We start from the raw sequence: 72089 nt of genomic DNA, 5'->3' as shown, positions 1-72089 counted from the left end.
TCTCTGCAGCTCGACTGGAGGAGGAAGAAGAGGAAGAAGAAGAAGAAGAAGAAGAAGAAAAAGAAGGAGGAGGAGGAGGAGGGGCGCGTACCTGGTCGGGCCGTCAGAGGCGCCTCGGGCGACCGCCTCGCGCCTTGCTGGAGGCGAGCGCCTTGCGCGCTTAAGCGGCGCCTTCGTGAAGGGGCGTCGCCTCCCTTTAGGCGAGGCGCCGGAGGGTGGCGTCGCGCCGCCCCGAGCCTAGGCGCGCCTTAGGCGCGCCTTTCAGAACTATGGTCTAGGAGTGAGAATATGAACAAAGCAAGTACAATCAAAAACACGAGGAGGAAAGAAATAAAGTGGTTGGTCAGGGAAAAGAAGTGAATGAGGAATTTTGATCGTGTAATACAGATGAGGGCATATGATTAATCAAATAACATGTTGTAAGAACAACGTCCCCCAAAAACGAAAGGAACATTACTATGGAGAAGAAGAGTACGAGCTATCTCAACAAGATGTCGATTATTACGTTCAGCTACCCCATTTTGTTGAGGAGTATGAGCACAAGAAGACTAATGAAGGATCCCATGTTAGGACATAAATGAAGTAAATGGTGCAGAAAAATATTCCCTGGCATTGTCACTGCGTAACACACGAATAGAAATATTGAACTAGATTTGGATTCAGCATAAAATTTCTGGAAAACAGAGAATAAATCAGCTCGATTTTTCATTAAACATAACCAAGTACATCGAGAATAGTCATCAATGAAAGTGACAAAATACTGAAATCCTAAAGTAGACACGGTCCGACAAGGACCCCAAACATCAATGTGGATAAGTTCAAAAGGAGACTTTGCCCGATTATTCAAACGCTTTGGGAACGAGACACGAGTATGTTTCCCAAGCTGACAGGACTCACACACAAGCGACGACAAAGATGAAAAACGAGGGACCATTTTTTGGAACTTGGATAGACTAGGGTGGCCCAAGCGACTGTGGATGAGGAGGGGAATATCAGTGGAAATGCAAACTACAGGAGTTGAAGGCGAGGTGAGGTGATAGAGGCCTTGAGACTCACGTCCTATGCCAATCGTCTTCCCCGTACTTTGGTCCTGCAAGGTCACAAATTTATCAGAAAAAGTAATAGAGCAATTAAGAGTACGAGTGATTTCGCTGATGAATATAAGATTAAAGGAACACTCAGGAGTATAAAGGACAGAAGTGAGAGGTAGAGAAGGGAGAGGATGTGTCAAACCAATGCCTTTAGCCACAGTTTGAGAACCATTAGCTAAGGTAACAGTAGGTAAGGCAGAGGTAGTAGTAATAGAAGAGAAAAGATCCTTATTACCAGATATGTGATCAGAATCTAGAATCCAAAGTCCAAGAGAAGATGTGTGGTTAAGACAAGCAGAAGCATTACCAGCCTGGGTAACAGAAGTAACAAAAGCTGACTTGGTGGTCTGATAGCGGAGATAGTCATCATACTCACTGTCAGTGAGGGAAATACCCTGAGATGTGGAGGAGCTCGGAGGCTGAGGATCAGATGACTGGGCCACGTGGGTGACGCGTGACTGAGATTCTCCTTCCGGTGCTTTGTTAAAAATTGAAGATCTCCTCCTTGCGCACTTGATGGTATGGTCAGTGTCGGAAAAAGACCTCGCCTAACACCGTCTAGCCACTCTCCATCTGTGTTTGTGCCATCCGAGCCCTACAAGTGCATTTTTTGGGGTTTTTGTATCCGTCGGCCCTCTAAACAGCCTTTCCGGCGACCTCCGATGACTTCCTCTCCACCCTGAGCCCTGCACGTGTCTTAGGAAGTGTTCTTCTACCCTTCCAGTAGTGCCACATTTGTTTTTCTTTACTATTTGGTCTCTCATAGCCGCAGATCCTTGGTTTTTCTTCTTTCAGCCACGATCTGAAGTCGTATTAGGGCTCTCTTCGATCCAAACATATTTCGTTCTCCAGATAAGTAAATATGGCTATTAAAAGTTCCATTTTTTCCTTTGCTATATCTGGATCTCCTATGATTACTTCGGAGAAATTGGTTGGCAGTGAAAATTATTTGTCCTGGTCTGCCTCTGTGGAGCTTTGGTTTATGGGTCAAGGTTATGAGGATCACCTTGTTACGCAGGAGGCGGATATCCCTGAGGTTGATAAAGTACAATGGAGGAAGGTAGATGCACAGTTATGTAGTGTCTTATGGCAATCAGTTGATCCTAAAATTCTGCTTCATCTTCGAGCCTACAAAACATGCTTTAAATTTTGGAATCATGCGAAAGGGCTATACACGAATGATATCCAACGTCTTTATAAGGTGGCTTCTTCTATTGTCAATGTCAGACAACAAGACATGGATTTATCTACTTATATTGGCCAGATTGCCTCTCTTAAGGAGGAATTCTTGACCGTGATGCCTCTTACTACTGATGTTGGGGATCAACGAACACAGATTGACAAGTTCTTCATAGTTCTTACGCTTATTGGCCTCCGTCCAAATCTTGAGACCGTTCGCGATCAAATTCTTGGTAGTTCCTCTGTTCCATCCTTGGATGATGTGTTTGCTCGCCTCTTTCATATCTCTTCCACTCAGACTTTGCCATCTGATAACACTTCAGATTCTTCTGTGTTAGTTTCTCAAACTAACTCTCGAGGAGGATGCAGTGGTAACCGAGGTAGAGGCCAACGTCCTCATTGCACCTATTGTAATAAGCTTGGCCACACTCGTGATCGGTGTTATCAGTTACATGGGCGGCCTCCCCGACTGCCCATGTGGCCCAGTCATCTGATCCTCAGCCGCCTCAGCCTCCGAGCTCCTCCACATCTCAGGGTATTTCCCTCACTGACAGTGAGTATGATGACTATCTCCGCTATCAGGCCACCAAGTCAGCTTTTGTTACTTTTGTTGCCTAGACTGGTAATGCTTCAGATTGTCTTACCCACACATCTTCTCTTGGACCTTGGATTCTAGATTCTGGCATTTCTGATCACATATCTAGTATCAGAGCCTAGGGAGAAAAAAAAAAAAAAAAAAAACCTAATTATTTCTGATTTATCCGTGAATCAATTTTGGGAAACCTTTCAGTGACCATGTTTCATTCCGGTCACCTTCCCCATCTCCTAAAGCTTTCCGGTCAACCGTATCGCTGTCAGAAAACCCTCACCGCCGGCGAATTTTTCCGACGAAGTCCTTTTCCGACACCGACCATACCATCAGGTACGCAAGGAGGAGATCTTCAAGTTTTGTCAAAGCACCGAAAGGAGAATCTCAGTCACTCGCCGGCCACACGCGTTTCTTCTCTGACGGCCTAAACCTCACGCGCTTATTGCAATAGGTGCAATGAGGACGTTAGCCTCTACCTCGGTTACCACTGCGTCCTCCTTAAGAGTTAGTTTGAGAAACTAACACAGAAGAATCTGAAGTGTTATCAGATGGCAAAGTCTGAATGGAGGAGATACGAATGAGGCGAGCAAACACATCATCCAAGGATGGAATGGAAGAACTGCCAAGAATCTGATCGCGGACGGTCTCAAGATCTGGACGGAGACCAATAAGCGTAAGAACCATGAAGAACTTGTCAATTTGTGTTCGTTGATCCCCAACATCAGTAGTAAGAGGCATCACGATCAAGAATTCCTCCTTAAGAGAGGCAATCTGGCCAATATAAGTAGATAAATTCATGTATTATTGTCTGACATTGACAATAGAAGAAGCCACCTTATAAAGACGTTGGATATCATTCGTGTATAGCCCTTTCACCTGATTCCAAAATTTAAAGCATGTTTTGTAGGCCCGAAGATGAAGCAAAATCTTAGGATCAACTGATTGCCATAAGACACTACATAACTGTGCATCTATCTTCCTCCATTGTACTCTGTGAACCTCAAGGATATCCGCCTCCTGCGTAACAAGGTGATCCTTATAACCTTGACCCATAAACCAAAGCTCCACAGAGGCAGACCAAGACAAATAATTTTCACTACCAACCAATTTCTCCGAAGTAATCATAGGAGATCCAGATATAACAAAGGAAAAAATGGAACTTTTAGAAGCCATATTTACTTATCTGGAGAACGAAATATGTTTGGATCGAAGAGAGCCCTAATACGGCTTCAGATTGCGGCTGAAAGAAGAAAAATCGAGGATCCACGGCTGTGAGAGACCAAATAGTAAAGAAAAACAAATGTGGCACTACTGGAAGGGTAGAAGAACACTTCCTAAGACATGTGCAGGGCTCGGGGTGGAGAGGAAGTCACCGGAGGTCGCCAGAAAGGCTGTTTAGAGGGCCGGCGAAGACAAAAACCCAAAAAAATGCACTTGCAGGGCTTAGATGGCACAAGCACAGATGGAGAGTGGCTAGACGGCGTCAGGCGAGGCTGGAGGTGGAAGCGCGTTGCCGGAAAGTGATCCACGCGCCCTCATGCACCAGCGTGTGAGTTTCAGGCCGCCGGAGAAGAAACGCGCGTGGCCAGCGCGTGACTGAGATTCTCCCTCCGGTGCCTTGACAAAACTTGAAGATCTCCTCGCGCACTTGATGGTATGGTCGGTGTCGGAAAAGGACTTCGCCGAAAAAGTCGCTGACGGTGAGGGTTTTCTAACGGCGATACAGTTGATCGGAAAGCTTTAGGAGATGGGGAAGGTAACCGGAATAAAACACGGTCACTAAAAGGTTTCCCAGAATTGATTCACGGATTTTTTTTTTTTTTCTCCCTAAGCTCTGATACCATGTGAAAAGAGAGAAAATGGAGAATCACTAATTTTTGTTATTAAAAACTATTAATAATACACATTGGACTTGGGTATATATATACATGCTAGTGGGACCCACAATACAATAAAAAAAAAAGAAAAGTAAATAACTGAAATAACCATACACTATCTAACATAAATAAATAAAAGACCTAGTATGACTCCTTTTCAAAAGAAAGGCATATCTATGAAAAATCGAGTCTAAGTGATGAGGATGAATATTCAAGATATATATCAAAAAAGGGAATTAGTATTAGTTGTAATTAAAGTAGGATTAATATTACTTGGAATTAAATTATGATTAATATTTGTTGGAGTCTAATTAGGATTAGCTAGTTGAGTTATAATATAATTAGAATTTGAGTCATAATAGGTTATTAAAGTCCTAGTAAACTTTGGATGTTATAATTAGAATTAGAATCATAATAGGTTATTAGAGTCCTAGTAGACTTTGGATTTCTTAGAGAAACCTATAAATAGGCTAATCAATGTAAATCAAATGAATGAATTCGATGAATAATATTATACTTTCTTTTATTGCAAGGTTGCAACCCTCAATAGTGAGACTCCATTGATTTTTCTTCTAGATGAGACTCCTAGAAGGCCTTAGTGAGACTCTAAGGTTTTCCATCTTTTCTTCATTGTTTCTTCTTTCTCTCTATTTCTTATCTTATAATTTTCTCTACCATAAAGTTTATTCGTTGTTCCTCTCCTTACACCCTAAAAATAAAACCCTAGCCCACCTACCCTTGAGTGTAGGCAACCATCCTAGGGTTGTCCTACATCACTAAGAGTCAAGTTACTTATTGGGAGTTACCATAAGATAACACCCTTCTAAGCCCTAAAAAGGTCTCTACTAAACAAGTGGAGAAAACAAAAACAATTAACTAGTTGATCATGGACACTAGGAAAAAAAGGTGCAAGTAAACATAAACAAGGCATAGTGACAAAAGAAACGTAAGTGATAGTGAATACATAAGTTATGCACAATAGAAGATCAAGGTGTAACAAAGTAAGGAAAACAAAAGAGATAACAGTGATAAACAGGCTCAACAAAGCGGTTAACCCACAAAATATACAAGACTTGCCTCAAGAGCGCTAAAACGAGACAACAACTATGTGCAAGAAAACAATGAATTAATTGAGAAGGTTAGGAAAATATTTATCAACAAAACAAAGATCTTCTAATATGTATAAGATAACTACATGTATTAAGACCCAAACATAGACTAAAACACACCAAATAATATACATAAGAAGAAACATTTCATGACTCACAACCTAGTCAGCATACAAGCATATAAGAAATAAATTTATTCAATAAGGTTAGCAAGGGATCAATCACCAAGGGAATACTTATTCAACTTTTACAAGATGCATACAACATAGAACAAGAGTTGAGAGCAATCAAAAGCATACCAAATGAGACTGATTCAACTAGGCTCATAAGAGATACAAAGTGGGACAACATGAGCGTGTGAAAGATTGATTTATTTAACAAGGATGGAAGTGGAGTATACATCAAGAAAAAAATTTTGTAGCATATTTAATGTGTAGAAAACATTTCAAGAGTCAAAAATGCTCAAATATACACCAAATAGTCTAGATTTGAAAAAACATTTTATGGCACCAAAAACAGAACAACATGCAAAAGTTTAATTTATTCCAAAAGCTTAGAGATGAAGTTTTACAAAAGGCAAAAGTTCCCTAGGATATTTAAGACATATAGAACATAATCTTAACCTAAAAAATAATTAAAATCAAATCATATGGGACCAATTCACCAAAACTTCTCATGATGCAAAAACAAGGCAGCAAACATGCACTTGGAAAAATAGAATTATTCAACAAGTTTAGAAGTGGATTTTTCAACAAGGAAAAAATTATCTACCATATTTAATATGTTTAGAACACATTACAAGCCTAAAAAATAATTAAAAACAAACCAAACAGTATAGATTTACAAAAACTTTACATGATACGAACAGGACAGCTAATGAACAAATGGAAGAATGAACCAATTTACAAAATTACAAGGAGTTATACTATCAAAGTGTGAATTCTCTACATTATTTAACATATATACAACCTAAAACAACATTTAAAAGTCTACCAAGAACCCCCCAGCAAATTAGATTTAATGGAACATTAGGAACATGCAAAACAAAGCATTATTTCAAGCATTCAAAGAGAAATTTTAAACATGCATAAGAAATTATTTAATCAATGACTAGAAACCCATATCATACATCAAATAATCTTCAGAGCAAGATATAGGATGTGATATAATTTACACAAATGAAGTTAATCAAACTAAGCATAAGGAGATAACATCAATCATAATAGGAGAAAACTTAGATAAGCATACATGTGAGCTAGTGTTAGTGAGTAAATTAGCAAACCAATATGCCAAGATCTTGGCCTAATTTTATTAGCAAGAAATTCCCAAGCCTCAAATGAGTATGGAAAAGAGCTCAAAAGGCTAAGCATGTGTCCCATGAAATACAGTTTTGAATAGAATTTCAAAGATTGTAAAATGAAGAGAAAAGAGTTAAATCAAAGGTTATGAGAAAAAGATGTAGGCTTAAACATTAGCCTAATTTAATTTGCATGGACATTCCAACATTTGAACCCTCAAGTGAGTATATTAAGAGGTTCATGAGGACCAAGAATGATCCCATTAGATTCAGATTTTTAGGACAATCCATGACTCCAAAAACAAGAAGAATTGAAAAGCAAGGATTTGGAAAAATGAGTGATGTTGGCTAAGGGCACGGGTCATAGTTTAACTACAAGGCTCCCACACCCTCTTAACCCTCAAATGAGCATGAAATTAAACACACAAAGGTTCAAACAATTTAATTTCCTTAACTCATAATTGTCATTACAATCTCCTTGAACCAACCCACAAGTAGTTGAGGTAAACTATTAAAAACTATGCACTACAATTGTCATTACAAATGAAATATCAAGATAAAAATGGAAATAATAGCAGGCTTCAATACCTGTATAAAAATGATGTGTTGTGACTATGAAAGCAAGCACTTGCTCTAAGCAAGTAGAAGTCAAACTCTAAAACATTAAAGATAATAAGATTAAGTTATCTTTTTTAAATGAGCATACTTCAAGCACTCATACTTCAAGCAAGAGAATAGCAAGTCATCTGCCATGAAAAATGCATCAACATAACTTCTTGATGTTTCCATGAACTCAAGCAGCGCAGGCAATACATGCTACATCATATAGCTTGGCCTTTTACATAGCCTACCCTAGCTTTGGGACTTGCGTGTTGTCTACCATAGATTAGGCTAAATGCATTCATTGCTACCAACAACACTTCATAGTGAGTACCAACTTTTGGGATCTTATATTCACATAATTAAACAACAATAGATGATTGCAGGAAAGTACATGCCAAAATTATCTCACCAGTATTGCTAACATTTCAAGGTAATGATAATCAGTTGGAATGTTTCAAAATGTTTATGATGATTTTTTTTCTCTGAAATCCTTTACATGTACAAGGCGTCCAAATATGAAAGAGCTTATTTTCGCTAATTATTGTCAAAAAATAATTGATATTTCTTGAGAAGTCAAAAGAAATACTTATTTTGAACTTTATGACTTGCACAAATTTAAAACCTGTAGAAATACTATCTCAACAATGATTTCCTGCCAATCAACCCGCCCAAACTTCATCCTAATAGGCTAGCATCAAAGCTTTAATTGTATTCATGTAAGCTACTATACAATATTGTTAGTAATGTTGGAAGTTCTCTACTTTGTCATTTGCAAAATATTTATGAAAAATGTAGGGCTTGGAAGTATCTAAGATCAAATATTCAACAAAATGGGCACTAGGACTGATTATGGACTGCTTGTTAATTTATATCATTGAAGGCCTATGCAACTGAGATATAGATCTAAACCTTGAAACTTTGTTGAAGGTATGTGATAATACAGTGAAGATACATCAATCATATTTAGGCTTCCACAAATGCCGCAACAGTTTAAACACTAAAAACATAAATCCTAGGTAAAGTTTGAGCGGTTGGATTGACAAAGAGCCATTTATGGGATATCGTATTGAGTCTATTCATGAATTTCCAAATTTATGCAAATTAAAGAAAGTTTAGATATATAATATATATTTCCAATAGCTACCACACAAATATGCTTGTCAATTTCACACAATTTCCAAAAAGAGTCTGTTCATATTTGGACCACTTGCAGTCATCATCTCACAAATCTAAAACATCAAAACAAACATTTTCAATGGCAGTAATCCAATTATAGCATCATGTTCTTGGAAATCATCTATAGACAAAATTCCTGACATAACTCCCAAAGAAATGGCTGTGGTTTGATGCTAATAGATGTGAGAAAGGAGCATTGTCCTGAAGTATGTAGTAAACATATTCGACAAACAACATGAAACGCCCAAACATAGGTAACTGTAGGGTTTATAACTATTTGAAAACCAAGCTAAGGTGAACATGCTCATACTGCTACAAGGCAGGAAGAAGCTGCTCAATGGGCATATGTGATTGGACAAATGAAGCTAAACCATGGCAACCAAGGGTGCAAAACAGAACATTTAACAACTGATTTCACTTGGAAATTTTACAGAAACCAAATATTTATGGGAGCAGGCAAAACTTTACTACGTGACAAGCAATATGATTAATATAAGCAACAGCTACAACTTCAACTTAGCACTTAACAAACTCATTCAAAAGCCTGCAAAGATTAACTAAATTCCATGAAATTTAGAGACATATAGTTGATCATAAATTTATGATTAAAAATGCATATGGGACTAGCGCAAGAAAACTGACCATACATGATCTTGCAAATAGGTGATCAAACCAACTATCAGTTTACCTTAACTTTCACCTCAGCTTGCCCCTTCCACATGCCATTTGCTGGCATATATCAACAATTTGGATCCCAATGTAAGGGACAAGGAGATGAAACCAATCCGAGTGATGAAGATAAGGCTTTTCAGAACTACACATGACAAACTGTTGTGACAAACAAAATATTGAGATAAAAATGGAGATTTGAACTAAACAAGTCCAAGTTGCACTTTACAGCATTATACATAAAAAATATTGAGTTCACCTTACCTAGGTGATCACAACTTGAAGCACAAAACATCAGTAGCAAATCAACAAACATGTATAATGCATCAATATACTATCTTCTAATCCATAGAATCCACTTCCCTGAAAACAGCACAGTATATGCCAATATAGGATTTAATTCTTAACTGAAATATAATCCAATAACTTAGTACAATAGAAGCATCATTTAAGCTTTATAGCCTTATGAAACCTGAAGAAAAAAGAACCTAAAATGATAAATCATAGCTAAAAAGAGAGCAATTCCACCAAACAAAAAGAAAAAAAGGAATCTAACATGCATTGAAAAGCATAAGTTAAGCAAACATATGCAGCCAAAAAAACCTGAAAACAAGTAATAAATTTTTCATACTGGCCTCCTAGAACAGTTGGGTCCTTGTTTGGTTATTGAGAAAAAAGAAAATCAAATTTTTCAATGGTAAGTAGATACACTAATGCAAGATTTTATAAAGCATTAGAACTAATAAATCAATATAACATAATAAATATGATAAGAAATACAAGAGGAGAAAGGATAGCATCCATCAAAATACATTTGGCATGACAACACATCCTTGCCCTTTTAAGACAAACTACTAGATCAAAACTAAAGTGGAGTCAAATGCTGCAATAATTTTATTAAATAATCTGAAAATTGGAACCAACTAAAAATGCAGAAGATTAATAGCAAGTATTTATATGCTAGTAAATAAATATGATAAATTCTATAAAAAGCAAAAGGGAACAAAGAACAAAATTTATCAATTGGAATTAGCATATGTTGAAATACATCTTAATGATGGATAATGTCTTTTAAGATAAAATAGAGGACAAAAATTGGAGACGAATTGAATGATTCACTATCTTCAAAGATATTAGAACTAAAACAATAATTTAATGTTATATAGTTTAAAAAAGTATATGATATGAGAGAACAAGGAATAAAATTTATTTATTACGTGTAAAATGAAACATATTCACCTTAATAACTGATGGCTCCCTTTCAAGATAAAACTAAAGAATGAAAATTGACAATGAATCAATAGGAATGCAAAATTCTAGAAAATATTAAAACCAATACAACAATCCAATATGAAATTATATAAAGAAGATAAAAAAATGAATATAATTTTTTTTTTTTATAGATAAAAAGATGTATATAAAACAAAAAGAGGAAGCACTAAAAGCAGTGCCCTTAGAGTATACAGGGAGTATACAAAAGAAGCCCAAAGGCTCAAACCGAAGGGAAAGGGATAGAAACAAAAAACATCACCTGCCCTTACTTAGAGCCTAACCAATCAAAGAAACTTACAAGAGAAGATGGGCTCAAAACTATAGACACCCTAACCCAGGACCAAAGATTACATACAAAAGAATTTTTCAATCTTTGGAGTGAAAACTCCTCATTACCAAATGCTAACAAATTTTTTTCCTTCCAGACTGACCAAAATATACATAAGGGGACCATACATTCACCTCAATCACGCATCATACTCCATATTCAACCAGTTGATGAAAATCAGGGAGAAATTGAATGCTAATATAAGATTTTAGAAAATACATTTTATCACAAAGAATAAAATTATTAGTTGAAATGTATATAAAAATGCTTTCACCTTGGTAATACCGTAATAGATCGTGCTAAAAGCTCCCATGCCAAGCATATATCCATCAAAAACTAAATGTCTCAACTCCTCTCAATTATTTCACAATCTAGAAAACAAAGAAATTTTTTTTAAATGAAATAAAAGAATTCTTCTAAGAATAAAAAAGAAAAACATTTATATATCACATTTTTCTTGTATGTTTCAACTAGTTAAGAGGGTATTTATAGGAGAAATGGGGTTGGCGGCATTTTTTAATATACTGGCAAAAAATATAGGAAAAATATGTATTGAAGGATGGTTCTAATCTAAACATGATTGATATCTGCTAAAATAAATAGTCCAGATTTGAGAATTCAATGCTTCAAAATTATTCTTAAATTTTTTTAGTTTTGATAAATAGATAATAAGATAAGTAATTCAAAACATGTTTTAGATTTTTTTTTCTTAATAAAGTATAATATAATGCATGTAAATATCATTAATATGGATGACTTTTTATTCAATCATTTAAGAAGTTAAATAATTCAAAATAATCCTTCAAAAATTTGTTCAATAATAGAATACAATGTAATATAGGTATATAGAACATTGATTTGATCATTAAAACACCTCGATTTGATCATTAATAGATTGGATATTTCAAAATATTTCTTTAGAATTTTAGTGTCATTAGTAAAACTCAAACAATGCTTCCTTTTATCATCAACAACTCAAATTATACATCAAAAATCAATCGCTAATATTAAAACTCTGGCACAGTACCGATTCAGTACCATAGCTTTTTCTTGTGCATAAACACCAGCAAACACAAACATGTGAACACCTGAATTTGTAAGGTACTAAATCATGACACATACTCGTTCAAATGTAGACGTTAATCCAAACTTCATTCTACACTTGTCAACAAAGCGATCTTTCTAATCAGAACAGAGATTCATTAAGTTTGCAATAAGGAAAGAGTGACCCAACAAATTAACAACTGAACTCTATTTGGAAAAATGTATAATGTGGAAAACATGAACTTACAGATGATAAATTTAATTCACATTTCATATTCTAAGCAGATGATAAAACATGAACTTACAGTCATTGAATGTAGTCAAGAATTGTAAGAGTCCTTCAAATGTATTGCAACACGTTTCATTAATGTCTCGTTGGAACCGGAAATTACAATGAGTTCCAAAATATTTCAGTACCATCGGTAGCAACTAAAAGCTATAAATCAAGAAAACGACATACAGGAATTTAAAATTTTTAACCATGTTGATAATGTCTCAACCCATCACAGCCCATTAATCAACATCAACTTCCAGCTTCCAACTTCCTTTTATATTTCTCGGCAACCAAACAAAATTGAAAACAAATGAAAAATAATAAAAATAAAAAATTCAATGATAATAAATTTTTTTAAAAAAAAAACACACACACACACCCACACACAAAATAAAGGAAAAAAATCCACTAAAACCCCAACAGAATCATAACAATAGAAGCAGCAGCCAACTGATCAGAGGATTGAAAAATAATAAAGATTATATTCAAAAAATAAATAATAAAAATAAAAATAAAAATCAAGAAATGAAAGCATAGATATGTACCCTTCAAATGCATTGCTCCACCGCCTGATAGACGAGAATCATCTTTCTTCAATATTTCCCATCTGAATTTTGAAATCTAGGGTTTGTGAAATCAACTAATTTAGAGAAGGAAGAAAATGCCTATAAATTATTAGAAAATTTGTTCAAAATCAGAACAAAATAATTCCCGGGTAAAAATAAATCCCACCTCGTCAAAACCTCGAATATCATTTTCCTAATACTCACTTTTTTCCTTATTTTCTTCCATTTTCTCTTTTTTCTTTCAGTGTTTTTTTTTTTTTAATAATATTAGATCACTTCTCACAAATAAAATAATAAATTAAATATAATAGTATATAATATTATTTTATATAATATTATATTTTAATTGCTTTTATTTGTTTTCTAAAATAGTAAAAACATTTTAAAAATAATTATACAAATATAAAAAATAATAGATAAAAATAATTTTAAGAAGTATTTAAAAACATGTTTAGGTTGAAAATATTTCAAATTTTCAAATATATTTTCTAAAAACATCAAAAAAAAAAAAAAATTATTCTCAAAAATTATGTTTTTGAAAAGTGTTTTCAAAAATTAACTAAAGAATAAAATTTGTGAAGTTTGCAGAGTATTTATAATATTTAATCCAATACAATTCTAATAACGAAAATAATACAATCTTTAATATTTTCCCAATATCAATCGTCATGGAGATAAATGAAAGTCAACATGTAATCAGTTAATCAATATAAGGTAAATATATAAGTAAATAAAGAGTCGAAGGGGATTGGAAACGTCAACCCATGACAATCACCATTGAAAAAGTAGGAACGAAGAGACACCCTGTTTGAGTGAGAAGGAAATTAATTTATTTTAGGGTCTTTTTAATTTTGTGAATACGAAAAGGTTAATAGATTGATTGAACAAATGGAATGAATATGAATTGAACACTGTGTTTGTTTGTTTGATTTATAGGGAAAATATATCTTGATTCATAGCCTTCAAAGAAGCATACCACCCATCCTTTTCCTTTCTCAAATCTCTACCCACATCAGAGACATTTAACCCAGCCACCAACCCCATGAAGGGGTCGTTTCATTCAATCCACTCCTACAAAGAGACATGTAGTCCCACTGCCAGTCTCATATCAGTGTCTAAGGCCAACTGTCCACGAAGCAAGCCAGGCCATACCTCATTTTCTGAGGCCTCACCACTTCTGAGCCAAATAACCTGTCGCATACTCAGTTCAATCATTTTCCACTCTCCATGACCTCAACATCAGGCTATATTATTCACCAGTGCTTTCAAAACTACAATTTCAATCACCAATTCCAAATCAAACTTGACAATATTATGAAAGTTTTCGACTATAAAACTCTAACCCCATCAATAGAAGTGTCCCAGAAGCTCATCTGCAGAATCACTGCATTCTTTCAGTTAAACATAAATTCTGGGCACATATCAGAAGGAATGGTGGTGGTGGTGGTGGTGGTGGTGGTGGTAGTAGTAGTAGTAGTAGTAGTCAAACAATATCAATAGACCCTTGTAGAAAAGAGTACTTTCATATGTCTTTAAACATTTGCCGAAACTGCAGCAATATACAATTTTTCTTCCTTAAAAACTTTATACTTATATAGCAAAATGATTGAAGGATGGTAAAAGAAAAAAAGAAAAGAAAAACGATGTACAATGAATATAAATAACGGTAAAGGTAAGGGGCTGAGCTTTGAAGCAATGGATTAGTGCAAAAAACGAATTAAGGGTAATCGCTAAAACTCATAGAAGGAGGGTGCCACGGTTTCTCTCTATATATGCCTTAGTGCAGCCTCGCATCTAGTGCCACCATCACCTAGGTGGGAGTTCGGTTGGTTGACCACTGAGAGCTGGGTTTGATGAGTTAGAGGGGAGGGACCCATTATCTTGAGGGGGTTGGCCACCCCATTTTGGTTCTGCATCAGTTGGCTCAACCACATGCACAGCTCCATCGCTCATGCCCAGGGCAATTTGGTTGGGCTCTGATGGATGAGCCGCTATAACAAGAGGATAGACCCCACTGCTGCAGAAGATCAGAACCATTAGTAGAGGTACCAAAACCAACCGATAAATGGGAGTTGGGAGTTATGAAGTAGTTCTGGAAATAGTGAAGTTGGAGTACCTGAGTGCAGGAGAAGGTATGTAAGCAGAAGGTGCTATTCTGCAGCGAAGCCTTAAGCTGTCTGCATCAAAAACTCCAACAGCCCCATCACCAAAACCAGCATAAACCAGCATACTGTCACAGGAGTATATTGCACTTGAAATGGGAGCTGGAAGTGAGTCTTTCGGAGACCACTGCAACATTGATTAGGAAATCAGTAAGATTGAAGTTCAAAAAAGGACTCCAATGAAAAGAGAAGAAACATTATCTATGTGTCATGTGTAGACCATATCTACCCATTGGCCAGTATCCAAAATTTGTTCAGAACTGCCACTTCACTTTGCACAACCTTTATCAGTAACCTGAACTTCTAATGTTGGCATACATTCTTTATTTCCCAAGTAAATATCACACTCACAAGAGATGCGAGAAACTGAGTTTTGAAATTTGGATTTGATAATGTTATTTGTTGGAGACACATTGAACATAATATTCATCTAAAATTTCATGTTCCTAGTAGTATTTTTAGCTGGTTTACATCGTATCTTCATGTTAATATACCTTCAATTACCAAATTAAACCTGTAATGCACTTTTTTTAATAGATCTTTCCCTCTTTTTGAAAATTGGACCCTCAGAATTATAATAATCATCTGATAACAATAAATCTAATAATGATTATCAATTAGCTATTTTGTAGACTTCTTAAAGTATATTATCAAGTAGAGTTTTTTAACTAGCTAGGGTTCCATTTTTACAAGGCTCTGTGGTCTATCCCTTTCATTCCACACGCTTTGTGGTTTCATTTATGTGGTGTACAATTTATCTCACACACAAAAGTTGGTCATTAAACACACAAAAGTTAATGACATACTATGATTCTTGAGTTTAAAAGCTTACCGATCGCACGCATTCAAGCTTGCTATCATACACAGCAATCTGGCTTTCATGAACAACCAACAGATGAGCTTGATCATTATGAAACTGGACTTTAGTGTCTCCAACCAACGGGGACGAGCGACCTGCTGGAGCTTGTATAAACCTCGATTTCCTTTTTTCCCATCCATCAATGCTCCACACACACAACTGCAACCCAATTCATCAAATCAAAATAAGTATTATACAGCTAAAAATTAATTCCTGGAAATTGACTAATTGCTTAGGCAAATAATAAAAATGCCAGTGTCTCATCTCCACTATTTTTTTATCAATGATCCAGATCCACTAACCACCACCATGTTTCAATTCAAGTGTGCAACACACTTCACCGATATCATACTAGGCCTTCAGCACCTTAACACACACCTCTTGCTGCCAGTGTCATCACTTGTTTAGTTTTGTGAATGTCTACTCTCAATTACATTGTAAGCAAAAAACACAGGCACATTAGTATGAACCACTTTTTATGCCATAAAAGCATGTGTGACATGCAACCATGTTCAACAAGAGAAAACACAACTAAGGTAATCTTGGAATCATAAGAACAAATTTCAGCCCAAGAATGATATCAGTGATCCATTTGATAGTTTAATTGAGCCTCCATGGCTCATCAATGATAGAATTTGATGGCTTTAAGGTTCAAATCAGGGCAAGGCTCAAGGAGGGGCACCTCAAGATACTGCAAGGGTTAGAACAAAATTCTTTAAATTTCCCAACCCTTGTTGATGCAGCACTTAAGGGTTCAGCCATAGGCTTGTGGGAAAAATAATCAGTCTTTCTCATAATTGTCCAGATACTACCTATGCATCTAGATTTCCATCTATAGACAAGCCAGGAGAGGTATAAATATGAAAGCAGTACATAAAATTTTTCAGATGCTTGATGCCCACACCAGGGGAAGGTATTCTCTCTAAGTAAACAGAGTCAGAGCATTAAGTTGTATATAATATTTACAGCACTTCCTTATGGCTGATGGCAAGGGCGAGGACTTACAAAAATATAATCATACTCAAATATATATTAGCTACTGACCTGGGCATCAGCCCCAGAAGATACCAGGCAATTAAGAATTTGGGAAAACGCAAGTCCGGTTACTCGTTTCTGGTGACCCTTGAGTTTTGTTTTGACCTGCCAACATGATCCAAAGAAAGTTCAGTGCGTTTTCAGAACTGAGCAAATTATACAAAAACTTTAAAATCACTAACTAATAGGTAGTGTAAAGTGCTTAAAGAACTTTAAGAGTTCTCATAGAGTGCCTGAAATGAGTGACAACCACCGGTGCAGCCCTATTCTTATTGACCAATATTTGTTCAAATGATCAAGATTTTCTCATATTCAAAAGAAAAAATAAATAAAAATAAAGATCAGATTGATCCAAATAGATAAATACTCTTGACATTCCAAAATAATTTATAGTCTGCAATGGCAATAGGAAAACACTATAATGTTAAACAATTCTAAATTAAAACTGATTATCTTCAAACTTCAGAAACTTCACATAACCAATACATGATTATAAAGAATGAGCATGAGCTGATGCAAAAAGCATATGCAAGACATCATCATTCCACTTGAAGATAGAATTTGACTTTAACAATTAAAAACACAGGAAAAATTAATCAACAAAAACAATGCTTCACCTCATCAACTCTGACATTATATATTTGAATTGTAGAATCCTCCATTCCTATGGCAATGATATTATTATCTTGAGGATGGAAAGCCAAAAAAGTGGCTGCAGGAGGTGGTGACATGAATGTCGTCATGACCTGAGAAGCAGTGAGCATGCTAATTGAGTTATACGGAAAAGCTTAAATAATTATGCGCATACCAAATGGCTAGAGTGAATTCTGGTGAAGAAAAGAAATGAACTCCAGAGAAGCAGGAAGACAACAGACCTTAAATGTCATCATGTTGAACAAAGACACCTTCCCACCAGATGCAGACATGACATAGGAATCATTTTTTGATAAAGCAATGCATGCAGCTGACTCTTCAGTTGGGTTATTGTCGCCTGTGTCATTGGTCATGAGAGTTCCATTGGCAGGTTGCCACAATTGTGGCACAACATATGCAGTAGACTGAAAATTATGCAGTAGAAACCCGTTAAAAATAGAACAGCAAAAGTGAGAGGAGGAAGAAGAGCAAATGAAACAACAAAACGCAAACCTTTCCCAGCGGATTCCTTTCGGAACGCTGCCATTTCCAAAGTTTGTGAACAGCATTGGAGATAAGGGCTAATAGAGCTAGTCCTGAGTTAGTGTAGATCAGCCTCACAACCTACAATTTATGATTCCCGCCCTCAATTTTAGGCAACAAGTTAAAGATGCATTCACATGCAAAGACACATGTCAAAACCATACTAGATATGAAGTCTCAAACTGATGTCATGAACTTCCTTTATCTTGGGAAATATCAGGGCAAGAATGGATTAAATTTTATTAAATCAAAATACATTCAAAAACAAAATTCATAGTATCTGTGATCTCAAAGGAAAAAACCTCTTTCAATATAAGAAAATTTTGTTCTTTTAAAAAATATTACTTCTCTTTCCTGATCAAGCATTGTTGATAAGTTCAGAAACCCTTTGTATTACTTTGAGCACCACCTACCTTGCCTGTTGTCACTGGATCTGGTAACCGTAGAGCCTTCAATTGAGATTGATCCACAATGTCAGGAATCTTCCAGCTCTTAATCTTCTCTAGATCATCTGAAATCTTCGGTTTAACATCAACAAGCCGACTGCTATCCATGGTAGCCTGCAGAACATGCAACATAAACATCAGAACCTAGCTGGCAGTAACAACTACGTGCAACTTGAAAAACTGAACTTACAAGATTGTTAATTGACACGGCAGGTTGGATCCTATCAGAGCGTTCCAGACTAGGAGACATTGCAGCAGAAACATTGGCTGCTGGTCCCAGTGCATTAACAATCAGAGGCTACAAAGAAAAGTTGAAATAGTGCCAAACAAGATTGATGTTAAAAAAAATCTATACAAATATATATATATATATATATATATATATATATATATATATATATATATATATATATATATATTAGCAAAATAAAAAATAAAAAATGCATCAAAGAAATGACGTCATAGTAGGATTTAAAGATTAAGGGAAAAATCCGTCAACTCTAATTAATTGTAGGAGTCACCAAATTTATTAACTAACAAAATTATTAATATTTTTGTTAAAGAAAAATAATTCCTTGGAAGCATAAAACTCCCTATGGCAAAAGATGACTCTGTACATCTATATCAGTGTACCTACTATTTCAATGTATATATTTCCAAGGGACACAGAAGCTTATGATGTCCATCACAACCAAAAGCTGAACTTGTTGAACTTTTAATGCTATAATTCTTCTCATAGTCTACATAAGGATAACTTAAGGTCAAAATCTGGGGCAACAATTTCTCCAAGTTAGTCTATCATATTGGTTTTATGGCTCATTCTTGTAAATCTTTGTAAATATTAGTTTCCGTGATTATAAGATAATTGGCTCACCCAATTGATTTGATTTGATTTTTTTTATTTTTAACAAAAGCTCACCCAATTGATTTGACTGAACAAGTTTCACTGCTAGGATTGCTAAGTTTGAGAAATATATTTTTTTTCACTACTAACTTTTCATGGTGAATAAATAAGCAAATATAAACACAGATATACGTATACATACTTGTATCTCTATGCTAATAATTGATAAAAAAAATAAAAAATAAATAAAAAATTCTTTTTTTGATAGGCCTCAATGCTCATAATTGATAATATAACAGGCTTGTTCAAAAGAAATCATTAACTATATAGTAATATTTGGGATGGATAACATAGTTTTGTTCCATTTTTTTTTTTTTTTAGCAGAAACAAAAATAGTTTTATTCCAATAGTTGATAATTACTAATCATCTATCACAGAACCAAGCTAGTTTCTCAAATAATTACAAATCAACAGAGATAACAAATTTACAAAATAATAATAGTCAAAAGGGTCAACGGTAGATGCCCATCACAAATCTCTCAGCATATAATACTACATGTATTCTATTGATCATTTCACATACTTAAAATTTCTTTAGCTTACATTTTTTACCTTAAGTTCCTTTGAAAGTGTTATAAATTAGCACTATGAAATTTGAACTCACAATAGTTACAATCAGGTGTTGCAATGAGGATTTCCATAATTTTTCTTCAAGCAGGTTAAAGTTAGATGTAAAAAGGGACTAGGTGGTTTTCTTGTTAGCATTCATTCTTGAGTCCCAAGATATTATAAAAAAAAACTATAAGATATTACCTTAGAATTGATGGGTTCAGAAGGACCCCGATGTCCCTCCATAGGCCTACTCTCTAACATCCTTGTCAAGCGCAGGCCATCATTGTTGGCCAAAATTTTAATTCCATTTTCACTTGTTGTGACCGCCAACAATGACCCTTCCTTATTGAATCGCAGTCTAGGGCTTGCCTGCAAGGAGTAAAATTGCATGAGAAGAAAACAATGGCTTCTCTAATCTTTGACAAGAAACCTAGTTCAAATAGTAAAAAAATAAATAACTAGAGAGGAGCAAATACTAACAGGCAACCCGCCTTCTGCCTCCACAGCTGTCAATATGTTGGTATTATCCATATCCCAGAACTTAATCTGAAATTCATCACCAGCAGCTAAGAACCGGTTTCTAGTTGTGTCAAACTGGACCACACCTAAAGATCGTTTCCTAAAACCTAAATATGTCCGTTTAATAGCTCCTTCACTCTCATTCCATTCAACTAGGTGAGATTCACCTTCTTTACTTGTTCCACAAGAGAAAAGCCTGGAAAACAATACAAGATTCTAATAACTATATAAATTAAAACTAAAAAGAAGAAGAATACAAGACTAATAACAAAAAATTGCATGATAGACCATCTAATATGGCTGATGTCATATGCAAAAGCAATTAGGTAGATAACCCCCCAAAACACCATCAAATAAAATCATTAGTAACAAATAGTTTTCAGTGCCACATGATGCTTCAGGGCATTTCAGTATACAAAGAGTGAAACAGATAAAGCCACAAATTATATACATCACTAGTACCAGAATAATTCCGATGCCACCACATGTAGGATATTTTCACATAATAAAGTACAAACATAGAAATACAATCAATTAATTCAAATGTCAAATTTCTTCATAAATCAATTCATTTAATATCCCTGGGGGCTGGAAGAGTTAAAAAGCTTCACCTTGTTCCATCCGCACTATAGGCCATCATGGTACACCAATGTCCAGGAGCATCATAGTCTACTCTAGATCCCAAGCAATCATATAGCCAAGCTTTAATCTTCCCATCTATGGCAGTAGAAAAAATAAACTGCAGACAAAGGAAAAGTGAGTTGGATAAATGAAATTGGACATGATGAATACCATATAACCCTTTGCAATATCCCATTTGCTAAGACCATATTATGCTACATTTTATGGCAGCTCATTTTCAACAGCTAAGATCAACATGATCAGATAGCCTCAGCCAAGAAACCAAAAAAACAAATGTTGTAATTCTAATAGGTGATATATCTTACAGGCCCCATAGTTCTTAAAACATATGAATCATTCAACCAACAGACTCAAAATAGTAAATTCCACACATCACAAGAAAGAGAAGGTAATATATATATATATATATATACATATGAGCCCCGAGCAAAGGTTAGGCTATTCAAAACAACGTGACCAAAAGGAGTTGAGTTTATCAAGAAAGCCTCCCTTTGATCAGCAGCTTCTCTCTAAAAATAAAGAAGACACCCATCCTTTCCAATGCAATTAAGAAGATTAGATTTAAGCAGAAGATTAAACGAAGATATCTATCAAACCAACCATGGACAGATATATTTGAGTCCACAGGTCATATTGCCTTTCTTTCATAATTTTGCAGTAATATGATGATGTTGACCTTTTCACTTGGGCATGATGTAAAAAGCCCACCTGAGCAGCATTAATAAGATGATTTCCACCTCAAAATAAAATATTTCCCATTCACCTGTGACCTTTTAATCAGAGAACTCTCACGTCAAAGGATGGGAACAATTACCAATTGGGTCCAACCCATTTGGAAATAGCACCATTTAAACTAGCAGAACACATTAACAAAATAACAGGGCATATGACGATATAAGTAGCTAATCAAACAGCTGAAAACTTGCACTATTAGCCCTTGTATCAAATGTTAACACATCGATGTGCTAAAAAACAAATATAAAGCTAATATTTACTTCTAAAGAGAACTCACCTGAATATTTTCTTTATAATGAGGGCAGACTGAATATACAGGAGCTTCATGGCCTTCAAATGTATACAGCCTGCGTCCAGTTTGAGCATCCCATACCTAATGCAGAAGGAAATACATTGAGAAAAACCAATTTTCCTTTTCACAAAATAATATCTAGTCCTCACAAGCATTAAAAAGCTTCAGCTGTTAAGGAATAGGCAAACAGTGTATATCAAACTAACAACCCCTAGAATGTGAGACCACCTCCCACATGTGGAGACAGTAAACTAACAACTGGCAAAGAAATGAATGTTTGCAAGGAGATTCAAACGGAACTTCTAGGCAAACCTTCAATACCACATTGGACTGCCAATAGCCCCCAAAGCTTAACTATCAGAGAATGGGTCAACAGTGTACATCAAGTTAAGAGAGTTTATACCTTTATTGTCTTATCATCACCACATGTGACAATGCACAATTGCTTGTTGGGATGAGCAAAAGCAACATCATTAACACCACCAATATGAGCATCAATCTGAAGGATATAATCATGTCAGTAACTAAAACCTATCTCATTGCCAGGGAAGAAGACAAAATTCATGGCAAAGAACTCACTTCTAGATGCTGTCTTAGTTCTCCAGCCGGATTGTAAGTGTATATCTGAACAATATGTTTGGAAAATGCAACACCTAGAAGATGCAAAATGTAACTAAACAGTCAAAAAATATTGTCTAACAGAATAAGCATATAAGCTAATGAAATTAAGCTCAGTGATAATACAAGAAACTTTTCATAAGTACCAAGTATAAGTCCATCAGGCCCCCATACGCATCGATTGACAGAGATTGTGGCATCTTTCAACAATGCTGTCTGAGAATAAAATCAAGACCAGTTAAAGACAAGATCAGCTTACAGTAAGGTAGTAACAGATTTTCAATACTATTATCTATCCTTAATCTACATTCTTATATCAAGCAATGAGTCTCGGACAGAAGACCAAATGAATCAGGTGATGTAGCTAGAACCTACATAATTATAAGAGTTAACAGTGAGATGGGGGAGGATCATAAAGAGGGTGACCAGTAAGGACTAAGGGGACAATTAAAAAGAAATTTTAAATATTGAAGGCAAAATATGAGGTTTGTACAGTAGAATCTAATAGCATATCCAATGAATTTGTATGAAAATACCTGCAATGGCATCGAACAGGCTGAGATATCCCAGACCTTGAAAGGTTTATGCGCCAACCTTTCCCGGGATCCGACTTCCCAAAGGCTAATGTCACCAACATTTGTCCCAACTGCAGTTAAAGACCAACAAAATTTTTAACTATAAAAACTGAGGGAAAAAAAATCAAAAGCAATAATGAACAGAATATCATTCGAGTTTCAACCTAGAAGGACAGTTTGTTGTTGTGGATGAAAGTCCATGCTCATGACATTGGATCCTTGAGTAATGGTTCGCACAACAGATTTTGGAAGATCATCTTGCGAATAGACATTGGGTGCATGAGCCACACCAGAAAATGACACCTACAAAACCATAGTTATGTATTTTCTTAAGTTTTGTAAGTGCAATAAGAAAAAGATAAAGAAAATGAAATTTTTAGAGCTGCACTAGAGATGGGATACCAACAAAACAACAGAGTATCATTTAAATTTTGTCGAAAAAAGAAAAGAAGTGAGATAATAAAACAACCACCCAATATGAAAGCAAAACAGTATTTATAACAGCTAGCCCATATAAATGTGCAGCTTGCAAAAAGAATCGGTCATTTCCACCTCATCAGATTGACCAGTGCGAATTCGCTTCATCAAGTGCTCAGAATCACCAGATTGATAATCCATCCCTGTAACACCTGTAGGGGTCCTTTGGTGTTTTAAGAATGCAGCTGTAAGAATAAAAAATAATTAAAATTATAAAACCAATTAGTTTCACCAAAGTTTGTAACTCAGCAGAAATCTAAAAGTATTACAAACCAGAGCCAGAAGTAGATAGTTACCAACATTCCCACCTGCAGTAGAAGGCTGCACAAGGCTTGGGGGACCTGCTGCCACTGCAGCATGAGGCAAGGACGGATTGGTGCTTGACATCCAACCAGCAATAGCACCAGGAGATGGGGAAACAACAGGCTGAAAGGGCTGCATAGCAAGGTGAGTTAAGTATTATTCCCAGGAACTGCAAGATCTGTTTACAAATTTATAGATGTAAATTACTTACATTATGGGCACCAATAGGAGGAAATGCCCCAGCTTTGGGAATGGGTCCCACAAGGGGATTATTTGTGGGAGGAGGAGGACGAGCTCCATTAGTAGGAGTGCATGCATGATCAGTGAAGAGTGTTTTGATATCAGGGTTAGAACGAGGATTCTTGCAAAGCTGATGTTGCCAATTCAGACTGAAATATTGAAAGAGAGGAATCACATCAAAAGTAACAACTTTAATCAAACAAGAACTAGTATTGGCTACACATGAAAATTCCATGGTATTAGTTGTATTTATAAGTTGACTACAAGAATCAGCCTAAAGAGAGAATAAGAGAGAGGAAGTGAGCGAATGTGGGATGCAGAACTATATAACAAGTTACAATCGGCATCCAGAATTCTGTTAGATGGCAGTGTAACTGGTCTAAACGGACAAAATCTGAAGAATGTAAATAGGAATCACCTCTGGTTTATCAAGGTCCTAAGTCGTGAAGCTTTGAAAGCTGGAAAAGTAAGCTTGTCACGGAACAGTGGATTTGCCTCAATAAGCTTTTTAAGTTCTATAAGCATAATACCACGAGCTGATTTTGTGTCCCCGTACTTTGAGAGCTGCTCGTTTTGCCTGATGGCGCACACAATACAACCAAAGAAAAGGAAAACATTAAATGCAGATTATCACAATTCACAAAGGGCAATACGCAAATAGGTACCAAAAACTTTCAAGAGAAAGTGACTAAAGATATTAGGACCAATCATAATACCACCCAAACGAATTCCTGGAGGACCAAGATTGCATACCTAAAGTTCTCAAGAGTAAGCAATTGGGTAATTTCCTTAAATAGCTCTTCATTGAAAGATGCAAAAACCTTAAGGTCTTTGACAAGAATCTCAACAGCCTTTGCTCGGTCCTGCCTGATAACAAGAATCAAAACAACAGATTATCAAATACCATACACATGAACAAATGCAAAAAACAAAAAATTAAATACTCAGATTTCTAAATCAAACAATGCATATACACCAATACACCAAAGCCTATAAGGCTATAACCAACCAACATGACTCGGCATCATTCCTTTCAATTCAAAGTACAATATCCAATGTATTCCCATAGATTTCTCAAGTGCCTGAGCATTTAAATTCAAACAAAATGGCCTCCATCCTCACCATAACAGTTGGAAGAGAGTTTTGGCACAAAGCAGGCAGCTAGAACACCACATTTGCTTATTACAACTGGAAGTTCATAAATGGAAAACCTATTGCGATGGAATAAAAACTCACCTATCAAGAGCTTCCAAATACTTTTGCTTCCTAATCTCAAAGAAAATCTTCATTGAATACCGATTGTCTTCGACCTTTGTGAATCCACATAAATACCGCTCTACTTCATCCCATTCACCTGCCTGAACTTGATCTTCAAAATGTTTCATATTGAAGAAAAACCCAGACTCCTGCTCTAACCTAAAAATTCAGAAATCATAAAATACAAACTTATCAAAAGCAGTTATTACTAATCTAAGCTCAATCACTTAATTCTCCGTTTGGTCTCCGAGACAAGAGAGGAAAGGAAACATAATTGAAATTTCAAACCTTAGCCTTCAATTATTTAGGGGACTTCCACTCAACTGAACATAATGCAAATATTTCATTTGCAGAATTTTCCAAATCAAGCCCACCAAAATGCAGAAGATTATACACACACACACACACACATATATATATGCCTTTCTTTGTTATTTCTTTTCCTCAATTATCGCAGTAACCAATCGGACAATTAGATAAATCATCCAACCAACGTACAGCAAACTTACTTATGAACAGTTTCCTTGAACTTCTCCTCGTCCAAGAACTGTAATATTAAAAATACCAGTTCCCTACTCAGCGACGACATCGTCCCCGGTACCCCTAATCGCTCCAGCTCAAAGATCTGATATTAAACCCACAGCAATCTGGATTTGGCCCGAAAAACCTTTCGGGTGGAACTACTTCACGAATGTGATGAAATGTAAAACACCCAAAACCTAGTTCTTCAGTTCTATATCGGAGGCATTAATACAGTGAAATTCTCAGGTGTATGCCTCAAATCATTCGTCAAACACCGCATTCAATAAACCAACTTACACATAAATACGAACGGCCCTCAATAACTCGTTCAAATTTCAAATCAATACAAGGAAAGCTCTTCACTTCACCGAAATCATGCAAAACCCTAATTTGCCAAAATCAGGATAACAGAAAACCCTAACTAAAACCCTAAAAATTTTCAGCCTGGAGTACAACCATATAGCAAGTTCCAGGCTTCATTTCACAACATAAAATTTTACCATATAAATGTAGGTTTCATGTTCTTCCTCTTGAGCCAAACTAGATTATAACGTTGAGAGAACAAAAGCAGAAACACAAAACCTTACTGACGAAACTCCATTTCTAGGGTTAGGGTTTTTCAGCAGCCCCTCTTTCCCTTTCACCTCAACAACCCTCTTTTTCTCTCCAAAGCCCCTGAATTTCAATCTGGGTCGCCTCCTTCTCTCTCCAAAAACCCTTTCTTTCTATCTGGGCCCCCTCCTCGCTCGCTAAAATCCCTCTTCTCGGCCCGGGCTCCCTCCTCTTCCTAAAATCCCTTTTCCTGCCTGGTTCCCTCTCTCTAAAAACCCTTTTTCCCAACCGGGTTTTTGCTCTCTCCACCGCTTTCCTTTGCCCCTCTCTCTTTCTCTCTCTTTCACCTCTGCACCCAATCCTTCTCTCACTGTATCTTACGCATATATATATATAAATGAATTCTCGCTTTTTCTCTCTTTATAGGACACCCTAGGACTAGGTTTTTGTGATGGTGGTTTTGGTAGCTTTCCCTTGCTTTTCTCCCCCTTTCTCTCTCTACAAATCCACCGCTTGGGTGCGCTGATGTTATTTGAAAGCAAATGGGAAAAAACCCTACATCTCTGCACAGCGACTATTCTATATACTGTTGCTTTTTTACTATTGGCTCCGTCTCCCTCTCTCTCTACTTTCTCTCTCTAGCTTTTGATGTGTCCATGAACAGTAGTTTCTTGGAATATGAGCCCATTAGGTCGGCAGTCAGTTCAGTGCTTCTGTTTTCATTCTTTTCCTTTTTTCCACTTTTACCCCTTCACTCTTTTCAACTACCCTATTCTCTCTCCCTTTTCTTCCCATCTTGCCCTTTTTCCTTCTTTTTTTTTTTTCTTTTCTTAGAAAATGCTTAATTTTAAAAAATTATTTGGACCCAATTAGAAACTTTACTTTAAAAAAACATAAAATAATTTTCTATTTTTAATAAGAAAGTGGTTTTTAAAGAATTTATTTTGAAAACAATATTTTAAAAAATATTTTACGTTGAAACAAAATTTTATTTTTGAAATCAATAATTTTAAAAATAGGAATTGAAAATAATGATTTTAAAATCATTTACGATAAAACCTTGATTATTTTGGATGTTAAAAGATTATTAGGAGATAAAATTAGTCTCATTTATTTGTATCTTAATTTAACATTCATTTTTTCTTATTTTTATTAACAAATTTAGTAATAATCTTAATAGATACAAGTCTATTTCAAATTTGAATAAAAATAATATTTAAACTTTAAATTTTAAACAAAATATCTCAAATTTTAGTAGCCTACAAAAAAACCAAACATTATCATCATGAAATTGTATAAAATATAAATTTATTTAGAATTAAGAAGGTTTTGCGGTATCTTTGATTGTGTCGTCTTCTTGTATAAAATTAAGAGCATTTTTTAATAGTATATTTTTGAAAAAAAAAATAATAAGTAAATAGTGGAATACCTTTTTTTCTTCACTCTTTTTTTATATTTGTTAAACTAATAGGGTTTTATTCTTATGTAAAATTAAGTACATTTTGTCATTATTTATTGCCAATGAATACTATTTGTATCCATCTTTGTTCATTTACAATTTTATGTTTAATTGTCAATTATTTCCAAAACCCTTTTTAAGAATTATTATGGAATATAATATTTTTTATAACATATTTTAATTATTTTTTTAAATATAATTGTATAAATATGAAATATAATTGAAAATAATATTATATATGTGAAAGTTATTTACATAAAAAATATTTAAAAATACGAAAAATAAGTTAAAAACATTTCAAGTTTTCAAAAAAAATTATATTTTAGAAAATATCTAGAACTGTTTAAAAAATATTCTCAAGCAAATCTTAAATTTCTTATCATTTATGTTTTTATAACATATTTTAATTATTTTCAATTGATTTTTAATTTGTTATGATTCTATCTTAAAAATAATTATATAAATATAAAAAATAATTAAAAATAATACTATATATAAAATTTATTTATATAAAAACATCTTAAAATATATAAAACAAGTTTAAAACATTTCAAATTTTCAAAAGATTTCAGTTTTTTAAAATATCTTAAACTTCTTAAAAAAATATTCTCAAACAAATCTTATATTTCGTATTGTCTTTTTTTGCCTTCTTCTCATCTTCTTTCCATTTTAATAGGATTTAAATCACACAATCCCCATTTATTTGTTTTTCCAAATTTCTTTCCATAAATTATTACTAAAGAGACAATTGCCCTTGAAAAATAGAAAATCATATTTATTTATTTTTAAAATATTATTTTCCATTAATTAATTTTATGAGTCACTTCTTCATAAATTCAAATTTATAACATTATATCCAATCATGAAGATATTTTCTTTAATCAATTTCATAAGCTATAAAAATCATGGGTCTACATCAATTGAATCAATAATGACAAACTACATCAAAGAAAATATCATATGATTTAGACATAACCAAACTTTTTTAGACACATTTATTTTCTTGTTTTATGAAATAGTTAGCCACCACATATTCAAAACCCTAATGATTATGAAATAAAAATTAAAAAAATCATCCATATCAAACATCACATTATAGACAACCATGGTGTTGTTTTCACTCAATAAATAGCCAACTAACGTTATATACATATATATATATATATATATATGATGAAGGTTATTTGAAGCTTTCATTAAAAGAAAAAAAAAATAGGTTCATATTTTATTTATTCATTAGAAGTGATTTCAACCATCAATTCACCTCATTCGGCATTAAAAAAAAAAAAATTAATATTATGGTTTATTTGATAACTGTTTTTAACATAATTTTGAAAAATAATTTTTAAGACCGGTTTTTAAAAATTGTTTTCTAGTATTTTGTAAAACAAAAGTTAATGATGGGTTGTTGTGGAGTGATCAACACTCGGAGGTTTCAATTAGTTGGGTCAACACCTCTAAGGTTAGAGTTTGTTGCAGAGCAGTCAACACCCCTAGGTTAAGGTCCCCATGGAGAGTCCTAGGGACTTTAATTGAAAACATCATGTTTTCGACTTTTAACAATAGAAAAACAAAAAATGTTTATTTTTTATCAAATATATATTTTTATTATAGTTAATGGAAAGTTGTTTTTGGAAATTGCGGTCAAACAAACACTTACATTTTTTAGATAATAAATATAGGGATAATTATCTTTTAATGTTTCTAATAATGTGAGTCTAAAGGATATAAAAGATGTTAATTTTTTAATAAATATTTTGTAAATTATTCTATATACCCACATAGAGAAAAGAAACAAAAGAAACATATTTATTTATATTTTGAGGGAATATTTATCATTTTTTAAGCATATTTACTTCAACATTTGTTTTATAGCTACCTTATAGTCATACAACATAATTATCCTTATATAAATTTAAAACATAATTATATAAATTTAAAATATAAAAAAATTGGACATGGGATGCCAATTATGCAAAAAATATATTTTATTTATTTATTTATTTATTTATATTTAAGAAATGTGTGGAAGATTGGTTCACATGTTGCTCTCAAGTCATTTTCACCAAACTGCAAATTTTGAAAAAAGAAACACAACAAATGGGTCCAAAAAGAAAATGTTTTGACACTCAATAAGAAAGGTGGAGTGGGACCATTTATCTATCCAAACTTGTCAATAAGTTATTGCAAGTTTACAAGGTCAAACAAATGACTTGTCTTCTACTTAAGAAAAAAATTAATAATTTTTAAAAATATTTAGAAAAAAAAAAAGGAAAATTGGAAACACCCCATTCTTGAAATTTTGGATCCCCTTCCATGATTTGGTACTTTCAATGGGCATATGGTTGTGGAATGGCTCAAATGCCAATATCCATCAAATTCTTTAAGATTTTTTTTCTTTTTAATTTTCAAAAGGAAAAAAAATAATAAAAGTGGGAATCAAATACATGAAAGTAGATAAATGATGAGGGTTTTTTTTTTTTTTTTTAGTTTTTAAAAATAATTTTAGGATTCTTAGTTTTCATCGACTTTATAGACTTTCTAGTGTCAAATGATGGGGTAAATTTAATCAAAAGTTCTTGTATCAATAAAAAAATTTTACAAATACTTTCAAGACAATTCTTCTTCAAAAATACATCACGAAAAAATTGAGTATTTCCTAAAAGTAACATTTCTTTCGAGATTTATGAAGATATAGAAAAAAGAGAAATTCCTGAGAAAATAAATATTTATCTAAATACTATAGATTCATTAATGGCATCATATAATCAATATGACAATATGATTTTGTTAATCAAAAGTAAGAGCAACCTTATCTTTTCCCCCATTATCTTTCAAGATAATTGGGTGTCAAATGATGGGACAAATTGAATCAAGAGTTTTAAGGTTTAGATATTCCTATGTTTGTTTGCCTAAGAGATGCTAGGGTATCGGGTCAACTTGCTTAGATATTTATGTGGTTGTTTGCCCAAGAGATGTTAGGGTATCGGGGTCAACTTTTCCTTAAGAATTGAGTAATATTAACAAATACTTTTTTTTTTTTGTTTTTATTAAACTATTTTGAGAATTAAAAAAAAAACTATTTTAAGAATATGTTTTACTATTTTTTTCATGTCATCTTGTTATAAAATACAAAAAAAAGACCATTGAAAACCCAAATTTAAAAATCTAACTCTTCATCCTCTTTTCATCATATTTTAATTAAAATATCTTCTTTAAAAAAAAAAAATCATTTTTTTAAAATATAAATATAAATACTTGAAATAATTATAGATATTTATGTAAAGTGATAAGATTATTCCATCATTTTAATCAATAAATTCAAAAAATAAGGTTGTTTTTTAGATTTATAGATTTCTTATAACGAGAATGGCATATTACATAATTTTTTTTTATAAAATTAAATGTTTTTATTTTATTATATATATATATATATATATATATATTTAAAGTAGTAAATAGGACATATACATAATGTGGTCCATGTTATACTTTTATGAGTGATGTGACATGACTTTATATAGGAATAATGATAGCCCCTTCACACCACTTTTTTGAATGATTTTATTTTTTATTTTTTTTATATATAAAAAAGTAAAAGCCTTTTTAGTTTTTATTATATATTAATATAAAGCAAACCACTTTAATTTATCATAAGAAAATAAAATAAATAAAATTTATTTTATTTTTTATCACTATTTTTGAATTATTTAGTAAAAATAAGGAAAAAATTCATTTAAAAAATATTATTTATATAAAAAATTATTTTTAAAGAAAAATCACATATTTAATAAAATTTTAAAAATAAAAAATTATTTATAGTATTTTTTTAATTCTTTTAAACATACTACAAGGGCATTAATGTCTTTTCATCAACCCTAGGAAAGTGATAAAGGCATGTGTCGCCTAGAAGGGCAAAAGTGTCATAAAGAAAAAAGTTTGATTCCCATTTAGACACGTCACGGATCCTAGTACACATTTGCTTTATTTAAAATATACATATTTCTAAAAAGCACTAAAATAATTAAAAAAAAAAAAAGAGATCGTGATATTATCATATTATTATTATTATAATAATAATAATAGGAGTGCTTGGTAGCTGTCTGAGTCAGAGTGCTATGATAAGTAGAATGGCTTATCACTTCTCTTGGAATCTGTTTCCACTCCCTGACAATCTCTTTTCCTTTCCTTCTCTCCATTTCCCTTGGCACTTACATGGATTTTGTTCTCACTACATCTTAAAATGTTTGGATTCCCATTCCTATATTTTCTTTCTTAATATATGGAAAATTCTTAGAATAGACTCATCCAACTTAGAATCCACACCGTTGAAAACATAAATTGATCAACAAATATATAAACATTTTACATCATATACAAATAAACGACACTGAGATATAATTAAAGAAAACTTAATATGAATAAATGAGGTTATAAGATGCGATGAAGATATATATAATAAGATTATATCTGGTATAAAATAATAAGACTTAAGTTGCTTGTATTATATCATCTAATTGATCGTATTTTTTCAATAGGTACTAATTCGATATCATGATAAGACCCTTGATATATATAAGGTTTGTCAATAGTAATGATCTGATATCTACCGAAAAACTTCATAAATTAGGTGATGTTATATCTGTAATTTGAGTTTCATTAATTTACATTAACATCTTATTGTCCGATTCCTCATATGTTGCCTTATTTCTTTATACGTACATTTATCTATGTCATATTTTTGTACACTCATTTAAGAGTTTATCTTTTATTATACACTTTGAACAACACACATTGAAATTTCAAAAGGTACTGATTCAATATCTTAGATTTTTTTTCGTAAAAGCTATATTGTCAATTTGATACTATACCAAATTTGTGAATTAATGAGAGTGCAAATATATGAGATTAAAAGTACAAATACATAAGATCAAGATTGAAAAAGGAAAAAAAAATTGAAATGCAAAATAGAATAATATTGGTGCAAAATAACCAATCATTTTCAAAGTATAAAAAGAAAAAAGATTGAGGTACAAAGTAGGATAATATTGGTACAAAATAACCAATCATTTTCAAGATATAAAAACAAAAAAGATTTGAGGTACAAAGCAAGATAATATTAGTACAAAATAATGAATCATTTTCAAGGTATAAAAAAGAAATGAAATCAAGGTACAAAACAACTAGACATTCTTAGAAACATGACATAAATTGAGAAGTAATCTTTTGAAAAACTAGAAAACTCCTATTTATTTATTTTTTATTTTTTTAATTATAAAGAATAAACGAAACACTTACTTTCCATTTGTCAAGTATTAATTTAGTTTTTTGATTTTTTTTAATGCAATATCAATTTTAGACATATAAAAAAAACACCTTTTTTTATTACCATTTTTCTAATGTTTTTTTTTATTATTTATCCTTCTTTTTCTTTGTACATTAAAAAAATTGAGTAGGTTACTTAAATATTAAAATTACATTCCCAAGAAAAAAGAATATATATTTAAAAAAATAGAAATAAAAAATGAAAATTTTAAAATAATTTTCAAATAAAATGCATCACTTTCTCTTTTTTCTTTAATATTTAGAAGGGCCTTATTTTTTCACATTCCAAATTAAATGTCCCTTATTAGAAACTTTTTTAGAAATTACTTCAGTTGTAAGATTCCAAGATGATGATGATGATGATGATTGTGTATATCATTACATCCATGGGAATAGAATGGGAAATGCATAAACTTGACATGTTCAACAAAGTGTAGGAGGGCATTAATTAAAAATCAAAGGTATGTTATGTTCTTTACTAGTGGAATCAGAATTGTTGGATGATGAATCTTGACTATATCACTGAAGTAGATTTAAAGTCCAACCAACCAAAACTAAAAGAATTAGTATTTAACCTAAGGGGAATGAGGCTTCTTAACGTCATAGTGATGCTTTAATTGTAACTTTTGTTAGTGGCTAATTATGAGGTTCAATGATTGATTGTAGAAATTAAGATGATATACTATTCTTTCTACTTATCCATGAATTGACGTCTCGATGAGTTTGTTAATCATTAATAATGGTTTATTAGTTGGTCTTAATGGTGATTTTGTTAACACAAAGGGGAGGTAACCCTTCCGATCAGTGTTGGGCTAGTAAATTCAATGTTTATTTATTTATATTTTTTTTTTACGTGATAGATGTGATTTTCTCATAAAATGTTTTATCAAGGAGGACTTGGATTCATCACATGAAAGTTGTTCGTTTCTTCAACTTATCACCAAAAGCTATTATTTCCTACAACTCAAGGGCTATGGAGATTATGGATGATCAACTATATGCAAGATGTTATAGCGATGCTTTAAAGGGCACTTTTAAGAGACTTGACATTGGCAAGGGTGAGTTATAATAATTACAATAGGCATCAAGGAAGTGGAGATACTCTTTTTTGCTTATTGAGGAGTTGGAAATCGTAAACCTGATGGGATATCCGTTAATTAGAAATATTTGCAATGGCAAAAGTTTTCCATAATTAGAGAAGTTGAAGGTTATCAAGTTGGTAAAAGAGTACTAAAACAATTAGGGAATGGTCCATCTATTTCAGTCCATCGATGTAGTATTGATCTTTAATTTGATCTTATTCACTAAAAGATATGAAAGTTAGTATTAGAAAAAAGGAAGATAGTTAATCAAGAAGTCTCCTTGTTACTTGATTCCAAGTTTATAAAAGAAGTGCAATGCCCAACTTGACTTGCCAATACTAGGGTTGTTCTAAAGAAGAACAAGAAGTGACATGTTTGTGTGGATTATACATAAATAAGGATTGTCCTAAGTAATACTTCTTGTTCCAAATAATAGATTAGTTGGTGAATGCAATAGTAGGTTGCTATATATTATTAGCTTTGGATGCAACTATTCCCCTAAAGACCAATTTAAACACCATTAGTGCATTACAAACTTTTATCAAATAAACACCCCCTTTTTCCATGTAAAAATGGATGGAAGTGCTAGCCGCTTTTTCCATATTACACCATATGTGGTATGATATATAATATACATTATAATGTTCATCTGTTTTTTATTTATATGAGGTATGATGATATACATTATATGAATGGTTAGAACATCCGACTTTTTTATTATTTGAGTGATGAGTTGAACATTTAAGATGAAAATTTGAAATTTAATGGCTGGAGATAGGTTATGTAATGACAATGCACTCACTTGGCTACAAATAAACTAAAGCTAATGATAGGTTAATTGAGAAGATGTAGCCAAGTACTAAAGCTAGTGGTGGATTAGATAAGGGGTTGAAAGAAATGAGAAAGAAAGACAAGAGTATGAAAAGAAAGACTTAGAAATGGAAACAAAATCAAGAATTAGAAATGAAATCTGAATCAAGAATTTGATTGTTTTTTTTGTTTTTGTTTTTTGCATAACTATAATAGAATGAGAATGAAAATGACTGATTTTGAGCCAAAAAGGACACATTTGCTAAGTTAAGAAGAAAGCTAGAGATGGGATAAATAAATAACATTAGGAGATAGGAAAATGAGATTGAATTTTGGGAAGGTTTTCATGATGAAGATATCTTGGTGAGGCAATTCCTTTTTATAGACACCATTCTTTTATAATGTTCTAAAACTATTTTAAGTCATCCCAACTTAAGATAGACTTTTTACAAATTCATGATTGATTCTAAAGTAATTTTTAAGATAACTAAATTCGTAATAAAATTTAAATTTTACAAAAATTTTAAATTCTAAATGTGAATCAAAATGGATAATCTTATATGTTGCATCCTTTTCATGGTTTGTGTAAGTGGAAATACGTGTTGAATGGACAAAGAAGTCAATTTGCATGAGATGAATAGGGATTGACTAAAATGGGATGGAGTCGAACAAAAAAGGTGCAACATATGTGAGATTGAAAGGGATAGATTAGTCTTTTATTTTTCTTCTACCTTTTTCGCTAATGCCTTTTAATAGGTATTTAAAGGAATGAAGATAGGTCAATTAGGAGAGATCACCATATTGATGGCTAAACCGTCAAATAACGATTGTAAATTCTTTAATTAGTAGAAGAGAGATTGAAAGAGATAGATTAGTCTTTTATTTCTTCTAACTTTTTTGTTAATGCCTTTTGGTAGGTATTTAAAAGGGTGAAAATAGGTCAATTAGGAGAGATCGCCATGTTGATGACTAAACCATCAAATAATGATTATAAATTCTTTGATTTGGAAATAAGCTCTTTGCACACATCATAATCTCATTTAATGTCTATCACATTGCATTAAATGTTTTCGCGATCGACTTTGAGACTTTTCTATTAAGATGACCCACCCACAAAAAATTATCTTACCTATTCATTTATGGATGTCCTTAACCGAACCCTTCTTAAGTACACTTATGTGTCACTCTTTTCTTCTTTTTTGTTGTCTCCGCATTATATTTATTTTATATAATTCTCAAATGTAATTTAAAAACCCATACACACACACACACACACACACACGTGTGTGTGTGTTGGAAACAAAACATTATATTTATTTTGTGTTTGAAAAAAAAATACAAAATAATTTTATTTTTAATGGGATTCTATTTGAATCTTAAGCTTATTCTTTCAATCATGAGCCTGAAATTAAGGGGGGAAAAACAATTTCATTTCTCTTCTACCTTCCACTCAAAACACTAATCCATTTTTCCCTTTCCTCATTTTTTTTTTCCTTATGTTCATCCTTTGTTGAGATCCAAAAATAAAAAAATAAAATCGACAAAAGAATATGAGTTAGGGTTAGAATTTAAGTGCAAGGAAAAAGATGATTTGTAAACAAAAATATTTTTTAAAATACAAAATTCTAATTAAATCACCCTAAAAGCACAACTTCATTAAAATTTAGGTGCTTGAAAATCAATCGCATTCTCAGTCCGAATACAACTTTTCCATGGTCATTACTTTATTTTAATTGCCAAGTATAACTAATTACGTTGTTATGATGTTTAGTTGGAGGGAAGGTTCTTCTCCATTTTCTTGACAACCAAACATAAAAATAACAATGCACTTAAGGACTTAATATTGTTTTCATAATCAATAAAACTACTATAGATCACATTCATTTAAAGCTAAAAATGGCTTATGAATTTCTCTTTAAATTCCAAAGGAAAATTTCTTATTAGCTTTTTTTTTTTTAAGTAATCACTCGGACTAATAATAATGAAAAACAAAAAATATAGGTAAATTTTTGTATAAGCGATCATAATGTGAGACAATGATAATGATTAAATATAAAGAATACTCGTGAAAAAAAATAAAAGATTTAATGAGAATGGATTCATTGTTATTGTTAGTTTATGCATATGGTATGACTTGTAGTGCTAATTATTTTTTTTTCCCCTAAAGTCTTCCTCATAGTCTACATAGATTTAATAATAAAGAATTTGAAATTGTAGGATTTTGAAGTATTAAAACTTTCCTTCATGAAAAAAAGAAATTATGCTATATTTCTTTTATTTAGAAAAAATATTATGCTATATTTACTTTATTTATTCTTATATACCTTAACTTATTCATTTTCAATCATTGGGTTGGATATTATGAGGGCTTTTACCTTCAAATAATGATCATTTTATCTTTGCAAATCATGTGAAATGTCAGGATGTATTTCTCTTCTTCCCCTCTTCCAATAATGTCACACTTCTTATTTATATTTTCTTCTAAGAACTTGGCAATTCATCATATCTTCTTGTAGACATAATCATGTGTCTTACCTAATCAAGCCATCTTGTCCTAACTCTTTCTTTTTTAGATCATTAATTCTTGATTTCTTCTATAATCAATATAAGTAAAGAAATTCTATAGTAGTGTATATTTAATCTTTGCCTTAGTTTATATCTTCAAGGTATTCCTTTTAAGATTTGAATGATCTAAAAATAAAAGAAAAGGCCACATTTCCCATAATAGAAATCACCTCACAAGATTTTGAAGGCGCAACATCCTCTAAAGGTCACATACAATATTCCTTTGAAGCTTGATCTTCAACATCTTAAAATAGAGAAGTGATGACTTTCATTTGTAAAGTTTTGTAATACAATATTATTTTCTTACCTTTGTAGAGATTTCTAAAGTCCTCTATTTGTTAGTTAAAAGGACAGCACATAGCATAAGATCTCTAGTGATTTCTCTCATTGGAAAAGTCAGAGATATGCTTATTCTTGATAGGAAACAATCAGTTCTAGAATTCAAAAGTCCATATATACATTAATCCTACAAATGCATTAACTTTCAAGATTCATTTATTCCTACTATAGGAATTAAATTCTTATTCCAAAGGCTATTAATAATTGAACTAATGGTATCAATTTACTTTTGACTATGCAATTGCAATCATGTCCATCACCAAACCACAATTTTATCCAAAAAAGTAGAGAAATATTTAGTGAGTTCCCTTTCTATAGGCATATCACATATTAATTCTTCCATTAACTAAGGTGGTGTTTGTTTTTTTACTTAATTCTAATTAGAATTTTAATGCTTAATAGTGTTAAATATTAGGTTATTTGTTTTTGTAGTATTTTATTTCTATTAAGTATTAAAAAGTAAAAAAAATCAATATGTTATTTTTTCTATTTAGAAAAAGTTACATATTTTAGTTTTTTCTATTTAGTAAAAAGTTTATAATAAATCATAAAAAAGTAGAAAAACAAACAACCTAAATTCTAAAACTAAATTGCTTTCAGTAAAAAGCCAAAAAAACAAACACCACCTAAGATTCCATATAAGCTTACATGGTTGGACTACCCTTGGCATTGTCAATACCTTAAGATTATATGAAGGTCCCTTTGGAATAATAAAACATTTTTCAAATTTGTACTGACTGCTTTCATGAGAGACATGAATCAAATATTCTCAACCACCACAAGAGTGAACAAACATACTTATGAGAGACATGAATCAAATATTCTCAAATATGTACCAATTGATCATAAGTATGTTGTTCAATTCATACTTATGGGTTGTGAACAAACACTCCAAGTAACAAGGAATTTGGACAATCATATCTCATTGTAAACAGATCACTACCATTTACATGATTTCTATATAATGTAACCTATGGACAAAAAATGTTATATTAACACATTATTAATAATCATACTCATAAATTTGTATGAAAGAATAAAACATTTTTTAGAAATAATATGACTGATTGGCTTTGTAGGGTAATCATTTCTATTAGTTATTACTATCAATCTCAAAACCGGCTAAAAAAAAAATCATTTATTACGAGCATAAGTACGAGGCTAAACAAAAGGTGATTATGCTATAGTTCAATAAAACAATAATGCGACCACATAAACAAATGGGCATGGAGAGTTGGATATGCTTCCTGATAAAAATTGTATTCAACAACTAGAAATATTCGGTACTTTGAACTATGGATTGATATACATGAAAATTACATACAAAGAATTACTTACAGGACTCAACTGTGTTGCCATAGCTGATTAGAAGAAACCAAGCTAATAAGATCGAGGTTTGAGTGTACATAGTTGGAATTCAAGCTTCTGAGACCTTGTTGATGATAAGAGATGCATAGTTAGCAATTGTTGATTCTGGGGATTGTCGAAGCCTTCCAATTACAGGGAACAGCTCAGATGATCGGATAAACTGCCTGCATGGCTGATGGGAGGACATCTTTGCCAAAGAAAAGAGAGCTATCTTTAGAGGCGACTCGTTAATGGCATCTTTTCTAGTTGGGTTCAGGGCCACTGCAGAACAGTCAGCTACCAGCTTAAGTAAAGCCTGCAATGGAAAAAAAAAGTCATTTAAATAGTAACCCATTGATTCTAGTAATGGCCTTTAATGGCAAGTCCTTTAGATTCGCTGTATTGTACCTTTTTCTTTACTATCACAGAAAGTATAAAGCAAACTAGAAATGACGACAAGGAAAACAAGGAAAGAAAAAACAAATGAAAATAACAATTAAGTTTATTTTTCTACCATGTTTCTCCAATGTTATTCCTCTTTTACATAAAAATAGAGATTTTAAAAAATGCATAATTTATTAATAATTGCCATCATATTTTATTTTTCTTCATATTTGCATGGCAAAGCAAATAAGAGAATTTGAGATTTCTTTTTATTTTTTATTTTTTATTAGTACTTCAAGATTAACTTGTTAAAGTGCTGTACATAAAGAGGCAAATCACAAACTACATATGAACAATAGTAGGAGAGCCTTGAGACTTCCAGTTAACCATAATAGCTTAAGCTGCTAACAATTGGATCCACAATGTATAACAGGCTAATGGTAACAAAGAAGTGGTGAGCTAATTATTCAGGATTGAGGGAATAGGTGCGTTTTGTGGAAATAAAAATGACAAATGCGGTACATTCAAAGAATATTAGCATCAAACACTCCTCTAGAAGAAACTATAAGATTATGATCATGGGGTGTGGGGAACCTAACAACTTTAAGTTCTTAGATTAATTTTGACAACTCAACAGTTACAAATATATATTAAAAAAAGCTTGAATTTAAGGGTATATACAACATTTTCAAGACATTAAGGATCTCATATTCTAATTTTGAAGAACACAACTTGCTTTGGGTTCTCACTTTACTATTTAAGTAGCCCTTGTACTCCTGGCATACCCTTCTTACCTCGGAAAGCAACTCACATACAAACCATAGCAGGACAAAACATTAAAATACACACACACAAGAAGAAGAAGAAGAAGAAACCAAAACAAAGCAAAATAAGTAATGCAGCATGTCCACAAACCTGCAAGGCTCCTTTGGACACGATATCTTCACAGAGCTTGTTAGAGTTGCGAACAAGATTACTTAATGCACCTGCTGCATTTGCTTTGGTCTTGTCTTCCTCAGCTGAAAGTAGAAGATTTGCTAGTTGAGGAATGGATCTCTTGAGCTCTTCATACAAATTGTCATTATGGTAGGCAGCATTGCCAATCTGGAAAGGGTGAAGAAGAGAGACAGTATAGGTAAGCAGCTATATTTTCACACATTTATTTTTTTCCCAGGGTCAATATAAAAAATTTTCTTATTGAAACACCAGGGAACAGATAGCAATATTCTAACAGATTAAGCATAAATGTAATATTATATGGAAAAGGAACATTTCTTACTGCAAAACAAGCGAATTTCCTTGTTCTTTTGTCTGGATCAGCACACCGATCAATTAGAAGACTGATGATATGATGCCTAGCCTGGAGAATCAGATAAAAATATAAGAAAACACACAATAGGTCCACCATTCCAAGGTATTTAATTAATAGAATAATTACATAATTATTAATCCTTGCCTATCAAAATAATAATAATTATTGATCCTCATTCAGGTTTTTAGCTCAAACTTCATCAAAATATTTTGGTCAGCCAGAAGCAGAATAATTTGCAGATGGTGATATTCTAAACAAACAGTTATAGGGTCCAGAATATAGTGAAGGAGCCTACTGTTATTACTTACCAGTGAACCATAGAAATAGGAACTGTGCCGACACATGTTGCCTATAGCACTACAAGCTTTTGCACGTACATTGGGATCTTCATGAGTAAGAAACTCCCTCAAGAACTCTAATATGCAGGCCCCATTTATATATTCATAGAAAGCCTGCATCAGCAAATGATACAAAGTTAGACAACTTTTTAAGAGGGGCTTGAGCCCTTCCAAGAAATAACATTTTGTTCATTTCCCGTGAGGATGAGAAGCCAGTTTCCCATTTCATAAGAAGCATAGGAATTGAGTCAATTATTTTACATTTGCGGTTAGGGTTTGTGCTGTACAATCATATGAGTCTCAGAGAAAAATTTAATAGAAAGTAAAAAACAAAAGAAGACATAGGGAAAGATGATCTCTTGGAAGCATTTACAAAAAATGTCTTTTTGAGAGGCCTTAAATTTTGTAAATTTCCAGAAATGGTTATAGAGAAAGTTGGAAAGAAATTGAAAAAAAAGGGAAAGTGTTTTGGTAAAGGGCTATCTTTGTGGTTCTATGTCTAGTTTCTTTAGGATAAGGGGAAGTCTTTGGAGGCATTAAATGGTGTTCCCACCATCCCATGCCTCTATGGAGTCTGTTCTTAATGTCTTTCTGAGTATATTTTTTAGTCTCATTATGCTTGATTGTAGACAGGTGTGGGAATTGATAGGAGCAAGCCTGGGCTTGTCACTAAGTGGACACTTTCCTCCGTATGTGTCTTAGACTCAATTTTGATGCCTGTTCATCAGGACAAACAGATAAGGATAGGTGGTGCTTCCAGAGATTATAGTGGTGGAACGGTCTGAGTTTCTTCAAGTCATGTGGCTTTGCTTTGGCTATTGAGGTGAGGATCCCAGCTTTATCAGAAGATCAAACTCAAGGGTTTTATTTAGGCACCCATATATAAGGGCATCCAGTAATCATCTCTGGGTGTTTCAGGGAAGAAAGGACCTTGGGAATTGGATGTTCTATTCCTAAGATTTTTAACATTTCAAAAACCTTGAGTTGTTCCTTCCCTTTGAGACTGTGTAGGCCAACCAAGTGTTAGATAATTTGGCCAAGCAAAGAGCCTCTAAAGCTGAAGGTTGTCTTGAGGATGCCTTTCTTCCCTGAGTTTTGTTTTTCTTTTATGGTCATAGTGCTTATTTTGGTTTCTTTTTGTTTATTGTTTCTTTAGTTTTCAAGAAAAAGGGGAACTTCAGTTGACCATTAGTATTTCCATATGCAGAAAGAAATATTTCAGGAATATAGAATCTGACCTTATCCATACGAGCTAGATCAGAAATTATCATCAGAACATCCAAAGTGACCTCTCTAGGGCATGAACAATCAAGCAAGCGTCTCATTCCTTTTGGGTCCAACAAGCCTTTGCCCACAAGTTGAACTGCAAGAAGACGATGGCTTGCCATTTTTGCAAGAAAAGCAACAGGCCTTCCCATATCTTTTAGCTCCATATACTCCAAGCACCGCAGAATAATTCCAGGCACTCCCACCTGTAAAATTCAGAAGAAACAGAGTGAAAAAGACAATTAGATTTCTCATTATTAAGATGCAGCATTTTAGCATGCTGAACTATGACACACTCTTACATATGCACTTTACATGACATTTTTTTTTAGCCCAAAGTGCTAAAAGTGTTATTTCTTTTTTTTAAAAATATCTCTTTTAGAGGACAGAGAAATCACTTGAAGTGGTTTTTTTCTTAAGCCATAAGAACAGCATCTTGTCAACCCAAAACTATTATAAGACATACCCTTTTGCACATATTTTAACAAAAGCACACCTTGCCTGATAACACCCAAAGAAGAAGCAGGCATCAAAATAACCCCCAATCCCCAGCCCAATGAAGAACAGAAGAACTAACCTCCATAAGAATTTTAATATACTTTCCCATGTCATCCTCAATTGCTTTCACCATGTCCTTGTCTTCCACACACACTCTCCCACCAGGTGAACCCATGTTTAAAAGAAAACCACTGTTTACAGAAGCAGTGGCAGATGGCAAACCTGGAGCATTCTGTACTGCGACAAAAGGAAATGCTAAGAGATCAATCACTGCATTTATTACATCTCTGACCCCATCCTTCCCTCCACCAGGACCACCCCAGACCCTTACAAGCTTGAGATGTACATCAGATATCAAGCAAGAGATGAGCTTGATGTGTTCATTCCGAACCAAAGTCTGACGAAAAGTTAAAGCTCCACCTGAAAGGCAATGACATATTGAAGAAACTGTCCACACAACTCCCACAGATGAGAGCCCTACTCGATCTATTGTGCTGTCAATTCCTTGAGGACAAGCCTTTGAATGGTTGTTATACAACAAATTAATAAGAAGCTGAGGGATGCCACTTGCACAAAGCTGTTGAACAGCTAATGCTCCTCCCCACTTCAACCTCGATTCTAATAAACCAACACATCCATCCCTAAGGCCATGCCAATATGATAGCATGCCATTTGGGATGGTGGAACCCAGTTCATTTTCATCCCCTGATATAATCTTGAGGTGGTCGCAAAGTGTGGCAGTACGAGGGATCAGTGGCACTGCAATTTCAGAGATGGAGGACTCAATAGAAACTCCAGTTTCAAGGGAAAGAATAGATGCAAGAGCCAGCATGGCTGATGCACAATGAGGTTGAAGTGAAGTTTTCATCCTCTCATCAGAAGAAAAATGGTGGGCAAGGAGTGAAAGTCTGGAACTCTGCTTTTTTGAATTAGTTGTGAGCATAAATAAAGCAGAATTTCTCCCAGATGACTTTAAACACTGGGCAACAGTCGCAATGATAAGACATGAATGTAGAACCAGGCCACATGGATTGGTTATCTTGCCCTTCAAGTTATTTGTTTCGCCAGTTTGTGCATCTTTGTTTGAACATGAAGCACAAAAAGATAATATGGAGAATATCTCCGAAAGAATAGTACCATCTCCTCCACCACTAACAATAGTAGTAACAGGTAGAGAACTTCGAAGGCCACAAAGAACACTTGGAACAATTCCACTATGCAGGCAGCATCTCAACATTAGCTGAAACAATAAAAAGAAATACATTATCCCCTAAAAATGGCAAACTAGAAATATACCATCAAAGCATAATAAACAAAAAAGCCTAGAGAGCATTGCAACAGTGCTAGTGAATGCTGACTTCTTTCCAAAATAATGAATTAGAAAAAGCCCCAAGGGAAACATTTTGTTTTTAACTGAGAAGAACAGCTTAACGCTTATAATAAACCTAGCTAATTGGAACTTCATCAAGTAAAATATTTGGGAGATGTAGAATAAGAATTTGGATTATTTAAAAAAAAACTCAGTTTCTTTGGTCCTCTTCCCCAGGTTTTTCTCTAAGCAGAAAACTCTTAATATCATTATCTTCTATTTCTTTGGGATATCTACACCTATTTTATAACAAAAAAACACAGTTATTAGGCTCCATTTTTTCATAGCAAAAATCATGGAATTGTTTCTATGCCAATGTGATTACAGGCAAGTTTGAATCACAAATTTACACAATTTCTGTCTAACTCCTTAAGAAAATGAACTTTCAACTATAGTATGATTACCAATTTGAAGATATTATGAACAATGTTACCAACAAAAAAATTATTCTGCAAAAGCTTAACCCTCTAAAATAGAAATCCTAATCAAGAATTGATTTTCATAGTAATAAATACAGCCTAAGAGGTAAAAAAACAAAATTAAATCAAAACCATTATGTTATGCCTCTAAACCTGCTCAACCAAACTGCAAAGGTTTTAAATTTTGAGACAAACAAATCAAGACTTGCATATAGAACAGGAACCCAATTAGCAAGTCACCTAGTTAAGTCAACCTAGATTCAGTTGGTAAAAGATGTTTCGCATGTATAAAATGTGTAAAAGATGCCAAGATAATGGGATGAGAGATGTACCTGGATACCAGCAGAAAGTGGGGCTTCAAGTCGTTGATGAAGACAATAGTAGATAGCAACCTGTATGTCTTTGGACCGGAGGAATGCTCTTGTCACCACATCAACAATTTTTGCTGATTCTATCCCAACCAATGAACCTCGGTCTTGTTCCCTATTGTCAATTTGGAGTGACGAGTGGCTCCACAAAGTGTTTAGTGGAAATGAATATACATTTTCTTTCACAAAGAGAATTTCCAATGCATCTATTAGAGACCAAATAGCCCTGCATGCTTCACAAGCAGCACGCAATAAATGTGAAGAACCAGATAAGAGACTTAAGCCTGCATTTTCCAAACATTGACACAAATGATCCACTAAACCAGAAGTTTTGGCATGGTCCAAAATCCGATTTAGGATTTCATTCACCCTGGAAGGAGAAGAAGCTGCATCAGGAACCAACGTTGGAGCACATGCTTTAAGACCCTGAGCTACATGAGATAACATGGTTGCAATGCAAGCATTGCACTCATACAGAATTCTTCCTGAAGCATCTTCATTGCAGCCAACAACCTACAGATTTTATACAATAAGAGAGCTGAAAGCAGGTGCACAAATTGTTGAAGACATCAACAAACAACATGGAAAGAGAATGACCTGGGAAAAGATTTCAACCAAGGAAACCCAGTGCCGGAAATATGAACTCCCAATGCCACTTCCACTATTATCTACCAACATTTTGATAATTGAGAAGCTCTGCAAAAATAAACTTAAACTTTAATAACCATTATTAATCATCAAACGGAAGAAGGATGGTCGCAAAGTAAAACAATTGGCAATTGCAGACCAACTCAACTCTGGAATAAGTTTTGGAGCAATTATTGCTAAGGTCAGGAAGCCAAAAGAAAAAATATAAAAAATAGGTTCAGCAATTATGCCAGCAGAGAAACAAAATGAAAAAACCTATCCAAGTGGTATGTTTATTAGGAAGGGGGAAGCAAAGTTGTGGGTGAAGCATGTCGCGAACATGAAATTTTTAGAAAGTCTGCAATGAGATTAGTACGTACAGAAGTATTCACAAACTTCCCCAAGTATTGCTTAATAAGTGACAAGATAACACTATAAAATCCTGAAATTTTGCTTAAAAGTTCAGGACTCCAAATCTGGAGAATTTCATCACAATTTGTGTCACACAACTCTATATACTGAAACTCCAATCCAAGCATCATGAGTGCAGCCAGAAATTCCTTCATGAAAATCAGCAGTATTATACCTTTGCTATTAAGTCATTAGCTTCAGATGATTTCACATTAACTGCAGCAGCAGTAAATCCAAGAACTTCAAAGATTATTTCATCAAGTAGTCCACTAGAATGGATAGCACCTGCTGCAACTAGGTTTGAAAGAATTTTAAGTGACTGGCTTGAACTAAACATGTCTTGATCCCTGTACAAGTTTGACAAGCAATTAAAACTTGCAAATAGAACATCAATTGCTATCTATTTATGTTTGAGCTTATATAGTAATGATCCGAGTGAAAACATTCCTACAGCATTGCAATGAAGTGGAATATAATAGCATAAAGTAGTGGCAGGAGATAACCAAGGACAAAAAATTCCCCAGTACATAGAACTTTTTTTGTAAAAATATTTTCTCTGGCAAAGGTAAAAGGATCAGCATTTAGAACATCCTCCAGTTAGCAAGTAAATAATAACTCATTGTTTTTCCCTTAAATATTAAGCAATTATAAATTCAATAATTATAAAATACCTCCAGTGAGCATTTGGATAAGACATGTAAAAAATCATTATATTGCCATGTATCATTGTATTCGAAGACACAACTCCACTCATTTTTTTCCGACTTATATCTTGTATTCAGTCTTTTACTGAGGGTTGGGCAGTAGACTAACACCCTAGATTCAGCCATGGGATTAGAAACAGAAGTTTTCAAATGTGTTATTTGGATGAGACATGTAAATAATCATTCTTTTGCCATGTATCACCACATTTAAAAACACCACTCCACTCCACTCATTTTTCTCTGGCTTATCTCCTGTATTCAGTCTTTTACTGAGGGTTGAGCAGTAGACTTACACCCTAGCTTCAGCCTTGGGATTAGACACAGAAGCTTTCAAATGTGCCTGGGAATGTATTTTCAGTATTTCACATTGGTTTTTCTTTTATATCATATGATTGAGGCAATTTAGCCTCATAGGAAACTGATGAGGATAGGCATTAGTTTTAGTAGGAATTAGATCGGGATTAGTATTTATTGGAGTAAAATTAGGAGTAGTTAATTAAGTTATAGGGGAATTAGAATTAAAGTTATAATGGGTTTTTAAAATCCTAATTCATTTTGGATTTCTTAGAGAAGCCTATAAATAAGGCTAATTAATGTAAACCAAAGTAATTGATTGATTGGTAATTAAATAATATTAGTTTTTTTGCATGCAATTCTCAATGGTGAGACTCCATTGATTTTTCTTCTAGGTGAGTCTCCTAGAAGGCCTTAGTGAAACTCTAAGGTTTCTATTTCTTCTTCTTCATCTTTGTATCTTCTTTTTCTATATTTTTTTTCTTTTATTTTTCTCTACCATAAACTTTATCCCTTGTTCCTCTCCTTAAACCTTAAAAAATAAAAACCTTAGCCCAACTATTTAATTGTAGGCAGCCATCCTAGGATTATCCTACATCATAAACATTTTATTTTGAGTTTGAGTGTGAGGGCATGAGAAATTATTGGTATTCTCCATTACCTTGTTCCTATGATTTATGACAGAGGCCTTTAGTTGGTCAGCATCTTCAGGGTGACCCCTAAGAATACTGGTTCCATGAAAACTTCTTCATCAAAGGTGTCAAAAGGCGATAACAAGTAAAGTTTTTGGAAGGTGTGCTATGCTTGCAATTTGGGTATATGGTTAAAGTGCAAGGATTTTAAGTCCCTTTTCTAACTCTCTTGGGTGTTTGACACCGAGTTCTATAATCTCCTTGGATAAAAAAACTGCTTGCTTCAGTGATCAAAGAAAATAGGAAATTATTTGTCTTTGGTCTCCTCCCTTTGTTAGTTTGAAGTGGAATTTTGATGGCTACACCTCATTAGAGTCCAAGATAGTTGGGCATTAGGATGATTGTTGCTCTTTTCCAAACCAACTGGCATTGGGATGTTACTCTTTTCCTCGTTGTATCTCGTCTTCCCTCAGTCTAGTACCTTTATTAGCAAAATTTCACTTCTTAAGGAAAGAAATTATTTGAACCTTAATTTTCTAACAGTGTGTACTCATATTTCACATTAAAAATTAGACATATAGTCAAACCATGTTCAGTAGTTTCTTTTTAATTTGACTGTTCTTCATAGAATGTGATCTAGTTTTCAAGATAGAAAGGGACCATTAAAGAAAACAGGAACCATGATAAAAAAACCTGACCTCATTTAATGAAATCTAAAAAGGGATCCTGACTCAACTCAAAGACAAACTGATAAGATTTAAATTTGATGCTAACAACAACAACAACAACAAAATGATTTATTATCAATGCAACAAACAAATGAATAATTTAGATAGCTTGTCTAATTATGTGTGTATTATGGTCATGTGTGCTTGTGTGCGTGCATTTATCGCATTGAAAGTTCACCACGATTCCTAACCTGTGGTAGAATTTAATATCCACAATAAATAAGGACCCCTTAGACCATTATTTAGGATGCAACTTTACCTGCCAGAGTTTTGGGACTCCTTAGACCATTTTTTTAGTGGAAGCAATATAAATGCTAATGCTTCATTGTCTTGACCAATAATTTTTGCACCTTTGACCGTGCGAGAGTTATTTTCTAATTTGTCTAATGTCTGGCAACCTGAACAAAGGAAAACTTAGATAAGTTTACAAGCACTACAAAGTAATAAATGAAATTATCTATTAAATTTTTCAAAGAATTTAAAAAGAAAAAAATAACCTAAAGTAAACATGGAAATTGCTTATTAAATTTCCTTTTCATAAAACCCTCTCTTTTCTATTAGTAGGTGATACTATTCACAAAATTTATTTTCTTTGCCTGGACAATTCATATAACATGCAACATGATAAAATCATCAAACATAACAATGAAGTCAAGATACAAAATGTAATGAAAAATATTTATACAAATCTAAAAACCAGATAAAAGGAAAAATGAAAAAAAAAAAGAAAAAAATATATATCAATAAAACAAGAGGCAAGCAAGGCATAGGAGGGGAAACAAATCCATTTATTTATTTATTTTCAAGATATCAAAAGGTTGTAAGATTGGAAATAACCTAGTCCTTCCATATGAAAAGAAAATTACAAACTTAAACAACATTTGAAGATTAAGCAAATAGATGTAGAGGCCATAAGCACTCCATTAGCGACTAAATGCATTAATCAAGGAGCCATGATTTCTAGGACCTTTAGGATTTAATTTTTTTCATAAATAATTTATAAGAAAATAAAAAAAGACATGAGCAAGTATTCAAGTACATATTGAAAAAAAGCCCATAATCATATTATTGAAGAAAGAGAACATCAAAAGAAACAAATTGGGGTTCCCTAGGAAAACAAAAACCCCATTTGTTTTAAAGTGGGAAGCTCCGTATGGCGAAAAGATCTCCTATCATGCCCCTTCCAAATACTGCACTAGTCTTCATAGAGCTTAAAACTGTTCAAGACTACTTCATGAATTTTAATAAAAAAGTGTAACAAATAGGAAGGGATCTATAGTAAAATCATCCATCAGCATTCCTTTTTGTGACATAAGAGGTTATTGAGAAAATTAATATGATTGCACAACTACTGACAATCCTATCCTCACACCTTCAACAATCAAGCCTCATGTATTCAGTTGCAAGTCTAACAAATACAAATTTGGTAACAAGAGGATTTGTTAAAGTTATAACATAATTGACCTGACTGATTAACATCATTAGGACTGCCAAATCCCGGGAACTCCTCATGTGGTGAAGAATTGACTGTAGCAGAGTTAGGACTACATGATTGAGCACCAGCTTGAATTTTTGAAGCATTATTGCTCTCAAAAGCAGCAGGTGAATGGCTTCTATCTACAAAAACATAATATATAATAGTCAAAGCCACTAGAATCTACATGTCTGAAGCATAAAGTGGAGGCCTTACTCTCAGGACTTGGAACAGTAGAACCAGTTGAAGCCTGGATGATGTTTCCTTCACCCCTCCATGCTGCATCACAGCCCCTGGCTGCAGCAGTTGCAGCGCGCATTTCCTGGTAATTGTTTACCATGTGCAAAAACCTCAACAATTACTATTATTAAGAATTTAACAAACACATGTGAAAATATATCCTTATGTGAAATATAGGAACCAAAATTGTGTATGCCAGATGGTAGAGCACGGATGGGCTCAATCTAACTTCTACAGGGAAACAATGTAAAACATAAAATAATATTACCCTGGCCTCCAGTTCATCTGACGTTTCTTCAACAAATGGGTGTTCCAAAAGTGCAGGCCAGGTTAATCTATTTTGAGGTACCTGATTCCCATGTACTTAAGAACCAAGTTAGCAATCAATCACTGAAAATGAAGGTTAAAAATAAGCATCAAAATGGGGTATTAAATATTTGCAAAAGACAACCTTATTGAGCAATCCTTTTAGAAAGCTTCTGAAATTTGCACTCATGTTGTCAGGATATTTAACTGGATCCTGGAAAATCAAATGTGACATCAACTTGTATTTTCTGCAGTATATTTTAATGCGCAAACCTACAGAACTAAAATATGGAGTTTGAGAAAATGTACCTTAATGATGTGCCGGATGAGTGCATATACTGAATTTGTATAAAAGGGAGGCTGACCAACAAACAATTCATACCTGTTATGTACATGGTCAACTAGTTTCAGTTCAAGAAGATCAAGAAAAAAAAGCAATAAGATGCAAATGAAGGAGGAAAAGGGATAATACTCAGTAAGAATGAATTCTGAATTGAATAGATAATGGTCAGTGGTGATTAATATAATTTTCTTATTCTAATTTTGTTCTCTTGGGAAATGAAAAATGTGGCAGCAAAAAATGTTTCAAAAAATATTTAACCTGACTGTCCCAACTAATATCCGCTAGATGCTCTCCTAATAATATAAAAACTTCCCCAAGTTCTGAGCACATCTCCAAGTGCCACCCATCTTATCTATGACCCAACTAATCACCAAAGACTCATCCCCTTCAATTTGGAAACACCTTGAACCTAAAGCCTTTTCCTCATGCATATCTCAAGAAGAGCACAAATAAGAATATCAGTGGTAACAACAAGCCTACTGGCTTAGGGAAAGCAATATTAGTGTCTCCACTTTTCACAAGGTTGCTCCAATCCCTTTTTTTTTTTCCAAATTTACTGGCAAACAACCATCAAAGTGTAATTGAAAAAAAAAAATACAAAAGAAGAAAGTTTACAGGTGACCTCAATGCCAGCATCCCTCTTACAATCATAAACTGCAAGTCGATCTATTAACATACTCCTGAGGCACCTTTGAATGCTTTGGGGACAGAAGCAACAGGAGGCTAAGATGCATATCTATCCAGAATGCATCTAGTGAATCTATGAGAGGAAAATTCTTGCATTTCTTTTTGTTCAAATTGCCCAAAACAAGTAAAATGGCAGTAATGGCACTATACCACAAAATCCTGCATCTCTCTTCTACCCAAATTTTCAAAGGAAATCTTCATCATACTACAGATCTTAGAAAGATAAGTAATCTGCAGACGAACAAGAAGAGAGGGCATATAGAATTAACTTGTCAGCTGTCTCAGCATTATCCTTACTACTAATAATTTAAACGCCTGGTCTAAATGCTTTGTAAGACTATCTTGAAGACTTTCATTAGTATTCACCTTTACGATCCACTAAGTTGGGACCTTAACTTTAGGGGAAACTTCCACTCTTAACCAATTTAGTTTAGAGCATTGTGCTCAAAACATGAAGAAAAAAATCTGAATAACAAAAATCAACTGGATTTCTTTATATGTTATGCAATTTACAGCATATTCAGCTGAATCAGGCAGCAATGGAAATTGAATAGTGAAAACAACTGAAGTTCAAACATATATTATGCCACCGCATCATATATTCAGATTCAACCATTCAAATAAAGGTACAAAATAGTAAAGAATTTGTTTTGTACATTGTCTATAAAAGAATAATCATATGTTGACAAAACACATGCTTCACAAAGTAATCCAAGAGATCTTTAACACCACAGTAGCTTGAAGCCATTGTGGAAAACTGGAAAGGAAGGCCTTTTCATCATCCTATGCCTTCATACAGTCACTTGCTTAAGCGCAAAAGATCATGCGTGGTTGTATGCCTCTAATCTTGGTCAATGGGACAGAGTATGGGTCCAGAAGTTTTACCCTCCTAGGAACACTTCTTAGAGCTCTAACAGAAACTAAGCACTCTGAGATACCATTACATGTAGAAGCTAAGTACTCCCAGATACTGTTAAATGCTACAATTGGTTACTGAAAAATTAATTAAGCATTGAAATCATTACAGTATAGAATTTCAACTATTAGCCTGATGAACATTGTTGGCCTGTAACCTAACAATTTAAGCATTTAGGTCACTAGGAGCTTAACATGGCCTTGGAGCTCAGGTTTTCTAGAGGTCTCAAGTTCAAGACTCTCTGATTATTTATGGTCCTATTATTTTTCTGTGATTTGTGATCCCTTGTTTACTTCTCCATCTGCAGCTAATGGGCCATAAATGATGGAAGGTGTTAGCCTCAGAAACATCAAACAGAAAGAAATAAACCAGAAACTCAAAACTTTGAAATAATTGATTGGTTTAAAAACTTTTTGGACTTTAGTAATTCAACTGAAAAAGATTCAAATGCAAACACAACATGAGATGAAAATCTGTTTTTTTAGAAATAAATCAATCTGAATTCAAATCAGGGACATTTACATACAAGATAACTCCAAGAGACCACAAATCAGCAGTGTGGTTGTAGGGTTGCTCCCGTACCAGCTCTGGGGCCATATACAAAGGAGTACCTGAAAATATTAATCAAAGCATGATTGAGTGATAGGCAGAGTCAGAAATTTCTAACTAATTTTCTATGGCTCAGTGATAACAGTTTCAAACTAAAAAGGCAAACTATACTGATAGCATTGAGATGAGCCAAACCTTTTATGGATCGTAAAACAACCGTATTTGTGGACATTGCACGTGCAAATCCGAAGTCACAAAGCTGTGACAAATAGAAATGAACATGCATGTTACAGGTAGATATTGTGTTTCTTGACAAAAAACAGAAATATAGATAATCTTCAGCAATAAATATAACAGGTTACAAATTTTCTTAACATGGAAATTTTTAATGTTTGGAACAAAATCATGCTATCAAACAACCCCTTAGCCAAGGATCACCTTAAACCTCAGAGAACCGAACTTCATAAAGAAAACATTTTGTACAAGTTTTACATTGGGCCCTTTAGCCCAATGACCCCAGTGCAAACTGGGAGTTTAACCACTGAGTGCATTAAGGGTGCAATGTTAGGTGTATGTTCTTGTACTAAATTCTTAACAATATCAAAAAAGTAGATTCTGCAGAAGTTTAAAATATTTCTTTCACAAAATTAACTTGTCACTAAACCTGCATAAAAGATCATTATGCTAAATATTTAAAGGATTAAAGTAGGTATCAATAACTTCAATGAGGAAAAGAAAACTAAGCCTTGCTCATCAGTTCATCATATTCATACAAACTGTAAGTAGTCAGCATAAACAGGAAAACCTTTTATCTAACAAGGGAAAAGTAAGGAAATAAAGCTACTTGGATTGCATATACAACAATGAAACATGCGCATGTTATCTAACCATTCAACCTTAACAATAGAACCGGCACCAATGAGAATATTTTGTGGCTTCATATCTCGATGTATGATACGGTTGGAGTGCAAGTAGTGCAATGCTCTCACCTGAAATATTCAACATCAGGAAATTCTAATAAAAAGATATAAAAACATAATGTATGAAAATAGAAATTATAACCCCGCACATTGCAACATTAAACAATTGAATATGATTAGTATTTGAAATGAGAGCAATATTCCAGGAGGAAACTTAGGAAAGTACCAACTGCTTTGCAATTGCTTGAACTTGTTCTTCAGGAAGGCACTTATCATCCTCAAGAATCTCAAAGAGTTCTCCCTGCATATGGAAAATTTTCATTAACTACCCATGCATCTAAACTATGGTCAAAATAACCAAGCATATTTTGTGTTAGGATGCATCTCTGAAACATTCTTTCTGCTGCATAGATACACATGGAATGAATTTGCATGTGTAAGTACAAAACAGAGAAGAGAGAGAGAGAGAGAAAAGCTAATTACTTGTGCAAATTCTGTGACAACGCAGAACTCTTGAGGGGTCTCAAAGGAGTCGAGCATTTCAATGATATTTTCATGTTTCAGCTTCCTCAAAATCTGCAACATTTAGATAAACCATTCATCAAATCATCTGAAAAACAATTAAAAAATTCATTAGAAGTGTTGGAATTTCAAATAAAAACTGATTACACTTTATCATTCAGAAAGATGATATGTAAACATTAAAACTGTACATATCTTTACAATCTAGTGACAAGACAGGAGCGATGTTCATATTTAGTATGCACAGGCAATATCACCCCTTCCAAATACCCTTTGTATTAATTGTAGTAAAGTTCCAAAATTCAAGGGTAAAATAGGAATTTTATAAACAAATGAAACCATGTGTCTCACAAATCTTCCCAAAAGTTCGCTTAAACTTATTCCCCACAACCTCTAATATTGCTAAGTTTAAAAAGCAGGACATAGAATGATGTTTCATAAAATTTTACTTAACTCCTCCATAAAAAATGAAATACAAAACAACCAAAGTTGAATTTATTTTCATTGTAGCAGGGTCTTTACATTTGGCAAGACATCTGCTAATAGATAAAAAGGTGATTCATGTCAGTAGCTCGGAACTAATACTGGTGAAGAACAAATAATGGAAGTATTAGAATATGTCATGACATGATCAGCTCATAACTCTTATTTAAAATTCAGCCATGTAAATCTAAACAAATAGGTTACAAGAACAGACAAAATCCAGAATAAGGAGCCACATACTCATTAATATACCAATGATGAGAACAAAGGAAAGTCAACATGACACAAAGATAAAAAAAACATTCCCAAATGCAGAGCAAAAAGTGTTCAATCATATTCAGATTCATTTTCAACTGCCTGAATTAAATGCCTAATAAATATCATCAAACAGTATCATTAAGATTGGGAATAGTTAAATGTTTTCGCAAGGTTCAACAGGCCTAATTTCCATAGCTTTCTTGAAAATATAAAATATGTACAAGCAAGCAAGCGATGCCTATAATGTTGTTAAGAAATCGAGGAATACAAAAGAAAACATAAACCAAGAGATTTAAACAACTTCAATTTGTTGTTAAACATTGTGCTTTAAACAACATTGTAATACTGGAAACACCCAGAAGAAGGCTAAATTGATACTTTGATGAATTAAGTAGCCAAGTTGAGAGGGCCAACAAGCTGCTGACGAGAAAAATTGGAGTATGATTTAGTAAATTGCTTTTCAATCCCAAGATAGCAATTACCAACTCCAATCTGAAGCAAATTTTATAAATCCTAGAAAATTCCAAATTCAAATATGATTGGACATTTCCCTTTGGCAGAGCCAAATAATCAATTAGACTGCAATCTGAATTGGATACCCAAGCAACCAATAGTGTAGCATAACTTTGAAAAACTCTATTGAAAAAAATTATGGGCTTATTTGGAAACTGTTTTTGAAAACAGTTTTTTGTTTCTTAGAAACTTAAAAAAAAAAAAAAAAAAAGCCATGTTTAACAAACTTTTTACTGAGAACAGTTTTATTGAAAATTTGTTCTGAAAAAACTGTTGTTTTGGAGACAAATTTGAGATGTTTTGAAGTGTTTTTTCTAGAGTGTTCTAAAAAAGAACTGAAAATATGAAGAATATTTTAGGAGCTTTTATAAAGTAAATAAGTGCATAGTACCTCCATAAAGAGGTAGGCCAAAAAACCTATGTTCCATATTTTTGTTCCCACACATAATTTTGTTCCTGAGAACAATTAAGAATTGTTCTCCAAAACATTGCCAAACAAGCCCTATGTTCCTTTTTGTAAAATAAATAAGAAAAATCTTTCAGTAGCCCATTATCCATATCAACTGCTGATAATTACCTCAATTTCCTGTCTTAGATTCTGAATGTCCTTCTCACTTTTCCCATGCTTGAGAATAAATTTCATTGCAACGGTCTGAGATCAATTAAAACAGCACTAAGATAAGGATGAAGCAAGTCAAACCACCTCCAATTCACTCAAAAGGCAAGAGAAGGGAAATGCAACAAGTACCTGCCCTGTAAACTTCCGCCTTCCTTTGTATACCTTCCCAAAAGAACCTTCACCTACCAGCTCAATTACATGATAATTTTCGACACCCATCTTTTCAATCTATAAAAAGTAATTTTCTGACACATACTTAGTGGTGAAAGATCAAGCAACTATGACATTCAAATAATGTCTACAACTACATTTAAAAAAATATGAAAAGAACAACGACTTATACCTAAAATATCAACATCTGATATTAACTAGGAGCAAATCATAGGGTAAACAGATGTTTTATATGACAAAATGCTTTGCTGCTGAGAACATGATAAAATAAATAAATAAATGGAACTCCATCTCAAGACCAATAAAAATGCAGTAGCCTTGATACATCTAGATAGTGCACCTCAGTTAAATAAAAGGAAACTAGTGACCACACTCAAATTTAGCAGTTTATAAGACCAACAATCAGAGGATATAATCTACAACTTGAAGCTATCATTATCATTCTACCACTTTAGACATTAGCATTAAAGCAATTGTCCATGAAAACCAAACTCAATAATAATATCTTTCAGCCTATGTTGTCTGGGTTCCTCTCCTATAAACAATACCCAAATCAGTTTGAGATGATGAAATCACTAAAATCAGAAATTCATCCAAGTCGGCATATCATCAACTAAAATCCACATGCAAAAATCACAGTAGAATCACGTGTTTTCCGTTTGATGATAAGGAAATGGAAATAAAAAAGCTAAAAATAGCTCAAAGAAGGAACCCATTAAGCAGATTGTTAAACAAAACCCATCTAGAGAGAAATAACATAGAATTGTTAGGTGGGAAACAAAATGACAGGTAAATGCTGAAGATTCCTGGAAGAGTGAATCCATAGCTAAGCAATTGTAAAATTTTCCCGATTTGGTAGCAAAGAAAACAACGGGAGAAACATTAGAACCCATGTGGTGGCAAAGAAAAGAAAGAGGAAATTGCTTCAAACAGGTACGAAAAAGGCACCCATTCTTTAGCAACCATTTTCCTTCACTGTCCCCCGTTTTTTTCCCGAGATCCAAACAGATCTAAAACCCCACTTGCCAAAATTTCCCCCCAATTTCACGACAAACCCAGAAAAAACTTATAGCTCCCTGAGTACAAACAAGTGAAAAGATCAAGCCAATTCCTCACCTGAGAAAATCCGCACATAGATCAGCGTGGAAACCCTAAACCCTAATTGAGAGAACGAGATCTTTCCCCCTTGTTGAGAGAGAGAGATGAAGTATACAGCATGCAAATGCTATTGTGTTTTAAAAATTTTCCCGCTCACATGATTTCAAAGCTTATCATCAAACTCTTAATTCTATTTTCTTCGGGCCCCAAAATTTAAAATTATAACAATCGGGGGTCGGGTCGGGTCGGGTCACATCAATTTTGTTTTAATGTGTTTGAAGTTAGGATTTTAAGATTGGCAAATTATATTAAGGTCACCAAATTATTTTTCTCGTCTATTAATGTTTTTAGTTTATTTTAATAACCCGCACCCAATTGTGGCTATCATGATTTTAAAAATCATTTATATGGTTAAGAGGAATTTATACTTATATAACACTATAAACTTTTTTCTCATATCCAATGTGGAATATCATGATTACCTTTATGTATGTGTAATGATTCGCATCCAACCATGTCGATATTACCTATTCTGAATTTAAAGGGGCTCTAATGACTTTAAAACGCATTTACATGATTAAAAATAATTCATATTTATATAGTGTTAAAAATTTTATCCTCTATTCGATGTGAGGTGATAACATAATGTATTCAACCAACGTTGGTTCTAAGGTTAAGTTATGAATTCTCAATCCAATTCCAAGCCCATACGAGGGTTTCCATGAATTTTCAAACCAAAAACAAAATATTCCATTTAAATATTATAATTGTTTAAAATCCATAAAACAAAACAACATGTAAATAAAATCACAAAATGTATAATTAGTTCTTATTCAACATAAATAACAATTATAAATTAAAGTTTCAAATACTTTAATAATTCAAACTTTTATGACAATACTAAACTTATCAGATGAGATGAGGACGATAGTTTTGTCATGTAACATTGATTGATTAGTATCAAGACTTTATAAACTTAAACATATGGAAGGATCTTCGAACAAGAGAAGATGATTTGTGTTTGTGTCTTAGTGATGGTTGAAACTAGACTTATAATGGAAGGCTAGGATTTGTCTTTAGATCTCGATTGAAAGAGCATAATGAATGAGTGAAAAAAAATTAGGGTTTTTTTTTTCATTATTCCTTTTATATTTTTATATTTCAAACAAAAGGATAAATAATATAATTAAAAATAATCTTGTGTAAGTTCAGGTTTCAATGATAAATATAAATACAAATGTATTAATATATCAAATTTTATTAAATAGAATATGTATAATATTTAAATATGAAAAAAATTATAATATTTAATTTTATCTATGTATCTATGCATTTTATTATTTTAAAATTAAAAATTATTATATTAATTAATTCATATTATTTTTATATTTATTGTGAATAATTATTATAAAAATAAACATGAATATAAATATTTATATTTGTTTCATTGTATTATATTATAAAAATTTGGAAAGAGCATTAATATAATATATGTAACAATGAATTTATCAAAGGAATTGTGTAGCATGGTTGCCTCTTCATTTTGAGAACCTCATAACCAGGTTCAAATCCTCTCCATGCGACATGCACGTATAGTGTTGGGCAGTGGGTTGGTAAGGAGGAGAGTTTGGGCCGGGCGAGGAAAAAAGCCCATGTTGGTTTTGGTTAAAATCACATGTTGACTGGTTTAGGAAAATTGAACGGCTCATCCGGTTCGACGGTTTGATCGTCGGGTCCGACCAATTGGACCAATCGTTCCGATCCGATTTTCAAAACCAAGAAATAAATAGATAAAAGTTTTAAATGCATAGACATAATCTCTCTACATATCCATTTATTTATTTATTTTTTAAAAATAATTTTTATATGTGACACGACTAAAATGCCATATCTTTTGGTTTCAAACTAAAAAAAGAAAAAAATGAACAGTTAAAATTATAATTTATGTGGAAAAGGTGTGTGAAAACTGAATTCTTTTTAATACAAAAAAAATAAAAATGTGGGTGAATTTTTTTTTTTTTTTTTTTTTGTGGACTTGAATTAATCACCCTTTAAAATCAAATCATTGATCAAAATACCCTTGATTTTTATGTAATGCATATCACAAATAAACTGAAATTTGACTATTGTTGATTATATTGAAAAAACTTGAGACATGGGTTACTAGGTAAAATCTTTTTAATTTTTCATATAGTTACACCAAAGGCTATGTTTGATTCCCGAAAAGTAATAAGAAAAGAAAAAAAAGATAAAGAAAATGGTTTTCTCATATTTGGTTTCACAATAAAAAATATAAAAAAAAATCAAATATAATTAAAATTAGTTAGAATTTTATACATTTTAAAATTATTTAATCTTTATATAATAAAATAAAATAAGTGAAATGAATTTGAAGAAACATATAAAAATAATTTATTGATTTTCAATGTACATTTTTTTTATTTTCTTCAACTTTTCCCCTCTATTTTTTTCCTCAAATTTATGAGAATCAAACATAGCCAAAATAATTTAATATTATGGTTTAATTTTTAAAAAATCATATAGAAAAACTGTTATTTATACTAGAAAAGCATAAGAAATGAGCACTTTGGCCAAAATGCTACTCATCTTATTTAAAATTGCAATCGATACTATTGAGTGTCATGCCCTAACATTTTGACAAATCATTTTCACAATAATAAAGATTTGAGTATATACTCAAGTTAGATTTAATCACATTATCATTATTATTATTTTCAACTTACAAGGTATTGGATTAACCAAATTCATTAGCTAAATGGGTCAGTCGGGGAAAATGTAGAATGAGTTATGCCAATTATCATTTTTCAGATGTTTATAGTTCGAATTTCTTAAATATTATTGCATAATGTTTCAATAATAATTTAGTATAAACATAAGTGAAATAATTCTATTATCGTGATTGTGATAAACGAGAATTTAATGGGCCGAAAGTAGAATCTCACTTTAAAATCAAGGGGAAGTAAATAGATCAAGATGAAGTAATTACAATGTGACCACAAATATCAAATAATTACGAGTGGAAATAGGAATGGATGTTAAGATTTGAGATTGAGAGAATAAGACTATAAGAAGGATTGGAGTTGAAGTTATAAGGAGAGACAAGGGTGAAAGTTGCATTTTGAGACAAGGAGAAAATGGCTTAGAAGAAGCGATGAGAGATGTTGCAAATCCATGCATGAAATTTTTTTTCAATACTACCAAGTTGTTATACCTTCGACAATTTACACCGTTGGATGGTTAAAATCAATCTCAATCATGGAGTTTTAATTGAAAAACGAAAATATCACATCGTTGGATTGTTATAACTTTGTTACATATGTATGACAAATCACTAAATCCAAATGATTAGTATGAAATTTATGTGCATTAATATGAATGAAATGAAAATTTATATCATTTTTGGCAACTTGCTCAAACAAAAAGAATATGAAATTTGTGTCTATTAATATGATGATCTTTTTTGTAATGTTGTATTCCCAATGAAACATTCAAAAATGAATTTTTAATGATAAAAAATGAAATGAATTAATTTTTATTTTTTATATTGTTTTTATTGGAAATAATTAAAATAGAAGTATTTAGCTTTCCTTGTTAGTTTTTACCATTTTAAAATATGAAAATTGATTTTATTTATTTATTCATTTATTTTTTACAACATACCCTCTTTATTCTCTTCGCATCAAAACACTCTATGAAAGAAAAGAAAAACATGAGATAAATTCTATCAATGTTACTATATATTTTCCAATATATTTTATCGTATTTTACAAATGTAAAAAGGTTAGAAATAATGAACTTTTGGAGGCAAGTTTGATTGAATGTCACATATTGATTGAATTTACATTATTGATTATGTTTCAATTGAAAATAACTAAACTTAATGATGGTGAAATCGAACCAAATCAAGTTATTGACATCAATTTCATTTTATCGATATTGATAAATTTAATCTAAATTAATTGCATGTCTTTTAAGTCAAATTGACTTTTAAAGGGTGTTTAAATTTATTTAGACTATGTTTTGATTCTTAGAAGTGTAAAAAAATACAAAAAAAAAAGTCAAGAAAAATGGGTTTTTCATGTTTTGTTTTACAATAGAAAATATATAAGAAAACCAAACATTTTAATAAAGTATTTAGTTTTACTATGAAAAATATGAAAGAAAATCAAATATGTTAAGAAAAATAATTTTTTCATATTTGATTTTATTATGAAAAATATATAAAAAAAATCAAATATAATTAAAATTACTTAGAAACTTGTGCATTTTTAAATTATTTAATCTTTGTATAGAAAAGTTGAAACATGTGGAATGAATTTGAAATAACATACAAAAATAATTTAGTGACTTTAAATTTACTTTTATTTTATTTTATTTATTTTTCTCTCTCTATATATTTATTTAAATAATTATAATTGGCATGGTAGAATATTTTCAAAACATGGTTGTTGGAGGTTGTAGAATCTGTGTTTTTAATATAAAATTTAGAGCCTATTTGGCAGTAATTCTAAAAAGCGTTTTTAGCCTTTCTAACACTTGAAATATTAAATTTTTTAAGTGTTAGAATAGATAGAAACGTTTCTTATAATTACTATCAAACGCACTTTTAAAAGGTTCACTGCATAAGATATTGTAAGAAAACAGAGTAGAACAGAGTGTTTTGGAAATCTGGAAATCTGGTGTATATTTCATTCATCAACTTAAAGGGAAGAAGATACATATATACAAAGTATTGGTTAGCCTATTCTAGGAATCTATGAGCAAACGTATCAGTTACAATCAATCAAAATAATCTTCTATATACAATCAAATATCATCCTCAAATTACGGGATCCTTGATTCCTTTCCCTTAATACTCCCCCTCAAGTTGGAGCGTGTATGTCAAGAACGCCAAACTTGTTGAGAAGGGAATGAAAAATTGATGAATTGAGTGGCTTAGTGAACAAATCAGCAAGCTGGCAAGACGATGGAACATGAGCAGTTACTATAGCACCTGATTGAATTCGTTCTCGAACAACATGACAATCGATTTCTATATGCTTGGTACGTTCATGGTAAACTGGATTAGCAGCAATATGGAGTGCTGCTTTACTATCACAGAATAGTTTGGCAGGTTGCGAGTGTTCTACCTTCAAGTCATCCAACAAATACCTGAGCCATGTAAGTTCACATGTAATGGAAGCCATTGCTCGATATTCTGATTCAGCTGATGACCTTGACACTGTTGTCTGTTTCTTGGTTTTCCATGAAATGAGAGCTCCTCCAAGAAAATGCAATATCCAGTCACAGATCGTCTTGTGATCGAACATCGAGCCCAATCTGCATCACAAAATCCTCTTAGTAGCAAATTTCCTTTTGCAGGAAAATATAATCCTTGTCCAGGTGCACCTTTAAGATATCGTAGAAGATGATGAACAGCATGCAAATGAGGCTTTCTTGGTTCTTGCATAAACTGGCTTAAAATGTGAACTGAATAACTTATCTCTGGCCTTGTAATGGTAAGATAAATGAGTTGTCCGACCAATCTTCTGTAAGTGGATGGATTCTTTAATAAATCTCCTACTGTGGGCAGGAGTTTATTATTTTCTTCCATAGGTGTCGACAATGGTTTGGCCCCAAGCAAGCCTGCTTCATCTAAAATATCAAGAGTGTATTTTCGTTGGGATATTGAAATACCATCAGTAGAACGAGCAACTTCAATACCAAGGAAATATCTTAATTGACCGAGGTCCTTGATGCGAAATTTGGTATGGAGGGACTCCTTAAGAGCTGCAATTACATTCTCATCATTGCCGGTGATGATCATGTCATCTACATAGATGAGCACAGCTGTGAAAGAATTACCAGAGATCTTTGTGAAAAGTGAATAATCAGCCCTTGATTGATGGAAACCATCTTGTTGAATGGTGGCAGAAAATTTCTGAAACCAGCTACGAGAGGCTTGTTTAAGTCCATATAATGACTTGTTGAGTCGACATACCATAGGTGTCTCCCCCTGTCGATGAAAACCGGGCGGCAATTGCATATAGACTTCTTCAAGCAAATCACCATGGAGAAAGGCATTTTGAACATCCATTTGGTGAAGTGACCAATGTCGGACAGCAGCTATAGCAAGTAAACATCGAACTGTAGTTAACTTAGCCACAGGAGAAAAGGTCTCCTTATAGTCAATCCCTTCGCGTTGAGTGAAGCCTTTCGCCACCAACCGAGCTTTGTATCGCTCAACTGTGCCATCAGAGTTATATTTGATCTTATACACCCATTTGCACCCAATTGGACGATGACCGGAAGGTAGAGGTGTGAGTGTCCAAGTGTGATTTTGTTCAAGAGCATGGAGTTCTGCAGCCATAGCTTCCTGCCATTTTGGATCCAATACTGCCTGTTCATAAGTTGTGGGTTCCACAAGAGTGGTGATGGCACAAACAAAATTCCGATATTTTGGTGAGAGTTGTGCATAGGAAATATACCGAGTCAAAGGGTGACGCGTACCTGACAAGGAAGAAGATTGGCTGGAAGCAACCTTGGCGGTGTGGTAGAGATGAAAATTCCGGAGTTGGACATTTGGTTGCTTGATGCGGTCAGAACGACGAGTAGCAGGAGGTGGAGGTGACACAATGGTGTCAAGATCAAGTGTACGTTCATTAGAGGTAGACTCAAGAGATGAAAGCAAGGGTGGTGGTTGATCCTCGGCTTGTGGTTTGGTTGTCTCTGTGGTTATGGGTTCATATGAGGTTTGTGGTAAAGGAAGAACGGCCACATCATGTTGTTCTTCTTGTGGATTAGTGTGGAACGGAAATATATGTTCATGAAAGACAACATCTCGGGAAGAAAAGAATTTATTAGTTTCAAGATCATAAACCCGATAACCCTTTTGACCAAAAGGATAACCAACAAATATGCAACGACGAGCTCTTTGATCAAATTTATGTGTGGGTAAGAGATTGGTGGCATAACAAAGACATCCAAAAATTCGTAGATGATGATATGAAGGTAGCTTGTTATAGAGAAGTTGGTATGGCGATTTGTGAGAAAGAAGGGGTGTAGGTAAGCGATTGATTAAATAGCAAGCCGTTTGAATACTTTCCCCCCAAAATTTAACGGCAAGTTTGCTTGAAAACGAAGAGCTCTTCCCACATTTAAAAGATGACGATGTTTCCTCTCAACTACCCCATTTTGTTGGGGGGTGTAAGCACATGAATGATGGTAATTGATCCCCTTAGTATCCAAATACTGTTTCATAGAGGAAATTTCAGTCCCATTATCGGTTGTCGAAGGGTTTTAATGCAACGATCAAATTGGGTTTCCACCCAAGAAATGAATGATTGCAATATCCCTTGTGTTTCAGATTTAAAACTCATGAGATGTATCCAAGTATATCGAGTATGATCATCAACAATTGTTAGGAAATAACGAGCCCCAGAGTGGGAATTTATTCGATGTGGTCCCCAAATATCACAATGGATCAAATCAAAAGGTGCATGAGAAGAAATGAAACTAGAGGGAAAGGACAAACGAGTTTGTTTGGCTAAAGGGCAAATATCACAAACATGCTTGGAATCAAAATAAATTTCAGGATTAACTTTAGCAAGAACTTGAAGAGGACCGGATGATGGGTGCCCAAGACGTTGATGCCAAAGATGAGAATGTTTGTGAATGGCGTAAGCCAAGGCTGGATTTTGGTCTTGTGCGAGGTAGTAGAGGCCATTATGTTGCTTGCCCAGGCCAATCGTCTTCCTCGTAGTAGCGTCCTGCACAACACAAAAATCGGAAAAAAACATCACTATACATTGTAATGCCCGCGTTAGTTTACTAACTGATAGTAAATTAACTTGAAATTGTGGAACTTTGAGTACGTCATCAAGTTTAATGTGGGGGGTAACATGCAATGAACCAATTGACTCAATATGTGCTTGACCACCATCTGGCAAACTAATGGTAGTGGTTTTGGGCAAATTTTTCGGATCTAGTAATTCAGCTGAGGAAGTCACATGATCCGTGGCTCCACTATCAATAATCCAACACATATTTGAGTGTGAGCAATTCGGAATAATTTTGGGTGATGGCATATTTATACCTGTGGCATTTGCAAAATGTTGTGAATTACCACCATTGTTTTTCCGAATCATAGCCATTAATTGGTTATATTCCTCAGTTGTGAGCCTTGGTCCATCATTTGTTGGAAGAAGTTTTGCTTCTGTCTCCACAGCCTTATTTGTTTCCACTTTCACATTGTTTGCATTTGAGTGACGTTGATTGGGAGGCTTCACGTTCTTTCCATGGAGCTTGTGGCCAATCGGAAAGCCATGTAGGTAGTAACACTTCTCAATGCTGTGATAATCACGGTCACAATAAGAGCAGTGCAGTGGGGTCTTTTGCTTTTGAACCTGGTGTGCTGAAGTCGCCTTATTGTCCCGATCTGCAAGCATGGCATAATGGTTCTTGTTCCCATTATTGAGAGAAACTTCAACCTGTTTTTCTTGTTGAAGGACAAGTGAGTAAACTCGGCGTGTATCGGGTAGAGGTTGCATCAATAAGATTTGTCCACGAATGGCAGCATAACTATCATTCAATCCCATGAGAAATTGCATAACTCTCTCTTTTTCATCCATTTCCTTAAGTTTCTCTAATCCTCCACAAGAGCAGGATAACACTTCATGATAGGATGAAAGTTCATCCCAAAAAGCTTTAAGCTTTGTGTAATAAACCGAAATTGATTGTTGCCCCTGCCTATGCTCCACAATGTCTCGCTTGATTTGATAAATTCTTGAATCGTTTCCTTGCGAAAAACGTTCTCGCAGATCTGCCCAGATTTCTGATGCTGTTTCAGCATAAATCACACTGCTGGCTATGTCTGGATGAATGGAATTCAATAGCCATGAGATCACCATATCATTGCAACGTTGCCAAGAAGGAAAACTATCATCAGTCGAAGAGGGTGGCTTAATGGAACCTGTGACGAATCCAATTTGTCTTTAGCACTCAAACTGATCCTCATAGCCCGACTCCATGTGCTGTAGTTATCTCCTTCAAGTACTTTGGAGACAAGTACCATACCCGGGTGGTCCGAGTGGTGTAGAGAGAAGGGATCTAAAGCTTCTGTGGTAGCCTTAGATGATGTCAATCCCGTTTTGTTGATGTCCATGGCAGCAGCTGTAACGAGAAATAAGTTGCGGAAGCGCTTGGAAGAATTCAGAGTCACCAGGTTTGGTGCTCTGATACCATGTAAGAAAACAGAGTAGAACAGAGTGTTTTGGAAATCTGGAAATCTGGTGTATATTTCATTCATCAACTTAAAGGGAAGAAGATACATATATACAAAGTATTGGTTAGCCTATTCTAGGAATCTATGAGCAAACGTATCAGTTACAATCAATCAAAATAATCTTCTATATACAATCAAATATCATCCTCAAATTACGGGATCCTTGATTCCTTTCCCTTAATAGATATCAACTGAGTTCTTCCAATAAAAGGCTATTGGATCTTCTCATCCTTTGGATCCCAATTGTGTTGGTATATGGAAACACTTGGTATTTTGCAGACAAGGTGACAATGAGTAGAACACCTTAAAGAGTGAGATTTATTATTACCAAAATATTAAATCTTGTAAGAATAACTTCTATGTTATAGTAGACTTATAATTAGAGTTGTGCAACATGACTTTGGTTGTAATTGAGAGGTCGTGTCATTTGTACCACCCATTAATCTTGGAGGAGCACAAATATTTAGGGGAATTTGTGGGGATCTTTTATGGGTCGTAAGACATCTAGACTATGATTACTACTACTAGATTGTGGTTACTACAAAAATTAAGGTTTTAATGATGGTTATTGATCATTACTAAAAGAATACGATTTATCACTGAAACCTTCAATGAAGGTTGATAATGGGCACCACTAGAGTGTTGTAAAAAATAGCATCAATAAAGAGTGTTAGTAATGACAAAGATGATATTTACTAAAGAGTTTTAATGATAATCATTTTTCAGTCCTAGGATGATTTGGAAGGAGTCGAAGAATGAAGTTTTTTTAGTGAAATCCTTTTATCATGCCTTAGAACTAGGGAGGTCAATCCCATTCCCATTGTGCATCATCTAGAATTCATGGGTTGAGTTCTTTCTAGGGTTGCCACTATTTCTAGGAGCTTCAAAATTTGTTCTTATAAGGCATGATACAAATACTTGGAAGCGCCTTATATATTTTGTTTTGGTACTTGAGATGTAACTCATTCCATTACATCAGGCATTGGAATGCTATGCATGATATATAGATAACTCATTCTTAATGGATTGGATTAATTATTGTTTTTTTGTCACTATCCTAAAAAGTTGATTGTTTGTCCTTTGTGTCCCAAAAAAATTTCAAAAGCGAAGCAATTTTTTCATGAAAATATAGAAGTGAGCTCATAATTTTTGTATCTCACTTAAAAATCTTGTAGAAGTCCTCACTTTTTAAAATGATAGATCATCTTTCTCATGTTGTTGATAGCAGTCGGATCTTTATGATGTGTCAAATCTTAAATTTGTCTTTATATCATAGTCATTATCAGGTGCTGCTACTAAATCTTGAGTTTTTATGGTTTGAAGAGATTGGGAGATTCTAACATCATTTTATTTTGATTTATAAGGATTATTTCAAAGAATGATGTTTGGTTCAAATGGAAACTAATCACAAAGTTACATAGAACCAAGACGTTATGTAATATGAATCTCTATAAAACCTTATCCTAACTACAAAGGTTTCATCTCCATGATTTCATTTTGGTCATTCAACTTTGTTTGGGATCATTCCCTCCATTTAGTCATTAACAATCATTTTTTTTTTCTCAATGCCTTGATCCTTTATTTGTTTCTTGAGAATTTTCATTGTTCTTTTGACAACTTAAACTTTTATTGAATTACTTCGTTGGAATTGTGTACTATAAATCTTCTCTGCACATGATTGAACCTTCATGGAAAACTCTATCCCTTTCAATATCTTATAAATCAAAAGATTGTTTATTCGGGTTATTGGGAAAAAACTTTATGAGTTATCCATTTTGACTCCTCTGATGTGAGAATTATGTCTAAATTTCTTTTCAAACCCACAGTAGTTAGGTTCGATTAATTTATTACTTGTGAGAATGAGGGTAATTGGATTATATGACATGATTATTGTAATAGAAAATAAACAAAATGCATTAATAATTGAACATTCATCATAAAACAAGAATACGAATTTAGTAAAATGTAAAGCTTTTAGTGCTACATATTTTTTGCTAAGTATCCTAGTGTTATAAAAATCAAACCTATGTAGGGTAGTTCATTATCTTGTTACTAGGTAGAGACCTAGTCTAAATTACAGAAAAAAAGTATTCTTTCTTTGTGAGATTTTCCTTCTATCCATGGGGTTACCTTTATCAACTCAATTCAACTAAAATCTATTCCTCTAGAATGATTTAAGTTTTGATTTGGGTCTTTCTCATGTTGCATTAGACCATAGACACCTTTATTGACTAGCTCTAGTGGTTCCTTGGCTCCCCATGATTTTCTAAATGAAAAAGGTTGTTGGTGTTGTTTGCCAAGAAGACATCCTTGGTTAAAAAGCTTTAATCTTCTTTGTCATAGTTACAATTAGTATTCGGAGCCAGCTTAGACCTAAGAGAAGCAAATGGTCTTCCTTGAACTTTTCTGAAAACCATTGATCAAAATGGGAGTTAAACTCATTCCCACTTAATTTCAAAAAGTGTTCATAGTTACTATCAAATTGTACCAAGATGATTTGTGGTTTTTTGCCCATTAAAATAAAATTTTAAAATCTTGCCACCCCCTTTCTCCCAGTCATTCCCCTCCTTCTCCCACCTCAGATTGATTTTTTGGTTGTCCTTGATCACATGCCTTAGGAATGGCAAGGGTGAAATTGAAGGAATTGGAGGCTTATTCGATGGGCGTTACCATGGTCAAGGTGAACAGATTGGAGGCCTGCTCGATAGGAATGGTGGTGAAGAGATTATAGTGAAGAGGCGAAAGTTAGACTGGTCCAAAAATTCAAAACCTAGGAGAAGGATTCGTGATGGTAAAGAACTCTAAGGCTGGGTAGGTAAATCGGTGAAAAATGATGTTTCTGGATCTTGATTTGGAAGGAAACTAATGACAGTCTGGTACATTCCATGGTAGAAACAATAGGCACTATGGAAGGTTAAGCATGGGCGTGGTTGGCCAAAAGGGTAGAAGAAGAACAATGCCACAAAGGAATTCATTTAGAGAAATGTATAATCACTAAGATATACATATATTTGTTAACCAAACTTTTATAAACTTTATGCATAAATAATTATTTTAAAAAAACAATTTTGGATGCATAAAAAAAATAAATATAAGTAGTAAAATAATGATCATATTCTTACCTTGATCCATGATACCAATAACACTTTTGAAGTGAGATTGAGTTACCTTGTGAATTGTATTGTCAAGGTCTTCAATTCACTACTCTCATATAGTGGATGAGTCACTTGTGTGGTGTATGTTGTTAAAAATAAAACAACAAAAGGACATGAGAATGAGAGTGTGGCTTAGGACCTTAACTTATAAAAAGATGTATATCTCTTAGTCTTCCTATCAAAGACTATATGGGGGTTATACTCATTATTTACAACCATTATGTACAAATTAATGAGTACCAATGAGTTACTAACTTGAATGCATCTATATAATTGGATATGTTATACTTTTCCATTTTCCTCCATTACTCATAAACATAATGTACAAATTAAATTTCATAATGATGGGGTTACAAAAGTTGTAACACCACATTCATATAAATTAAATTTTCTAACTCCCCATTTATAATTTGAGTCTTCCATATATGACTTTTGGATGCCCAATCAATTGATTCACCTATCTATCAATTGATACCCTTAAATAATATTTACACAAATATAATTATATATGGCCACACATTATAGGAGAAAAGCTAACAATATTTTCATAACCATCAATTTTCAACTAATTCTATTCCATAAGGCTTTCATATACCTTGCCTTGTAGCACATCAATTGTTTGTGGCCATGGCACTTGTAATTTTTAAGGCTCTCACTTAGGGGCATATATTTATGTCCTTATTATATCCACACATGGATCTTCCTAAAGGTTGCTTTGAGAATGTTATCAATGATATTCATGTGATTCATGTCTCTTCCTTCTATTTACATTAGTAAGTATTCTAATTTTTGTTTAAAATAATCAATCTCATGCTATTAATATGACTTTTAGAAAAATGAAGGGTGATCATTTCTCATTTTCCATCACCCCTTGCCTTTTCCAACTTAGCCTTTAGGCTCACTTACTAATTTAAGGGGATTAAATAGCACTAGAAAAAGGAGAAAAATCACATCATTCTTCAGCGATCAGTTTTGAACCATCGAATGATAACTGTCTTATCTCTTAAAAAAAGGTTTGAAATGCTTAACACTCTTATAATCATTAGAGTAAATTACACATATGTCCCTTGAATCAAATGACAATTACACTTTAGTCCATTAAATTTCTATTACTATACTAATATATTTTATCAAAGTTCATCCCTTAAAAGTCATTAACAACACACACACACACATAAATTAGAGCATAAGTTTGGATAAGATAGTGTATATTTTGATTAGCACTCAAAACTAGTATTTTCCATATATAAAAATAGATTTTTGAATAACTTTTGAATGCAAATCATTATATTTTAACTTAAATATATGCTAAGCCCCAAACTAAGGACTAATGTT

General features: G+C 33.2%; 2 protein-coding genes and 1 long non-coding RNA gene across 6 annotated transcripts; all 3 read right to left on the bottom strand.

Moving 5' to 3' along the window:
• Positions 1-8722: 8722 nt before the first annotated feature.
• Positions 8723-13263, bottom strand: LOC117934042. The gene is made up of 3 exons (XR_004654413.1): positions 13054-13263; positions 9855-9953; positions 8723-9749 (listed from the first exon to the last, which is right to left on the bottom strand). It is a non-coding gene; the product is annotated as an uncharacterized LOC117934042 (long non-coding RNA).
• Positions 13264-14304: 1041 nt separating this feature from the next.
• On the bottom strand, positions 14305-27533 carry LOC117932957 (protein TOPLESS-RELATED PROTEIN 2-like). Of its 4 annotated transcripts, none has more exons than XM_034854283.1 (25): positions 26376-27533; positions 25846-26025; positions 25363-25476; positions 25028-25186; positions 24581-24758; positions 24363-24501; positions 24142-24251; positions 23754-23892; positions 23551-23660; positions 23161-23230; positions 22976-23049; positions 22800-22895; positions 22382-22477; positions 21339-21466; positions 20689-20923; positions 20410-20577; positions 18943-19050; positions 18720-18866; positions 18277-18387; positions 18006-18188; positions 17748-17876; positions 17140-17235; positions 16069-16254; positions 15191-15363; positions 14305-15091 (listed from the first exon to the last, which is right to left on the bottom strand). In XM_034854283.1, the coding sequence occupies exons 1-25, from the start codon at positions 26453-26455 to the stop codon at positions 14881-14883; spliced, it is 3420 nt and encodes a 1139-aa protein (XP_034710174.1). In that variant the 5' UTR covers positions 26456-27533; the 3' UTR covers positions 14305-14880. The 4 variants fall into 4 exon arrangements, with proteins under 4 accessions (XP_034710174.1, XP_034710175.1, XP_034710176.1 ...); XM_034854284.1 differs by having other exon boundaries at positions 14305-15088; XM_034854285.1 differs by having other exon boundaries at positions 24375-24501; positions 26376-27532.
• A 12149-nt stretch (positions 27534-39682) lies between these two features.
• On the bottom strand, positions 39683-58461 carry LOC117934158 (serine/threonine-protein kinase TIO). Its single transcript, XM_034855795.1, has 23 exons — positions 58335-58461; positions 57177-57275; positions 57006-57080; positions 55136-55228; positions 54879-54953; positions 54629-54721; positions 53928-53991; positions 53710-53794; positions 51547-51619; positions 51383-51451; positions 51200-51280; positions 50908-51013; positions 50682-50834; positions 49477-49615; positions 47035-47206; positions 46419-46517; positions 45786-46334; positions 43745-44905; positions 43140-43373; positions 41872-42015; positions 41531-41611; positions 41167-41355; positions 39683-40183 (listed from the first exon to the last, which is right to left on the bottom strand). The coding sequence occupies exons 1-23, from the start codon at positions 58350-58352 to the stop codon at positions 39938-39940; spliced, it is 4098 nt and encodes a 1365-aa protein (XP_034711686.1). The 5' UTR covers positions 58353-58461; the 3' UTR covers positions 39683-39937.
• Between the last annotated feature and the right edge of the window lie 13628 nt (positions 58462-72089).

The sequence above is a fragment of the Vitis riparia genome, chromosome 16 (assembly GCF_004353265.1).
Source record: "Vitis riparia cultivar Riparia Gloire de Montpellier isolate 1030 chromosome 16, EGFV_Vit.rip_1.0, whole genome shotgun sequence".
In the NCBI taxonomy this organism is placed as follows: Eukaryota; Viridiplantae; Streptophyta; class Magnoliopsida; order Vitales; family Vitaceae; genus Vitis; species Vitis riparia.
Note: the sequence above shows the minus strand (reverse complement) of the source record. Positions and strands in the feature narration are given on the sequence as shown.

Coding starts and splice junctions, on each gene's coding strand:
- LOC117932957 (XM_034854283.1), bottom strand. CDS start 26,455: ATGTCGTCGCTGAGTAGGGAACTGGTATTTTTAATATTACAGTTCTTG. Junction 25,477..25,845: donor TATTTGGAAGCTCTTGATAG/GTGAGTTTTTAT, acceptor TCTTGTTATCAG/GCAGGACCGAGCAAAGGCTG. Junction 24,502..24,580: donor CTCCTATTGGTGCCCATAAT/GTAAGTAATTTA, acceptor CTTGCTATGCAG/CCCTTTCAGCCTGTTGTTTC.
- LOC117934158 (XM_034855795.1), bottom strand. Junction 53,795..53,927: donor TGTTTTACGATCCATAAAAG/GTTTGGCTCATC, acceptor TAATATTTTCAG/GTACTCCTTTGTATATGGCC. Junction 51,620..53,709: donor TGGTCTCTTGGAGTTATCTT/GTATGTAAATGT, acceptor TGTACATAACAG/GTATGAATTGTTTGTTGGTC.